A 72,089-nucleotide genomic window follows, 5' to 3' on the forward strand; every position below is an offset into this window, starting at 1 on the left:
AGTGAGCCAGGCTTATTTTTTCTATTGGACTAACTTGGGTAAACAGCATCTAGGCGGTGGAAAAAAAAACAAAACACGTGTATCACCACGCAAAATAGTGGCTTCCTCAGGGGAGGTGGTGTGTGTGTGATAGTTGGCAAAACATGTGTCTTATATGCTGTCTATACAATGAGTCATAATGAAATAAATACCAGATGTGGGTAAATGTGGAGAGGCCACAAGCAGCGGCGGCCGAAAGTATAGCCTTAATGCCACAGCGCATCCCCAAAACACTGCACGGCCGGGAAGTGTGTACCCATAAAGAAGAGTTCCGGGCGTGCACAAAGATAAGGGACAATATGAATGGTGCACACATCCCCTGACACATGCTGTGAATGGATGCGGGAGAGATTGGATTGTACGGACCCCACAAGCTGCACAGCCCAGATGTGCGCATCAATAGTCCTGTGTATGCGCGAGTACTTAGAGCTGGATACAATCCAATTGCTCCCGCGCACATGTGCAGCATGTGCCAGGGGATGTGTGCACCACTCATATTGTCCGTTATCTTTGGGCATGCACGGGACTCCTCTTTAGGCACTTCAGGAGCTCTGCAAATGTAACATGGCGTCTGCTATCTATTCCAGCCAGAGTAGTTTTCCAGAAATTGTTTTTGTAAATTTTGTTGGAAAAAGGAAAATTTGCTGCTCATTTTTTTGTTAGCATGTGAGAGAAGTTTAAAGTTTATGTTTCAATAATCATGCTGATGTAAAGTAGACATGTGGCAAATGTTATTTATTAACTGTTTTGTGCAGTATTTAAGTGCATAAAATTTCAGAGATTGAAAATTGTGAGATTTTCACATTTTTTGCCAAACGTTTGAAATTTTCATAAAAATATACAAATAATATTGAGCAATATTTACCACTATCATGAAGTACACCATCTCACGAAAAAGAATATGAGAATCACTGGGATAGGTTGAAGCGTTCCAGAGTTATTATCTCTTAAAGTCCAAGGAGAATAGAGCTGTGGAGAATAGCGCAAGAGGGTCTTACCAGGCAAACAACAGGCAAGTGAGACGTAGAGAACTCACCTAGAGGGGTTGTGAAAGTCACAACTCCTATAATAGCGTAGTACACAGGTGAACAGATGCAGCCCTGAGGAAGTTAAATGGATTCAGAAGAAGAAACCGGGTGTATCGCCGCACTTTCACCAAACCAGTCGATGTCGATAAATTATTCCATGTCTTTATTCAATTTGCACAGGTCTAGTGAATAAAGACATGGAATAATTTATCTACATCGACTAGTTTGGTGATAGCGCGGCGAGAAACCCGATTTCTTCTTCCGAATCCAATTAACTCATAAAGTGACACTGGTCAGATTTTAAAAATTACCCTTGGTCATTAATGTACAAAGTGGCTAGGTCCTTAACCCCTTCAACACCACATGATTTTCCATTTTTTCCTCCCCTTCCTCCAAGAACCAAAACTTTTTTATTTTTCCATCAACATAGCCATATGAGGGCTTATTTTTTGGGGGCAGAGTTGTACTTTTGAATAAAGACCAGTGTCACTTTGACAGGTTATAACTCTGGAACACTTCAACGGATCCTGATGATTCTGACATTTTTTTTTCATGACATATTGTACTTCATGATAGTGCTAAAATTAAGAGGATATCTTGTGCATTTGTTTGTGAAAATATCAGATTTTTACACGTAATCGCTTGTATAAGTGCTCAACGTAGAGAGCAGGATGAATATGAGCCATGCCATACGGCTTTGGGAGACAGAATAAACAAATCAACAGCAGTTGAAGAAATGGCTTTATTCATTTATTTTTACGCTGTTTACCATGCAGTATAAATGATTAGGAAACTTTCTTCCTCTGGTTAGTATGATTACAGCAATACCAGGTTTATATCGTTTTTTAGGTTTGGCTGCTGTCAAGACTTTTTCACAAAAAAAAGTTTTTTTGCATCACTGAATTTTTAAGACTATAGATTTTATATTTTTCTGCCGAAAGAGTCATGTGAGGGCTTGTTTTTTGCAGGATGAGATGCAGTTTTTAGTACCATTTTGGGCCACATAATATTTTATCGCTTTTTAATCCACTTTTTGTGAGGCAAAAGCATAAAAAAACAGCAATTCAAGAACAGGTTTTTTTTCCGCCGTTGCCATAAAAGTGATGACAAATTTATTGTTCAGCAAGTATAGGGCCAAAAATATAATAAATTTATTGAACAAAATTTATTTGCACATTAGAATACATAAAATTACACGGTGCCAACCAAGGAGTATAGTTGTGGCCGTTTTTAATATCTTGATATTGTCGGATAATCCTGGACGAGGATCTCTGGACGTCAAACTTGAGAAGATCTTCATTCCATATTGTTATATTTTATATTATATGAATTTTATATGTATTTATTCATCTATTTTTCTATGAACAAGAAAGGAGAAAAGGCGATCATAGAAGCCCAGACACACAATAAGATATAATTCAATTTTTTATTTTTTATTTAGTATGAACAATCTTTAGTGCAGGCAGTGGTAAGGACCAACATAATATGCATGATATTCATATATGCTCTAGACAAGGTAATGTCACAAATATATTACATTTCATAAACATCATATATATCTGTAATTTAGTATCCATAATTCCAATTACTCTCACTCATAAAAATATATATCGAGGAAAATAGATTATCCACCATACAATATGTGAGCTAAATTGATGTAAATAAGGCCACATGGCTGATAGCAATCCTGTCAAAGCGAATCTTAGCTAGTTAGATAAATACCGCCAATGTTTATATAGAGGACAAGCAACAATTGTTATATATCAAAAATAATTATATATATCTTAAAGTGGTCAGTCCTGATAGTTGTATAACACCACCGGCTCAAATAAGCCCAACCCTATCACAGTCAGGACTGAATATACCACAAGTTTTTATATATATCACCTCCAAAATACACAGTGGTGGTAATCATCACCCACAAAATGACGTAGATTGCAACCTGAATCAGGCTTGCAATCACATATATTGCGGTATAGATACCATCTATCTGTACCTACTAGCTATCGCCATTAGATGTCACTGCAGCCATATAAAACATATATATATATATGTATCACATTACACTGATCACCTGAGATCATCATCAAGCTGTTAATTTAGCCAGGTGACTAGCCATGTCTCAACATACCCACACCAGAGACAGGCAACAAACAGTGTAACCAGACATAAGGAGCATTAGAAGAGAGACATTACCAGTCAGGAGCATAGACTTTTTGCCATCTATTTTTCTATGTAGTCTTTTACACACAACTTTCCTCACACCTCACTTTGCATTTTTGTACATATATATTTTATATATATATATATATATATATATATATATATATTATACTATATACTATAAGACGCACCGGACCATAAGACGCACCCTGGTTTTAGAGAAGGAAAATAGGAAAATAAAATTTTAAGCAAAAAATGTGGTCATGACACATTGTTGTTGTGGGGCGAGTATCTGCTGCTGACACTATTATGGGGGTAATGTCCCCAAATTCTCTAGTAAGGTACCCCATCCTGGTAATGATCCTCCTGCCTTGTGTATATATATGTTCCTCATCCTGGTATAGCCCCATCTTGCTATATACTGCCATCCTGGTATGTGGTCCCATCCTGCTATATAAGGCATCATCCTACTATATACGCCATCATCCTGCTCATATACCCCCATCATCCTGCTCATATACTTCCATTATCCTGCTCATATACCCCCATTATCCTGCTCATATATCCCCATCATCCTGCTATATACCCCCATCATCCTGCTCATATACCCCCATCATCCTGCTCATATACCACATTATCCTGCTCATATACCCTCATCATCCTTCTCATATGCCCCCATCATCCTGCTCATATGCCCCATCATCCTGCTATATTCCCCCATCATCCTGCTCATATACCCCTATCATCCTGCTCATATACCCCCATCATCCTGCTCATATACCCCCATCATCCTCCTATATACCCCCATCATCCTGCTATATGCCATCATCCTGTTCATATGCTCCCATCAACCGGCTATATGGTCCCATCCTGCTCATATACCCCCATCATCCTGCTCATATACCCCCATCATCCTGCTATGTCCTGCATCCTGTGACACACAAAAAAATAAACGTTTACACTCACCTTTCCTTGCTCCACGCAGCGTCGCTCCTCCTCCTGTCTGCCGGCAGAGCTGTGTTGAGCCGGCCACGATCCCTGCAGCATTGCGATGTCCTCCTGTCTGCCCGCGCGACTGTGTGGACACGTGCGCACAGCGATGACGTCATCGCTGTGAGCACCGCTAGTTTCCACACAGCCGCGGACGGCAGACAGGAGGACATCGCAGTGCTGCAGGGGAACGGTGAGTACATTGATTCACTGCACCCCGCGCTGATGATGATGCGCGGGGACCAGTGAATACAGCCGCACATGATCACTCCAGGCTGTAGTTGCCAGGGGTGATCACGCAAGCTGGCTGTTTACTATGTGCGCGTCCCGGCCATCACCCCGCTCAAGCGGGCTTTACACGAGACGATAGATTGTGCGATATATCGACGGGGTCACGGTTTTCGTGACGCACATCCGGCATACCGCACGACGCCGTCTTGTGTGACACCTCCTAGCGATGCAGTATCGCTCACAAATCATGAGTCGTGCACTCGTCGCTAGGTTTCATATAATTGTTTAATTAAAATGGCGGCGGTTGTTCATCGTTTCCGTGGCATCACACGTTGCTCCGTGTGACACCACGGGAACGATGGACAACAGCTTTACCTGCCTCCCGCGCCACTCGACGGCTTAATGGAAGGAAGGAGGTGGGCGGGATGTTTACATCCCGCTCATCTCCGCCCCTCCGCTTCTATTGGCCGCCTGCCGTGTGACGTCACTGTGACGCCGAACGTCCCGCCCACTCCAGGAAGTGGACGTTCGTCGCCCACAGCGAGGTCGTCCGGAAGGTAAGTACGTGTGACGGGGGTTAAACGCGTTTGTGTGCCATGGGCAACTAATTGCCCGTGACGCAAAAACGACGGGGGCGGGTACGATCGATTGTGCTATCGCACAATCTATCGTCTCGTGTAAAGCAGGCTTTACTGCAATCTCCATTGTATTAAACCTTTGAATTTTCTTTGCTCGCTCTGCCCAGTGGTTACCAGCCTTCTTATGTATTTTCTGCACACTGCAGCAGCTATATTCTCTTCCTATTTGCTCTGCATTTCTATTTATCCCACTCCATTCAGATTTACATATGTATAAATTATCTGAGCTCCCCCTGCTGGTTATCTGCTGCTAGAGCTTGCATATCGTACTTTATATCTCCTTTGGATGGCAGTTAGGATGGACTAATCATATATATTTATTCATGGAATAGGCACGTCGCACTTTGATATCTATAGAGCCTTGGATCTATTTGTTTGATTTTTTTCATCCTAATTTATTGCAATTTTTTATCCTCTGTCCTCTCCCAATATCTGTTGGCACCGTGTAATTTTATAAATTCTAAAGTGCAAATAAACTTTGTTCAATAAATTTGTTATATTTTTGGCCCTATACTTTGCGTTTCATGTTGTTTATATGATATTAGTTTTTGGCCGTATTTATGTATTCAAAAAGGCATTTTGTGGTTACTAAATTTATTGTTCAGGTCAATACAATTACAGTAATACCACATTTATATAGTTTTTTTTTATGTTTTGCCGCTTTTACACCATAAAAACTATTTTATAGAAAGAAAAATAGTTTCTGCAAAGTTTTATGATGAAAAGACAGTTTTTGCTATTATTTATTTTACATATTCACTGAAGGGGTTAACTACTGTGGCAGTTCTATAGATTGGATTGTTACGGAAGCAGTAATACGTGTACTTTTTTGTTTATTTACTTTTTTACATAAATTTACTTATTTATTGGAATTATGTTACAGGGACCCGATCGCTTGGGAGAAGAGCACAATTCTCTTCCTGCCTCATGAATGCTGTAATCATGAACTCCTGGGTAGCTTTGGCTGTATGCTTGGGGTCATTGTCCATCTGTACTATGAAGCGCCGTCCGATCAACTTTGCGGCATTTGGCTGAATCTGGGCTGAAAGTATATCCCGGTACACTTTAGAATTCATCCGGCTACTCTTGTCTGCTGTTATGTCATCAATAAACACAAGTGACCCAGTGCCATTGAAAGCCATGCATGCCCATCCATCACGTTGCCTCCACCATGTTTTACAGAGGATGTGGTGTGCCTTGGATCATGTGCCGTTCCCTTTCTTCTCCAAACTTTTTTCTTCCCATCATTCTGATACAGGTTGATCTTTGTCTCATCTGTCCATAGAATACTTTTCCAGAACTGAGCTGGCTTCATGAAGTGTTTTTCAGCAAATTTAACTCTGGCCTGTCTATTTTTGGAATTGATGAATGGTTTGCATCTAGATGTGAACCCTTTGTATTTACTTTCATGGAATCTTCTCTTTACTGTTGACTTAGAGACAGATACACCTACTTCACTGAGAGTGTTCTGGACTTAAATTGATGTTGTGAACGGGTTCTTCTTCACCAAAGAAAGTATGCGGCGATCATCCACCACTGTTGTCATCCGTGGACGCCCAGGCCTTTTTGAGTTCCCAAGCTCAGCAGTCAATTCCTTTTTTCTCAGAATGTACCCGACTGTTGATTTTGCTACTCCAAGCATGTCTGCTATCTCACCGATGGATTTTTTCTTTTTTTTCAGCCTCATGATGTTCTGCTTCACCTCAATTGAGAGTTCCTTAGACCGCATGTTGTCTGGTCACAGTAACAGCTTCCAAATGCAAAACCACACACCTGTAATCAACCCCAGACCTTTTAACTACTTCATTGATTACAGGTTAACGAGGGAGACGCCTTCAGAGTTAATTGCAGCCCTTAGAGTCCCTTGTCCAATTACTTTTGGTCCCTTGAAAAAGAGGAGGCTATGCATTACAGAGCTATGATTCCTAAACCCTTTCTCCGATTTGGATGTGAAAACTCTCATATTGCAGCTGGGAGTGTGCACTTTCAGCCCATATTATATATATAATTGTATTTCTGAACATGTTTTTGTAAACAGCTAAAATAACAAAACTTGTGTCACTGTCCAAATATTTCTGGACCTAACTGTATGTATATATATATATATATATATATATATATATATATATATATATATAAAAATATATATGTAACAAGGAATAATGGAAAGAGAATATGCATGTTAGTGTTCAGATAAGAGACAGTTACCTGTAGTTATAAGGTAACGCATGCAAAGGGTATCATGGACGCCAGGGGCGTGGAGTCTGTGTAAAAAAACAAACGGAGGGGGCTACACAGCTGTCAACAGCCCCATAAACCATTACTGAGATTGCCACGGCCACAGGGCACTCGGGAAGAGCTGAGGTAAAGCACCAGAACTGCTGCATCTAATGTGATGCACCAATTCTGGTGCAGCTGTGTGCTAATATTATTAGGCTGGGAAGGGCCCAATAACCATGGACCTTCCCAGCCGGATAATACCAACCCCCAGCTGTCTGCTTTACCTTTGCTACTTACCAAAAATAAAGAGGACCCCACATCGTTTTTTAGGTTAACGAAGGCTAAAAACACCCATTTTGCCACATGAAAGGGGACTAAAGGGTACAAGCTTACACACCCTGCTCTAACCTAACCTTTCTCGTAGACAATCTCTCCTTAAACTACTTCCAAAGGAGAGTGTGCCAAGCATTGAGCCCCCGGGTGTCAAATACAACCAAATGACACAATGCAGCCAGCAAATCACAGTAATGCCAGTAGCTAACATGGCTACGGCATTACTGAAAATGGCAGACAATCAATGCATGTTTATTAACTGTCTAGTAGCCGAGAAACATGCTGGGCAGGGACTGGAGTAGGGTGCTCAAGCATCTGCAATACTCAGACGAGTAACAAACATGCCTGAGTACCCCAATACTCGATCAAGCACGCTTGCCCATCACTACAGCTATCTAATGTGTATGGGACTGTAAAGCCCTGTGTGCAGGGAGAAGTGATACATACATTACACCAGACCCCACTCCCATTATCCCCACTGTGGGGAACTATAACTGCCCTGTGTATGGGGCTCTAATGCCCTGTGTGCAGGGAGAAGTGATACATACATTACACCAGAACCCACTCCCATTATCCCCACTGTGGGAACAATAACTGCCGTGTGTATGGAGCTCTAATGCCCTGTGTGCAGGGAGAAGCGATACATACATTACACCAGAACCCACTCCCATTATCTCCACTGTGGGAACAATAACTGCCGTGTGTATGGAGCTCTAATGCCCTGTGTGCAGGGAGAAGTGATACATACATTACACCAGAACCCACTCCCATTATCTCCACTGTGGGAACAATAACTGCCCTGTGTATGGAGCTCTAATGCCCTGTGTGCAGGGAGAAGTGATACATACATTACACCAGAACCCACTCCCATTCTCCCCACTGTGGGAACAATAACTGCCCTGTGTATGGGGCTCTAATGCCCTGTGTGCAGGGAGAAGTGATACATACATTACACCAGAACCCACTCCCATTATCTCCACTGTGGGAACAATAACTGCCGTGTGTATGGGGCTCTAATGTCCTGTGTGCAGGGAGAAGTGATACATATGTGACGCCCTGGCCTATCAGGTCATCACAGGGTATTGTGCAATCCGCCCTTCTGCACAGTATCCACCCTCCTTGGTTACGGATCCTGATCCTTTGGTGGTGCAAACAGCTTGGCCAATCAAAATCCTAGGAACACTTTCCCACATGAACCTAACAGACACACCATTGAGGGGCCTGAAGGGAATAGGGCCGCCCACATGGGGGGTTGGTGAGGAGAAAGTGAGGACAGTGACAGTTGAGAGAGGAGGTGAAGTGGCTCTCGTGAGGAGAGGCCACGGAGGAGAGCTCCTGTATACTAGGTGGCAGACGTTGGTCAGGGCCTGGTAGGAGCTGGAACCCGGTCTCAGGGGACAATGTTAAGGGGCACGGACTGCCGAGGAGGGCAGCCGGCGGCCTTGAGCTATCACCGGGCAGGGGCCAGGGCATAACGGGGTACGTGGACCCCAGGCCGGAAAGAAGCTTCACGTGTTCCAGTAATTTACCCGATGGGGGTAAAGACTACAAGTGTCATCCCCAACCAGCTCCAAAATCGGGGTACTAGTGCACTGATGGGATAGGACTTTCCCACTGCAGTCCAAAGAAATCCTACGCGTGAACCCTGAGAGCAAGCTCACTCCGTTAGCCATACGGGTGAGCGGGACCCGGAGAGTTTCATACCAACGGGTCCAATGGAGACTACCGTAAGATGCCAGGGATAGGGCCCCAGACCAACAACAACACCAAGGGCACGGACCCAGGCATGCTCTCCGCTGGCTACAGTGGTGCTCAGAACCTTGGTTTACAAGCTGTCGGTGTGGTTAATTTGGGACTGATTGAGTACATTGAAAACCCCTGTACCTATCCCCCAACGGCACCCAAACACCATCAACGGGCCCCGGGACACAAACCCCCTACCCACGGAGGGGTTAAACATCAGGCTGCCACACCATCGTCACCGGGCTCCCCAGCAGCAGCGGTGGTCCCTCACATTATCACGCACCGTGGGAGGCGTCACAAACTTTCCAAAAAACCCCTGTACACAGCTCCCCCCTTCTTTTAATGTGGTTGCGCTACACTCGGGTACGGAGACCCCTAGAGCAACCGTGGATCTGGATCCGAGCAGCGGCAGCGGCCCGGCTGCTGGCACGGGGGCGGTACACATACATTACACCAGACCCCACTCCCATTATCCACACAATAACTGCCATGTGTATGGGGCTCTAATGCCCTGTGTGCAGGGAGAAGTGATACATACATTACACCAGAGCCCACCATTATCCCCACTGTGGGAACAATAACTGCCCTGTGTATGGGGCTCTAATGCCCTGTGTGCAGGGAGAAGTGATACATACATTACACCAGAGCCCACCATTATCCCCACTGTGGGAACAAAAACTGCCCTGTGTTTGGGGCTTTAATGTCCTGTGTGCAGGGAGAAGTGATACGTACATTACACCAGACCCCACTCCCATTATACCCACTGTGGGAACAATAACTGCTATGTGTATGGGGCTCTAATGCCCTGTGTGCAGGGAGAAGTGATACATACATTACACCAGACCCCACTCCCATTATCTCCACTGTGGGAACAATAACTGCCGTGTGTATGGGCTCTAATGCCCTGTGTGCAGGGAGAAGTGATAAATACATTACACCAGACCCCACTCCCATTATCCCCACTGTGGGAACAATAACTGCCCTGTGTATGGGGCTCTAATGCCCTGTGTGCAGGGAGAAGTGATACATACATTACACCAGACCCCACTCCCATTATCTCCACTGTGGGAACAATAACTGCCGTGTGTATGGGCTCTAATGCCCTGTGTGCAGGGAGAAGTGATAAATACATTACACCAGACCCCACTCCCATTATCCCCACTGTGGGAACAATAACTGCCCTGTGTATGGGGCTCTAATGCCCTGTGTGCAGGGAGAAGTGATACATACATTACACCAGACCCCACTCCCATTCTCCCCACAATAACTGCCATGTGTATGGGGCTCTAATGCCCTGTGTGCAGGGAGAAGTGATACATACATTACACCAGACCCCACTCCCATTCTCCCCACTGTGGGAACAATAACTGCCCTGTGTATGGGGCTCTAATGCCCTGTGTGCAGGGAGAAGTGATACATACATTACACCAGACCCCACCATTATCCCCACTGTGGGAACAATAACTGCCCTGTGTATGGGGCTCTAATGCCCTGTGTGCAGGGAGAAGTGATACATACATTACACCAGACCCCACTCCCATTCTCCCCACAATAACTGCCGTGTGTATGGGGCTCTAATGCCCTGTGTGCAGGGAGAAGTGATACATACATTACACCAGACCCCACCATTATCCCCACTGTGGGAACAATAAATGCCCTGTGTATGGGCTCTAATGCCCTGTGTGCAGGGAGAAGTGATACATACATTACACCAGACCCCACTCCCATTATCCCCACTGTGGGAACAATAACTGCCCTGTGTATGGGCTCTAATGCCCTGTGTGCAGGGAGAAGTGATACATACATTACACCAGACCCCACTCCCATTATCCCCACTGTGGGAACAATAACTGCCCTGTGTATGGGGCTCTAATGCCCTGTGTGCAGGGAGAAGTGATACATACATTACACCAGACCCCACTCCCATTCTCCCCACAATAACTGCCATGTGTATGGGGGTCTAATGCCCTGTGTGCAGGGAGAAGTGATACATACATTACACCAGACCCCACTCCCATTCTCCCCACAATAACTGCCATGTGTATGGGGCTCTAATGCCCTGTGTGCAGGGAGAAGTGATACATACATTACACCAGACCCCACTCCCACTATCCCCACAATAACTGCCCTGTGTATGGGCTCTAATGCCCTGTGTGCAGGGAGAAGTGATACATACATTACACCAGACCCCACTCCCACTATCCCCACAATAACTGCCCTGTGTATGGGGCTCTAATGCCCTGTGTGCAGGGAGAAGTGATACATACATTACACCAGACCCCACCATTATCCCCACTGTGGGAACAATAACTGCCCTGTGTATGGGCTCTAATGCCCTGTGTGCAGGGAGAAGTGATACATACATTACACCAGACCCCACTCCCATTATCCCCACTGTGGGAACAATAACTGCCCTGTGTATGGGGCTCTAATGCCCTGTGTGCAGGGAGAAGTGATACATACATTACACCAGACCCCACTCCCATTATCCCCACTGTGGGAACAATAACTGCCCTGTGTATGGGCTCTAATGCCCTGTGTGCAGGGAGAAGTGATACATACATTACACCAGACCCCACTCCCATTATCCCCACTGTGGGAACAATAACTGCCCTGTGTATGGGGCTCTAATGCCCTGTGTGCAGGGAGAAGTGATACATACATTACACCAGACCCCACTCCCATTATCCCCACAATAACTGCCCTGTGTATGGGCTCTAATGCCCTGTGTGCAGGGAGAAGTGATACATACATTACACCAGAGCCCACTCCCATTCTCCCCACAATAACTGCCCTGTGTATGGGGCTCTAATGCCCTGTGTGCAGGGAGAAGTGATACATACATTACACCAGACCCCACTCCCATTATCCCCACAATAACTGCCCTGTGTATGGGCTCTAATGCCCTGTGTGCAGGGAGAAGTGATACATACATTACACCAGACCCCACTCCCACTATCCCCACAATAACTGCCCTGTGTATGGGGCTCTAATGCCCTGTGTGCAGGGAGAAGTGATACATACATTACACCAGACCCCACTCCCATTCTCCCCACTGTGGGAACAATAACTGCCCTGTGTATGGGGGTCTAATGCCCTGTGTGCAGGGAGAAGTGATACATACATTACACCAGACCCCACTCCCATTATCCCCACAATAACTGCCCTGTGTATGGGGCTCTAATGCCCTGTGTGCAGGGAGAAGTGATACATACATTACACCAGACCCCACTCCCATTCTCCCCACTGTGGGAACAATAACTGCCCTGTGTATGGGGGTCTAATGCCCTGTGTGCAGGGAGAAGTGATACATACATTACACCAGACCCCACTCCCATTATCCCCACAATAACTGCCCTGTGTATGGGGCTCTAATGCCCTGTGTGCAGGGAGAAGTGATACATACATTACACCAGACCCCACTCCCATTCTCCCCACTGTGGGAACAATAACTGCCCTGTGTATGGGGGTCTAATGCCCTGTGTGCAGGGAGAAGTGATACATACATTACACCAGAGCCCACTCCCATTATCTGCACTGTGGGAACAATAACTGCCCTGTGTATGGGGGTCTAATGCCCTGTGTGCAGGGAGAAGTGATACATATATTACACCAGACCCCACTCCCATTCTCCACACTGTGGGAACAATAACTGCCATGTGTATGGGCTCTAATGCCCTGTGTGCAGGGAGAAGTGATACATACATTACACCAGAGCCCACTCCCACTATCTCCACAATAACTGCCGTGTGTATGGGGCTCTAATGCCCTGTGTGCAGGGAGAAGTGATACATACATTACACCAGACCCCACTCCCACTATCCCCACAATAACTGCCATGTGTATGGGCTCTAATGCCCTGTGTGCAGGGAGAAGTGATACATACATTACACCAGACCCCACTCCCATTTTCCCCACAATAACTGCCCTGTGTATGGGGCTCTAATGCCCTGTGTGCAGGGAGAAGTGATACATACATTACACCAGAGCCCACTCCCATTATCCCCACTGTGGGAACAATAACTGCCCTGTGTATGGGGCTCTAATGCCCTGTGTGCAGGGAGAAGTGATACATACATTACACCAGACCCCACTCCCATTCTCCCCACTGTGGGAACAAAAACTGCTATGTGTATGGGGCTCTAATGCCCTGTGTGCAGGGAGAAGTGATACATACATTACACCAGACCCCACTCCCATTCTCCCCACTGTGGGAACAAAAACTGCTATGTGTATGGGGCTCTAATGCCCTGTGTGCAGGGAGAAGTGATACATACATTACACCAGACCCCACTCCCATTCTCCCCACAATAACTGCCCTGTGTATGGGCTCTAATGCCCTGTGTGCAGGGAGAAGTGATACATACATTACACCAGACCCCACTCCCATTCTCCCCACAATAACTGCCCTGTGTATGGGCTCTAATGCCCTGTGTGCAGGGAGAAGTGATACATACATTACACCAGACCCCACTCCCATTTTCCCCACAATAACTGCCCTGTGTATGGGGCTCTAATGCCCTGTGTGCAGGGAGAAGTGATACATACATTACACCAGACCCCACTCCCATTATCTCCACAATAACTGCCCTGTGTATGGGCTCTAATGCCCTGTGTGCAGGGAGAAGTGATACATACATTACACCAGACCCCACTCCCATTTTCCCCACAATAACTGCCCTGTGTATGGGCTCTAATGCCCTGTGTGCAGGGAGAAGTGATACATACATTACACCAGACCCCACTCCCACTATCCCCACAATAACTGCCCTGTGTATGGGGCTCTAATGCCCTGTGTGCAGGGAGAAGTGATACATACATTACACCAGACCCCACTCCCACTATCCCCACAATAACTGCCCTGTGTATGGGGCTCTAATGCCCTGTGTGCAGGGAGAAGTGATACATACATTACACCAGACCCCACTCCCACTATCCCCACAATAACTGCCCTGTGTATGGGGCTCTAATGTCCTGTGTGCAGGGAGAAGTGATACATACATTACACCAGACCCCACTCCCACTATCCCCACAATAACTGCCGTGTGTATGGGCTCTAATGCCCTGTGTGCAGGGAGAAGTGATACATACATTACACCAGACCCCACTCCCACTATCCCCACAATAACTGCCGTGTGTACAGGCTCCTCCAGCACATAACACGCCCCCGTTACCGGCCTCACCACACAACTGTCAGTCACACCGTGACCCCTGCACGCCGCGCACAGCCGCCCTCAGTCAGGAGAGCAGACTGTGACGTCACCAGTCAGCTGACTGCAGGGAGCCTCCGGAGACCGCGCATAGTCAGGTGGGCGTGGTTATCCGCCTATAAGAGCGCAGACGCCCGAGGAGCGCTCATTGACTCATTCCTCTCTGGCAGGCAGTGGCTGTAGTGAGCAGGTGGGTGGCGGCTTCAGCCCGTGCTGGGATTAGAGGAGAGATCTCTGGTGGTGTTTGCTCTTTCTCGGCGATGACCGTGTGCTTTACTTTTTGTAGGTATTTTCCTAGCAACATGGCTGAGACAGTGGAACAGCAGCAGCAGCAGCAGGTAATGTTTCCACCCTGGTATATATTGGGCATGGAGGGGGCAGATGTAGTGGAGCTTATACTCTGCCCCTTACTGTGGGGTCTGAGCCCCTCACTATTAGTGCAGCAGTAGGTGGCTCCTCAGTCTCCCTGGTATATGCACTGTGCGAGGCACTGGCTCTCTGGTATCTGCCATCTGCTGGTGCTTGTCCCGGGTGCACAGGATCTGTTGGAGTGGCCACTTCTGGCAGGGGATGTTGCAGATATGTAGCTTTCAGTACGATGCTGAAGTTGGTTTCTTATTCGTCCAGTTTCTTATTCGGCAATTTAGTTTTTTCAGTTTTTTATGCATTTATCAACAAAAATGACACATGACAATAATAAAATACAATGCACTGATGAGCCCTAATATACATACACTCAAAACCAGCTGCGAAAATTATAAAACTGGCAAAAAAATGGGCATCAAAGTGGGCACCAAAGTATGTTAGTGAAAGGATTAAATGGCTTTGGGCCACTGATCTAACACCACAATTACCTATCTAGTGATGCCCCTAACCAAACTCAAGTGTCTCCAGCCTGGCCCAAAGGGGTTCTGGGCATCAAAACTGGCATCAAAGTGGGCACACAGCCAATTTTCACAGATTTGAATAAGTAACCAGTGTTTTTGAGGGGTTAAATGGCTTTAAGCCACTGACCTCACACCACATTTACATACCTAGTGATGTCCCACATCAAATTCAGATCACTCCAGCCTGGCCCAAACAGGTTCTGGGCATCAGAACTGGCATCAAAGTGGGCAAATGGCCAGTTTTCACAGATTTGAATAAGTAACCAGTGTTTTTGAGGGGTTAAATGGCTTTGGGCCACTGATCTCACACCACATTTACATACCTAGTGATGCCACACATCAAATTCAGATCACTCCAGCCTGGCCCAAACAGGTTCTGGGCATCAGAACTGGCATCAAAGTGGGCAAATGGCCAGTTTTCACAGATTTGAATAAGTAACCAGTGTTTTTGAGGGGTTAAATGGCTTTGGGCCACTGATCTCACACCACATTTACATACCTAGTGATGCCACACATCAAATTCAGATCACTCCAGCCTGGCCCAAACAGGTTCTGGGCATCAAAACTGGCATCAAAGTGGGCAAAACCCCAGTTTTCACAGATTTGAATAAGTAACTGGTGTTTTTGAGGGGTTAAATGGCTTTGGGCCACTGATCTCACACCACATTTACATACCTAGTGATGCCACACATCAAATTCAGATCACTCCAGCCTGGCCCAAACAGGTTCTGGGCATCAGAACTGGCATCAAAGTGGGCAAAACCCCAGTTTTCACAGATTTGAAAAAGTAACCAGTGTTTTTGAGGGGTTAAATGGCTTTGGGCCACTGATCTGACACCACATTTACATACCTAGTGATGCCCCATATCAAATTCAGATCACTCCAGCCTGGCCCAAACAGGTTCTGGGCATCAGAACTGGCATCAAAGTGGGCAAAACCCCAGTTTTCACAGATTTGAATAAGTAACCAGTGTTTTTGAGGGTTAAATGGCTTTGGGCCACTGACCTCACACCACATTTACATACCTAGTGATGACACACATAAAATTCAGATAACTCCAGCCTGGCCCAAACAGGTTCTGGGCATCAGAACTGGCATCAAAGTGGTAAAAATCCCAGTTTTCACAGATTTGAATAAGTAACCAGTGTTTTTGAGGGGTTAAATGGCTTTGGGCCACTGATCTCACACAACATTTACATACCTAGTGATGCCACACATCAAATTCAGATCACTCCAGCCTGGCCCAAACAGGTTCTGGGCATCAGAACTGGCATCAAAGTGGGCAAAACCCACTTTTCACAGATTTGAATAAGTAACCAGTGTTTTTGAGGGCTTAAATGGCTTTGGGCCACTGACCTCACACCACATTTACATACCTAGTGATGCCACACATCAAATTCAGATCACTCCAGCCTGGCCCAAACAGGTTCTGGGCATCAGAACTGGCATCAAAGTGGGCAAAACCCCAGTTTTCACAGATTTGAATAAGTAACTGGTGTTTTTGAAAGGTTAAATGGCTTTGGGCCACTGACCTCACACCACATTTACATTCCCAGTGATACCACACATCAAATTCAGATCACTCCAGCCTGGCCCAAACAGGTTCTGGGCATCAGAACTGGCATCAAAGTGGGCAAAACCCCAGTTTTCACAGATTTGAATAAGTAACTGGTGTTTTTGAGGGGTTAAATGGCTTTGGGCCACTGATCTCACACCACATTTACATACCTAGTGATGCCACACATCAAATTCTGATCACTCCAGCCTGGCCCAAACAGGTTCTGGGCATCAGAACTGGCATCAAAGTGGGCAAAACCCCAGTTTTCACAGATTTGAAAAAGTAACCAGTGTTTTTGAGGGGTTAAATGGCTTTGGGCCACTGATCTGACACCACATTTACATACCTAGTGATGCCCCATATCAAATTCAGATCACTCCAGCCTGGCCCAAACAGGTTCTGGGCATCAGAACTGGCATCAAAGTGGGCAAAACCCCAGTTTTCACAGATTTGAATAAGTAACCAGTGTTTTTGAGGGTTAAATGGCTTTGGGCCACTGACCTCACACCACATTTACATACCTAGTGATGACACACATAAAATTCAGATAACTCCAGCCTGGCCCAAACAGGTTCTGGGCATCAGAACTGGCATCAAAGTGGGCAAAACCCCAGTTTTCACAGATTTGAATAAGTAACCAGTGTTTTTGAGGGGTTAAATGGCTTTGGGCCACTGATCTCACACAACATTTACATACCTAGTAGTGATGAGCGAGTACTAAAAAGCTCGGGTGCTCGAAGCTCGGGCCGAGCCTCCCAAGATACTCGTGTACTCGGCCCGAGCAACGAGCCCAATGTTATCCTATGGGAGACCCGAGTATTTTTGTGAAATGACCTCCCGGCAGCATGGAGAAACCCTAAAAATGTCACAAAAGTCTCAGAAGAGTGCTCAAATGACATGGCAACAGCATGGGGAAGACCCCTTGAAGCATTTATCACTCAAAAGTCACAGCTGTGAACAATTTTGTCCGCGTTTTACGCCATTTTTACGGACTCACCAGAAAACCTTCCAAAATGACCCCAAAATGATTTTTCATGGCGGAAATGTTAAGGGCACATACCCAATAGTGAGATAGAGCTGGTGTATGTTACTTTTTGAGATCAATACATGAAAGATTTTACGTGAAAACATTGTGTGGCACTCCGATGTCCCTGAGAAGAGACGTACATGAAGGCCTCTTGAGTCTAATGTGCCCATTTTGAGGAAGTGAGTCTTTGTAGTATTTTCCTTTGCCAGGGCAGTCCTAAATTGTGAGGTTCACCAATGCCCCTGCATACAGACGTGCATGAGGGCCTGTAAACCTGAAGTGCCCATTGGAAGGAAGTGGGTGTATTATAGTATAGCCCTTAGGCAGGGAAGCCAAACATTGGGAGGCTCCACGTTGTCCCTGGATAGAGACGTGCATGAAGGCCTGTAAACCTGAAGTGCCCATTGGAAGGAAGTGGGTGTATTATAGTATAGCCCTTAGGCAGGGAAGCCAAACATTGGGAGGCTCCACGTTGTCCCTGGATAGAGACGTGCATGAAGGCCTGTAAACCTGAAGTGCCCATTGGAAGGAAGTGGGTGTATTATAGTATAGCCCTTAGGCAGGGAAGCCAAACATTGGGAGGCTCCACGTTGTCCCTGGATAGAGACGTGCATGAAGGCCTGTAAACCTGAAGTGCCCATTGGAAGGAAGTGGGTGTATTATAGTATAGCCCTTAGGCAGGGAAGCCAAACATTGGGAGGCTCTACGTTGTCCCTGGATAGAGACCTGTTAGGTTCTTAGTGCCTCCGTGCTTGCATTTAAAAACCGCACGTGTGTGCCTGTTGGTGGCAGCTTTCCGCTGCATTTGTGTGAGTTTTGCACAAACTTGGATATAACACACAAGTCTAGTGAATACACATCAGCACAGCATTGCAAAATGCGCAAGGGCGTTGTCAACGAACAAGGAAGTGGACGTGATGGTGGTGCAGGCAGACACCGAGGTTGTGTGCAAGCTCTAATTTCGCCACAACAAAGGGCCACATCTAGTCGCTCGCACGTCCTGTCCCAAATTCTTGGGGACCGCAGCAGTACACCCCTCTTGAACCAAGACCAGTGTCAACAGGTTGTTAGTTGGATAGCGGATAATGCTTCCAGTCAGATTGGCACCACCACAAACACTCTGTCTTCCACACGGTCAAGTGTCAGTAGCCGTGATACTGCACCGCACATTTCAGAACCTGATCCTCCTTCCTACCACCAGGCCGAGTACACGTCCACGGACATTACTGATCCCACACTTGGACACTCGGAATAGCTGTTCGTTCACGTTTCCATTCACAAATTCTGGCCTCTCGCCAGCTCCTGTTGAAGTGGGCCATGACGAGATTGTATGTACAGATGCACAAATATTTGAGCAGCCACGTTCTCACGAAGTTGGCAACGTGTCTCAACAAGGGGTGGCCGATGATGAGACACAATTGTCAGGAAGTCAGGAGGAGGAGCAGGGTGCGGAAGAGGAAGACGACGTGGTGGATGATCCAGTAACTGACCCAACCTGGCAGGAGGATATGCAGAGCGAGGACAGCAGTGCACAGGGGGAGGGAGGCGTAGCATCACAACAGGCAGTAAGAAGCAGAGTGGTGGCCCCAGGCAGACGTCAGTCAACTGTTCCCCGGAACAACACGACACAAGGTGCCTGTACAAATGTTAGGTCTTCCCGAGTCTGGCTGTAATACTATTGTATGTATTGAGGATTTCGATTGCGTTAGGGCAATGACAACCAGAGACGAGTTCTTGGTGCAAGACATTTATAATATGCAACCAGCAAATATGTACATAAACGGAACAAAAACACAGTAGAACATAAATACAGGAAATACCTTCCAGGGACTGAGCGAAAGGGAATTCCCGGTACCGCGCACCGGACTCCCCCAGGGAGACCACCAACAGCAAACCCCTATACAGGGACTGTCTGGCAATCACCCCAGAAGCCCTAAATGCGCAGCAGCCGGGACACAAAAGGGCAATAGGTAAGTCGAAAAATGTCTGTACGTGATGTGAGTCCAGAGTGGTATTAAACGGAAGGAACCGGGCAGAAGTTCCGACCAAAGACGGCAAACGGAGTCCAGGTACAGCTAGATGATACCAGATGAAGTCCAGAGTCGGTGTCGGTTGTTTTCCAAGAGGATCCGAATAACAATCAGGAACCAAAAGCAGCAGGGCAGGAGCACACAGGAAGCAGTATACTCAGGCACTGGACTAAGCTTTAGGGGCGGCTTTTAAACAGATGGACAGGAAGTAGGGCAACATAACAGAAAACTCCATGTTAACAAAGGGCAAGCTCTTTCAAAAGAAAACTGGAAAACCAGGAACTCTGACACTGGCAGTTTTTTAAGTTGGCTCCAGATGATTCTAAAAAGGCCATTTGCAACACCTGCCATGCCAGCATCAGCAGGGGTACCAAAACTAGCAGCCTGACCACCACCAGCATGATCAGGCACATGTCAGCCAAGCACCCGACTTTGTGGGAAGTACAACAGAGTCGAGGAGCAGTGCTTGCTGATGTCACTGCTACGTCTTCGCTGGTTGTGCATGCGAGCCAATCCCCTGTCCATGCTGCCTGCGAACAAGCCTCCTCCACTCCTGCACCTGCAGTTGCCTACGCAGAAAGAACACCATCATCAAGCACGTCCTTGTCCCAGCGCAACGTTCAGTTATCCATTCAGCAAACCTTTGAGCGCAGGCGCAAATACACTGCCAACACCCCACATGCCACAGTTCTAAATGCTAACATTTCGCGACTGCTTGCGCTGGAAATGTTGCCTTTTAGGCTGGTTGAGACAGAAGCATTCCGCGAACTGATGGTGGCAGCTGTCCCACGTTACTCGGTCCACAGCCGACACTATTTCTCCCTGTGTGCCGTCCCCGCATTGCATAACTAACCACGTGTCACAAAACATCACACGTGCCCGGAACAACGCTGTTTCAGCCAAAGTCCACCTAACCACAGACACGTGGACAAGTGCATGTGGGCAAGGCCGCTACATCTCGTTGACGTCACACTGGGTTAATATTGTGCAAGCTGGGACCCAGTCTGAGCGAGGGACGGAATACGTCCTTCACACACCAAGTTTTGCAGGCCCTACCTCAGTCAGGGTTTCACACACACTCTACAGCTCCGGAATGTCATGCTCCTCAGCCTCCTCCTCCTCCTGCGCATCCTGATCCACTTTACCCTCCACACCAGTCCCAAGCTGTAAGTGTCGCTGGCGGAGGAGGGGACGGTGCGCTCTCCCACTGCTCGGGTCCGGCTGACGCAGCTCTACGGCTGCTGCTGCTCGTTGGCTCGAGCGATGGCCGGATCCCGGGGACTCGAGCGGCGCTACTCGCCCGTGAGTGAAAAGGGGTGGTTTGGGTTTTGGGGATATTGTCCGTGACGCCACCCACGGTTGTGGTGATTGTGTGGACACCACCGCTGCTCTGGACGGGGATCCCGGGAGCCTGTGACAGGGAGCAGCTTTGTTGTTATTTCTCCCCTACGTGGGTAGGGGGGTTGGTTGTCCCGGGGCCTGGTGATGGGGTAGAGATGGATGACAGGCGGGTTGCGGGGCCTGATGAAGTGCATGGTCGCAGGGGCAGCGCTGTGCCGCACGGCACGGAGGTACTCACTCAGCCCAATGATGATGACACAGTTCAGGGTAAAACAAGTGGCTGGATGGACAGGTCACTCGGACGGCTGCGGTTGTTCCTCCCTGCAGGTTAGTGATGACTGTCTCTCCCTGCACCGAAGTTAAGTGTTGGTAGTGATGGTTTCCCAACGGTAACCCGCTCCCTGACCTGGATATGGGCCGGAGGAGCCCCTTTTGCCCACAGGCGCTGGCCCTGGGAGACGGTTGCCCTTGCCGGTGGCTGTGTCTCCCCTTCACGGTTGTACGGTTGCCTTCTATCTGGACTTGGCTGTTTGGAAACCCTGAGGTCCCCTTCAATAACGGATTTGGCAAATTCACGGCGACACCAAGCCTTGCCGGGATCCGAAAGTCCTCTGCCAATGGTGCTGGCTTCGCTTTGTATACCGGTCCGGTACGGCCGGGTCACCACCCGTCCACGGTCCTTACGGCAGACTCCAATCGGCCTCCACTGCAGACGGTCACCACATCCTGCCAACCTTGCTGTCCTGTCCAGGCCACACACCCGGACCAACTTCAGGCTCTTTGCTGTCACTTTTCTCCTCTCTACTACTTTCCTCCTTCCACTTCCTTAGCTTAACTCTCACTGCCTGTGTTTTCCCTCCTCCTCGGTGGGTGGAGACCAACCGCCTGGCTCCACACCCTGGTGTGGACAACAGCCCCTGGGGAAGGCAACAAGGATTTTGTGTTTTGACTATGATATGCCTGCAGGGAGTGTGGGGTGTTTAAGTGTTGTGCTCTGTGGCCCCTGGCTTGTCCAGGGCGACACAGAAGCACTGCAGCACTGCCTCGGCGAAGCGGCAACAGGCAGTGCTGAAGCTAATCTGCATAGGTGACAAACCCCACAATGCAGAAGAGGTGTGGACAGCTCTGAAACAGCAGGCAGATCACTGGCTCACAACTCTGAACCTAAAGCCAGGAAAGGTGGTGTGTGACAATGGCCGGAACCTGGTGGCGGCTTTGAGGCGAGGCCAGCTGACACATGTTCCATGCTTGGCCCATGTGCTCAACCTCGAGGTTCAGCGGTTTCTAAAGTCATAGTCAGAGCTGTCTGATCTGCTGGTAAAAGTTCGCCGCCTGTCTGCACATTTTCGAAAGTCACCTACTGCTTCAGCCGGCCTTGCCGCCTTAAGACGCCGTTTGCATCTTCCGGCACACAGACTGGTGTGTGATGTCCCCACGCGTTGGAATTCAACTCTGCACATGTTGGTCAGGATATGTGAGCAGAAGAGGGCAGTTGTTGAGTACCTGCATCACCTAAGCCGTCGGGAAATGGGTCAAACTCCACACATAACACCTGAGGAGTGGAGATGGATGTCCGACCTATGCACCATCCGCCAAAACTTTGAGGACTACAACAAGATGGTGAGCGGCGATGACGACATTATTAGCGTCACCATACCGCTTCTCTGCCTTCTAAAATGGTCTCTGCTCAGAAAACAAACATGATGCATTGCAGGCGGAGCGCGATGAGTTTCAGCAAGAAACAGTAGTGGGTGTGGGTGATGATAACACACAGCCCAGCCTCGTCTCATCACAACGTGCAGTGGAGGACTATGACGAGGAGGAGGATGAAGACATGGAGCAACTCTCTGGCCAAATTGAGGATATGACATGCAGTCATATCCTCGGTTCAGCGTGGCTGGCCAGAGGACAGGGTAGATGATGAGGAGGAGGAGGACAGCATGTTCAGTCATCGTGTCGGTCAGGATACTGAAGTGATGGCTGTTAAGAGTCTGGCACACATGGCTGACTTTATGGTAAGCTGCCTGTCTCGTGACCCTCGCGTTAAGAACATCTTGGCCGACAATCATTACTGGTTGGTAACACTGTTAGACCCACGCTAAAAGGAGAACTTTATGTCTCTTATTCCCGAGGCGGAGAGGTCAGGCAAAATGCAGCAGTTCCAGAAGGCCATAGTCACGGAAGTAGGCAAAGCATTCCCCTCACAAAACGCTAGCGGCATAGGTCATGAATCAGTGGACAACCGAGGCGTACAGCCGAGAGAGGCACAAGTCCAATCCGCCAGAGGTAGGGGAACAGTCTTTAAGATGTGTGACAGTTTTCTCAGCCCCTCACGTACCACAGCCCCTGAGGTGCGGGGTAGTGCCACAAGAAATCCTAAGTTTGCCCAGATGCTGAAGGAGTACCTTGCAGATCGAACAACTGTACTCCGACATTCCTCTGTGCCTTACAATTATTGGGTATCCAAGCTGGACACGTGGCATGAATTGGCTCTCTACGCCTTGGAAGGCCTGGCCTGCCCTGCTGCTAGCGTTTTGTCAGAGCGTGTTTTTAGTGCCGCAGGTGGAATCATTACAGATAAACGCACCCGCCTGTCAACTGAAAATGCTGACAAGCTGACTCTGATCAAGATGAACAAGGGTTGGATTGGGCCAGACTTCACCACACCACCAGCAAATGAGAGCGGAATTTAAAGTTTGCCATGTACCTCCACTCACCCATGGGTACACACTTCTGGAGTTTGGCTAATCGCTGGACTGCTCCTCCTTCTCCTCATGCGCCACCATGATGATGACCGTTACAAATTGCAATACTTAGGCCTTTGTTTCAGGTATACCCCCAGTGGTAAATTTTTTCGCCCATTCTTTGCAGAATGGACATTACAACGACAGGAGACCCACTCCTTTGCAATGGGAACAATGTTTTGAGGCCCTCATGCACGTCTCTATCCAGGGACAACGTGGAGCCTGACGCTGCCACCGACTGCCACACACGTGCTGTTTTTAAATGCAAGCACGGACGCAATAAGAACCTAACTGGTTTTTAGGAGCGACAATTACTGAGAAGTCTGAGACTATCAGACACTGCTGACTGACGTGTATTATACACTAGACTTGTGCGTTATATAATAGTTTGTGCAAAACGCGCACCTGTACCCTGCCACCGACTGCCACACACGTGCTGTTTTTAAATGCAAGCACGGACGCAATAAGAACCTAACTGGTTTTTAGGAGCGACAATTACTGAGAAGTCTGACACTATCAGACACTGCTGACTGACGTGTATTATACACTAGACTTGTGCGTTATATAATAGTTTGTGCAAAACGCGCACCTGTACCCTGCCACCGACTGCCACACACGTGCTGTTTTTAAATGCAAGCACGGACGCAATAAGAACCTAACTGGTTTTTAGGAGCGACAATTACTGAGAAGTCTGACACTATCAGACACTGCTGACTGACGTGTATTATACACTAGACTTGTGCGTTATATAATAGTTTGTGCAAAACGCGCACCTGTACCCTGCCACCGACTGCCACACACGTGCTGTTTTTAAATGCAAGCACGGACGCAATAAGAACCTAACTGGTTTTTAGGAGCGACAATTACTGAGAAGTCTGACACTATCAGACACTGCTGACTGACGTGTATTATACACTAGACTTGTGCGTTATATAATAGTTTGTGCAAAACGCGCACCTGTACCCTGCCACCGACTGCCACACACGTGCTGTTTTTAAATGCAAGCACGGACGCAATAAGAACCTAACTGGTTTTTAGGAGCGACAATTACTGAGAAGTCTGACACTATCAGACACTGCTGACTGACGTGTATTATACACTAGACTTGTGCGTTATATAATAGTTTGTGCAAAACGCGCACCTGTACCCTGCCACCGACTGCCACACACGTGCTGTTTTTAAATGCAAGCACGGACGCAATAAGAACCTAACTGGTTTTTAGGAGCGACAATTACTGAGAAGTCTGACACTATCAGACACTGCTGACTGACGTGTATTATACACTAGACTTGTGCGTTATATAATAGTTTGTGCAAAACGCGCACCTGTACCCTGCCACCGACTGCCACACACGTGCTGTTTTTAAATGCAAGCACGGACGCAATAAGAACCTAACTGGTTTTTAGGAGCGACAATTACTGAGAAGTCTGACACTATCAGACACTGCTGACTGACGTGTATTATACACTAGACTTGTGCGTTATATAATAGTTTGTGCAAAACGCGCACCTGTACCCTGCCACCGACTGCCACACACGTGCTGTTTTTAAATGCAAGCACGGACGCAATAAGAACCTAACTGGTTTTTAGGAGCGACAATTACTGAGAAGTCTGACACTATCTGGACTGTTTTACACTGTGTACACCAGCCCCAGATATGATGAAGGCTGGTATACGGTCACCACTAGGAATGGCTATATATACCCTGCCTGCCTGCCTGTATACTGCTACAATAGTCCTGACAAGGACTCTTCTGGTCACTAGCCTGTATTCCGACCTGGCTATACCCTGCCTGTATATAGCAACAATAGTCCTGAGAAGGACTCTGCTACTGTACTCCGACCTGGCTATACCCTGCCTGCCTGTATACAACTAGAATAGTCCTGAGAAGGACTTCTGGTCACACTGTTTGCAGCCCTGCTCCGGAACTAACTATAAAGGGCCGCAAAGCTTTCCCTGAATCAGCGACACTCTCCCTACACTCACTGTCAGAATAGCTGTGAGCAGAGCACAGCGCGCCGGCCGATATAAAGGCTCGGTGACGCTGTGCAGGCCGGCCAATCACTGCAATTCCACAACTAACAGGGCTGTGGCATTGCAGTGGTCTGCCAGCCAATCCCTGCATGAGGGCTGGCTCTCAAAAGAGCGCCAACATGCAGAAATGAAGACCACGAGTAAAGCACGAGTATCGCGAGATTACTCGGTCCCCGCCGAGCAGCCCGAGTACAGTGATACTCGTGCGAGTACCGAGTAGTGACAAGCATGCTCGCTCATCACTAATACCTAGTGATGCCACACATCAAATTCAGATCACTCCAGCCTGGCCCAAACAGGTTCTGGGCATCAGAACTGGCATCAAAGTGGGCAAAACCCACTTTTCACAGATTTGAATAAGTAACCAGTGTTTTTGAGGGGTTAAATGGCTTTGGGCCACTGATCTCACACAACATTTACATACCTAGTGATGCCACACATCAAATTCAGATCACTCCAGCCTGGCCCAAACAGGTTCTGGGCATCAGAACTGGCATCAAAGTGGGCAAAACCCCAGTTTTCACAGATTTGAATAAGTAACTGGTGTTTTTGAGGGGTTAAATGGCTTTGGGCCACTGATCTCACACCACATTTACATACCTAGTGATGCCACACATCAAATTCAGATCACTCCAGCCTGGCCCAAACAGGTTCTGGGCATCAGAACTGGCATCAAAGTGGGCAAAACCCCAGTTTTCACAGATTTGAAAAAGTAACCAGTGTTTTTGAGGGGTTAAATGGCTTTGGGCCACTGATCTGACACCACATTTACATACCTAGTGATGCCCCATATCAAATTCAGATCACTCCAGCCTGGCCCAAACAGGTTCTGGGCATCAGAACTGGCATCAAAGTGGGCAAAACCCCAGTTTTCACAGATTTGAATAAGTAACCAGTGTTTTTGAGGGTTAAATGGCTTTGGGCCACTGACCTCACACCACATTTACATACTTAGTGATGACACACATAAAATTCAGATCACTCCAGCCTGGCCCAAACAGGTTCTGGGCATCAGAACTGGCATCAAAGTGGTAAAAATCCCAGTTTTCACAGATTTGAATAAGTAACCAGTGTTTTTGAGGGGTTAATGGGCTTTGGGCCACTGATCTCACACCACATTTACATACCTAGTGATGCCACACATCAAATTCAGATCACTCCAGCCTGGCCCAAACAGGTTCTGGGCATCAGAACTGGCATCAAAGTGGGCAAAACCCACTTTTCACAGATTTGAATAAGTAACCAGTGTTTTTGAGGGGTTAAATGGCTTTGGGCCACTGACCTCACACCACATTTACATACCTAGTGATGCCACACATCAAATTCAGATCACTTCAGCCTGGCCCAAACAGGTTCTGGGCATCAGAACTGGCATCAATGTAGTAAAAATCCCAGTTTTCACAGATTTGAATAAGTAACTGGTGTTTTTGAAGGGTTAAATGGCTTTGGGCCACTGATCTCACACCACATTTACATACCTAGTGATGCCACACATCAAATTCAGATCACTTTAGCCTGGCCCAAACAGGCTGGAGTGATCTGAATTTGATGTATGGCATCACTAGGTATGTAAATGTGGTGTCAGATCAGTGGCCCAAAGCCATTTAACCCCTCAAAAACACTGGTTACTTATTCAAATCTGTGAAAAGTGGATTTTTACCACGTTGATGCCAGTTCTGATGCCCAGAACCTGTTTGGGCCAGGCTGAAGTGATCTGAATTTGATGTGTGGCATCACTAGGTATGTAAATGTTGTGTGAGATCAGTGGCCCAAAGCCATTTAACCCCTCAAAAACACTGGTTACTTATTCAAATCTGTGAAAAGTGGGTTTTGCCCACTTTGATGCCAGTTCTGATGCCCAGAACCTGTTTGGGCCAGGCTGGAGTGATCTGAATTTGATGTGTGGCATCACTAGGTATGTAAATGTGGTGTGAGGTCAGTGGCCCAAAGCCATTTAACCCCTCAAAAACACTGGTTACTTATTCAAATCTGTGAAAAGTGGGTTTTGCCCACTTTGATGCCAGTTCTGATGCCCAGAACCTGTTTGGGCCAGGCTGGAGAGATCTGAATTTGATGTGTGGCATCACTAGGTATGTAAATTTGGTGTGAGGTCAGTGGCCCAAAGCCATTTAACCCCTCAAACACTGGTTACTTATTCAAATCTGTGAAAAGTGGGTTTTGCCCACTTTGATTCCAGTTCTGATGCCCAGAACCTGTTTGGGCCAGGCTGGAGTGATCTGAATTTGATGTGTGGCATCACTAGGTATGTAAATGTGGTGTGAGGTCAGTGGCCCAAAGCCATTTAACCCCTCAAAAACACTGGTTACTTATTCAAATCTGTGAAAACTGGGATTTTTACCACTTTGATGCCAGTTCTGATGCCCAGAACCTGTTTGGGCCAGGCTGGAGAGATCTGAGTTTGATGTGTGGCATCACTAGGTATGTAAATGTGGTGTGAGGTCAGTGGCCCAAAGCCATTTAACCCCTCAAAAACACCAGTTACTTATTCAAATCTGTGAAAACTGGGGTTTTGCCCACTTTGATGCCAGTTCTGATGCCCAGAACCTGTTTGGGCCAGGATAAAGTGATCTGAATTTGATGTGTGGCATCACTAGGTATGTAAATGTGGTTTGAGATTAGTGGCCCAAAGCCATTTAACCCCTCAAAAACACTGGTTACTTATTCAAATCTGTGAAAATTGGGGTTTTGCCCACTTTGATGCCAGTTCTGATGCCCAGAACCTGTTTGGGCCAGGCTAAAGTGATCTGAATTTTATGTGTGTCATCACTAGGTATGTAAATGTGGTGTCAGATCAGTGGCCCATAGCCATTTAACCCCTCAAAAACACTGGTTACTTATTCAAATCTGTGAAAACTGGGGTTTTGCCCATCTTGATACCAGTTCTGATGCCCAGAACCTGTTTGGGCCAGGCTGGAGTGATCTGAATTTTATGTGTGGCATCACTAGGTATGTAAATGTGGTATGAGGTCAGTGGCCCAAAGCCATTTAACCCCTCAAAAACACTGGTTACTTATTCAAATCTGTAAAAACTGGGGTTTTGCCCACTTTGATGCCAGTTCTGATGCCAAGAACCTGTTTGGGCCAGGCTGGAGTGATCTGAATTTTATGTGTGGCATCACTAGGTATGTAAATGTGGTGTGAGATTAGTGGCCCAAAGCCATTTAACCCCTCAAAAACACTGGTTACTTATTCAAATCTGTGAAAATTGGGGTTTTGCCCACTTTGATGCCAGTTCTGATGCCCAGAACCTGTTTGGCCAGGCTGGAGTGATCTGAATTTTATGTATGGCATCACTAGGTATGTAAATGTGGTGTGAGGTCAGTGGCCCAAAGCCATTTAACCCCTCAAAAACACTGGTTACTTATTCAAATCTGAAAAAACTGGGGTTTTGCCCATTTTGATGCCAGTTCTGATGCCAAGAACCTGTTTGGGCCAGGCTGGAGTGATCTGAATTTGATGTGTGGCATCACTAGGTATGTAAATGTGGTGTGAGGTCAGTGGCCCAAAGCCATTTAACCCCTCAAAAACACTGGTTACTTATTCAAATCTGTGAAAAGTGGGTTTTGCCCACTTTGATGCCAGTTCTGATGCCCAGAACCTGTTTGGGCCAGGCTGGAGTGATCTGAATTTGATGTGTGGCATCACTAGGTATGTAAATGTGGTGTGAGGTCAGTGGCCCAAAGCCATTTAACTCCTCAAAAACACTGGTTACTTATTCAAATCTGTGAAAACTGGGGTTTTGCCCATTGTGATGCCAGTTCTGATGCCCAGAACCTGTTTGGGCAAGGCTAAAGTGATCTGAATTTGATGTGGGGCATCAGTAGGTATGTAAATGTGGTGTGAGATCAGTGGCCCAAAGCCATTTAACCCCTCAAAAACACCAGTTACTTATTCAAATCTGTGAAAACTGGGGTTTTGCCCACTTTGATGCCAGTTCTCATGCCCAGAACCTGTTTGGGCCAGGCTGAAGTGATCTGAATTTGAAGTGTGGCATCACTAGGTATGTAAATGTGGTGTGAGATCAGTGGCCCAAAGCCATTTAACCCCTCAAAAACACTGGTTACTTATTCAAATCTGTGAAAATTGGGGTTTTGCCCACTTTGATGCCAGTTCTGATGCCCAGAACCTGTTTGGGCCAGGCTAAAGTGATCTGACTTTTATGTGTGTCATCACTAGGTATGTAAATGTGGTGTGAGATCAGTGGTGCAAAGCCATTTAACCCCTCAAAAACACCAGTTACTTATTCAAATCTGTGAAAACTGGGGTTTTGCCCACTTTGATGCCAGTTCTGATGCCCAGAACCTGTTTGGGCCAGGCTAAAGTGATCTGAATTTTATGTGTGTCATCACTAGGTATGTAAATGTGGTGTGAGATCAGTGGCCCAAAGCCATTTAACCCCTCAAAAACACTGGTTACTTATTCAAATCTGTGAAAACTGGGTTTTTGCCCACTTTGATGCCAGTTCTGATGCCCAGAACCTGTTTGGGCCAGGCTGAAGTGATCTGAATTTGATGTGTGGCATCACTAGGTATGTAAATGTTGTGTGAGATCAGTGGCCCAAAGCCATTTAACCCTTCAAAAACACCAGTTACTTATTCAAATCTGTGAAAACTGGGATTTTTACCACTTTGATGCCAGTTCTGATGCCCAGATCCTGTTTGGGCCAGGCTGGAGTGATCTGAATTTGATGTATGGCATCACTAGGTATGTAAATGTGGTGTCAGATCAGTGGCCCAAAGCCATTTAACCCCTCAAAAACACTGGTTACTTATTCAAATCTGTGAAAACTGGGGTTTTGCCCATCTTGATACCAGTTCTGATGCCCAGAACCTGTTTGGGCCAGGCTGGAGTGATCTGAATTTTATGTGTGTCATCACTAGGTATGTAAATGTGGTGTGAGATCAGTGGCCCAAAGCCATTTAACCCTTCAAAAACACCAGTTACTTATTCAAATCTGTGAAAACTGGGATTTTTACCACTTTGATGCCAGTTCTGATGCCCAGATCCTGTTTGGCCAGGCTGGAGTGATCTGAATTTGATGTATGGCATCACTAGGTATGTAAATGTGGTATGAGGTCAGTGGCCCAAAGCCATTTAACCCCTCAAAAACACTGGTTACTTATTCAAATCTGTGAAAAGTGGGTTTTGCCCACTTTGATGCCAGTTCTGATGCCCAGAACCTGTTTGGGCCAGGCTGGAGTGATCTGAATTTGATGTGTGGCATCACTAGGTATGTAAATGTGGTGTGAGGTCAGTGGCCCAAAGCCATTTAACTCCTCAAAAACACTGGTTACTTATTCAAATCTGTGAAAACTGGGGTTTTGCCCATTTTGATGCCAGTTCTGATGCCCAGAACCTGTTTGGGCCAGGCTAAAGTGATCTGAATTTGATGTGGGGCATCAGTAGGTATGTAAATGTGGTGTGAGATCAGTGGCCCAAAGCCATTTAACCCCTCAAAAACACCAGTTACTTATTCAAATCTGTGAAAACTGGGGTTTTGCCCACTTTGATGCCAGTTCTGATGCCCAGAACCTGTTTGGGCCAGGCTAAAGTGATCTGAATTTGATGTGTGGCATCACTAGGTATGTAAATGTGGTGTGAGATCAGTGGCCCAAAGCCATTTAACCCCTCAAAAACACTGGTTACTTATTCAAATCTGTGAAAACTGGGTTTTTGCCCACTTTGATGCCAGTTCTGTTGCCCAGAACCTGTTTGGGCCAGGCTGAAGTGATCTGAATTTGATGTGTGGCATCACTAGGTATGTAAATGTGGTGTGAGATCAGTGGCCCAAAGCCATTTAACCCCTCAAAAACACTGGTTACTTATTCAAATCTGTGAAAATTGGGGTTTTGCCCACTTTGATGCCAGTTCTGATGCCCAGAACCTGTTTGGGCCAGGCTAAAGTGATCTGACTTTTATGTGTGTCATCACTAGGTATGTAAATGTGGTGTGAGATCAGTGGTGCAAAGCCATTTAACCCCTCAAAAACACCAGTTACTTATTCAAATCTGTGAAAACTGGGGTTTTGCCCACTTTGATGCCAGTTCTGATACCCAGAACCTGTTTGGGCCAGGCTGAAGTGATCTGAATTTGATGTGTGGCATCACTAGGTATGTAAATGTTGTGTGAGATCAGTGGCCCAAAGCCATTTAACCCTTCAAAAACACCAGTTACTTATTCAAATCTGTGAAAACTGGGATTTTTACCACTTTGATGCCAGTTCTGATGCCCAGATCCTGTTTGGGCCAGGCTGGAGTGATCTGAATTTTATGTGTGGCATCACTAGGTATGTAAATGTGGTGTGAGGTCAGTGGCCCAAAGCCATTTAACCCCTCAAAAACACTGGTTACTTATTCAAATCTGTGAAAACTGGGGTTTTGCCCATTTTGATGCCAGTTCTGATGCCCAGAACCTGTTTGGGCCAGGCTGGAGTGATCTGAATTTGATGTGTGGCATCACTAGGTATGTAAATGTGGTGTGAGGTCAGTGGCCCAAAGCCATTTAACCCCTCAAAAACACTGGTTACTTATTCAAATCTGTGAAAAGTGGGTTTTGCCCACTTTGATGCCAGTTCTGATGCCCAGAACCTGTTTGGGCCAGGCTGGAGTGATCTGAATTTGATGTGTGGCATCACTAGGTATGTTAATGTGGTGTGAGGTCAGTGGCCCAAAGCCATTTAGCCCCTCAAAAACACTGGTTACTTATTCAAATCTGTGAAAACTGGGATTTTTACCACTTTGATGCCAGTTCTGATGCCCAGAACCTGTTTGGGCCAGGCTGGAGAGATCTGAATTTGATGTGTGGCATCACTAGGTATGTAAATGTGGTGTGAGGTCAGTGGCCCAAAGCCATTTAACCCCTCAAAAACACTGGTTACTTATTCAAATCTGTGAAAACTGGGATTTTTACCACTTTGATGCCAGTTCTGATGCCCAGAACCTGTTTGGGCCAGGCTGGAGTGATCTGAATTTGATGTATGGCATCACTAGGTATGTAAATGTGGTGTCAGATCAGTGGCCCAAAGCCATTTAACCCCTCAAAAACACTGGTTACTTATTCAAATCTGTGAAAACTGGGGTTTTGCCCATCTTGATACCAGTTCTGATGCCCAGAACCTGTTTGGGCCAGGCTGGAGTGATCTGAGTTTTATGTGTGTCATCACTAGGTATGTAAATGTGGTGTGAGATCAGTGGCCCAAAGCCATTTAACCCCTCAAAAACACCAGTTACTTATTCAAATCTGTGAAAATTGGTTGTGTGCCCAGTTTGATGCCAGTTTTGATGCCCATAACCCCTTTGGGCCAGGCTGGAGACACTTGAGTTTGATTAGAGGCATCACTAGATATGCAATTGTGGTGTTAGATCAGTGGCCCAAAGCCATTTAACCCTTTCACTAACATACTTCGGTGCCCACTTTGATGCCCATTTTTTTGCCAGTTTTTTAATTTTCGCAGCTGGTTTTGAGTGTATGTATATTAGGGCTCATCAGTGCATTGTATTTTATTATTGTCATGTGTCATTTTTGTTGATAAATGCATAAAAAACTGAAAAAACTAAATTGCCGAATAAGAAACTGACGAATAAGAAACCAACTTCAGCCCCGAATAAGAAACTGGACGAATAAGAAACCAACTTCAGCATCGTGCTTTCAGTGCGGTTTGCTTTCAGTGACTGACTTTATGGCTGGTTTTGGAGATGTAATGGGCTCTACAGAAGTGTGTGTATATAAATTGTCCATTATACATCTATGCAGCTAATGGAAACTCACTGACCATATCTCAAAACTAGCAGAGGGAAAAGGCAGCTGTAACTGTAAATACAGATCAGTAAGCTAAACCACTGTAGGGTGCTGCAGACCCCCATGATAAAGGGCATAGTCAACTCTGGTGCAACATACAGATGACAGGCCCCTCACAACCTAGCAGATCTTGGAGGGCATTGCTGCTGGGTATTAGAATTGGGCCTGCCACACACGGGTGCAGTGTCTGGCTTACAGCCTATTGTTGGTGCCCATACTACCAGATCAGGTGGACTGCCCAGCACTAGAAGTACATCCCACTGGGATGGAGACCCTATTTTACAAAGCCAGTGTCCATGGGTTTTTCTTACTGCATAAGTGAAGACTGTAGTTACATTGTGCACTCCTTACACTTGTGCAGGTTGCAGCCATCCCTGAATGTCCTTGTAAACTACAATACTTATCCATGTGGTGTACACTCATATAGTGCTGTCCAGGCCACCTATTGTAATAGTAGGAGCTTTATTAAAGGGAACCTGTCACCACTTTTTTGGTGTATAAGCTGCGGCCACCACCACCGGACTTGCATACAGCATTCTAACATGCTGTATATATAAAGGCTCAGGCCGCTGTGACAACATAAAAAAAACACTACTTTCCTAACAGTCGTGTGGTGAGCCATACGGGCTTCTCCAGTACCGGGGCTGCCTCTTTCAGCCATCTTTGTCCTTCTCTAGCCATGATGCGTCCGTCATCCACACTCGCCGGCATTCAGGTCCTGAGCAGGGCAGATCAAAGTACTTTAGTGCGCCTGCACAGGATCGGTGAGTGTCTATGATGTAGACGCGTCATGCACACAGGCTTCAGACAGGGGACAAAGATGGCCGAAAGAGGTGGCACCGGGGAACGGAGACGCCCATATGGCCCACCGTATGACTGAGTATTATAAAGTGTTTTTGTTTTCACAGTGGCCTGGGCTCTTATATACAGCATTCTAACATGCTGTATATAAGAGCCTGGTGGTGGTGGCCGTAGCTTATATGCCAAAAAGTGTTTACAGGTTCCCTTTAAACTAAAAATCACCTTCTGCAGCTCCTGGGCTGCATTCTATGAAGGTGCACCTTGGCCCTGACTCCCCCCTCCCCTTCTAGACCCCCAAAAATAACTTTATAAAACTTGGCTGTTAGGTATACTAATTACCTTGGTTGGCCAGATGGGTGGGCTCATTTTCTGTTTCTTTATCCCCCACTTGCTGCTGATTGTCGTCCTTCTTTGATGGGATGACTCCCTCAGTCTTCCTCCTCGTCACATTTTCATATCTTGTGCCTGTGCAGTTAGATCTGCTCGTGCAGCTTTCTTTGCCATATTGCAGCCAGAGCAGAAAACATAGCTGCTCGTGCCAGTGAGCTAAATGTGCAGGCACAAGATTATGGGTGGGTACTAGCATGGTGCTGGTGAGGTCAACGCTGTGCATGAAAAAATCCTTTATGTGAAAAGACAATAAAGCCCCCTCTTTGACCTCTTTATTAACCCCACCAATAACAGCCCTCCGGGTCCAACGTAATCCACACAAGGTCCCATGACTCCTCCAGCTCTGCTACACCTGACACTCACAGAGCGCCATAGACCGTGACTGCTCACTGTGAGGGTCAGGCTGCAAGTGAAGTGAGCCGCATGAGATCAGCTGTCGCTTCACTCATGCGCTTTGCGCTGACAGGTGCAGGACTCCAGCTGTCACTGCACATCAGCTGACTGAAGTCACTGCTGATCTTGTACTCGCCTTCTCAAGCGAGGCTGCCTCTGGATGCTGGTCTCCTGCTTCCAGACTGGCTCATGTCTATACAGTTATGCTCAGCTGGGTCGGGTCATAAGTAGCAGAGCGCCAAAGACAGCCACATGGGACAAGCATCGCTGGAGACTTCAGCACCACGGACAGAGCAGGGACAGGTGAGCATCTCCCCGTGCTATCAAAATAACGCAGGGACATTCCGGGTAAAACCACACGCGGTTTTCGGTTGCGGCTTGCTGCAGTTTTTTGCCACAGGTGCAGTAATCTTTCAGAGGATGAAGGTCCATTTTCTAGTGCGCACAGGGACTTACACAGTACATGGCAGGCATACATTTGTAAGGCTCTCAGCACAGGAACATTTTTTTATATTCTTTTCTGCCATGAACCATTTTGTGTTGTGGCAAAGGTTGAAAATGAGCAATTCTGAATTTCTCAAAGTACAATTGCTAGTAAATGTTTGTTTTACATGACCAGTCTGTGTTTTTCTTTTATTCTCCCATGTTCCATCCCTAGAATGTGGTGGTAAGGCTGATAAACCTCCCATTTGTGAGCTCTACATATGACATGGTGTCTTCCACCTATGTGACCACTAAAGACAACCATCACTACCTGAAATCTGTATGTGACATCGCAGAGAAAAGTGTGAAGAGCATCACTTCGGTGGCCATCACCAGCGCCATGCCAATCCTGCAGAAACTTGAGCCTCAAAGTAGGTTTAGCGTCTTGATGGTGGTTTTTTACTTGGTAGGATTGGGTAAACCCCTAATGTATATACAGTATTTGGGACTAAAATCTCTACCATATGGATTTATTAATGTTTAAAGGGAACCTGTCAGCAGAAATTTCGCCCAAAAGCTAAAAGATTCCCCCTCTGCAGCTCCTGGGCTGCATTCTAGGAAGGTCCCTGTTATTATTGTGCCCCATGTGAGACCAAAATAAAGCCTTTATAAAGTTCTACCTTTTTGTATGCAGCTTCTGTAAATCCGACACGGGGGCGGGCTCTCTGCCGTCCGTTATTCTGCCTCCTGGTCCTGTATGCCGCCCCCATCGCTCCTTTCCATATCTGATGCACCGCCCACTGCTCCAGCCATCCCCGCGCATGCCCAGTGCCAGTCTCACGGGACTGAGCACTGTGACTGCTGGTGATGTGTGCGCAGGCAAGTGATTATGGACGGGGCTGTGACTGTTATCAGCAAGTACCCGGCCATAATCTCTTGAGCGCGCAAACCTCTCCAGCGTCACACTGTGCTCAGGATTTATGCTAGACTGTATGGGCTGCTTCCAGGGATGACGTCCCTTTGTCATGTGATAGGGGCGTGTTCGAAATACTATCACATGACAAAGGGACGTCATCCCTGGAAGCAGCCCATACAGTCTAGCATCTACACTGAGCTCAGTGTGACGCTGGAGAGGTTTGCGCGCTCAAGAGATTATGGCCGGGTACTTGCTGATAACAGTCACAGTCCCGCCCATAATCACTTGCCTGCGCACACATCACCAGCAGTCACAGTGCTCAGTCCCGTGAGACTGGCACTGGGCATGCGTGGGGATGGCTGGAGCAGTGGGCGGTGCATCAGATATGGAAAGGAGCGATGGGGGCGGCATACAGGACCAGGAGGCAGAATAACGGACGGCAGAGAGCCCGCCCCCGTGTCGGATTTACAGAAGCTGCATACAAAAAGGTAGAACTTTATAAAGGCTTTATTTTGGTCTCACATGGGGCACAATAATAACAGGGACCTTCCTAGAATGCAGCCCAGGAGCTGCAGAGGGGGAATCTTTTAGCTTTTGGGCGAAATTTCTGATGACAGGTTCCCTTTAAGATGCAGGTAAACATGATTGGCAATATAGTAAGGATGGTTGCAATATAGACCACCACCCCCCTGCCAAAACAGCAATCATGGGAGTTGTGGTTGAGTTTCAGAGGGATGACATGGGACAATACAATCCCAGGTATTTTGTAGTAATATCAGGAGATGTGTATAACTAGGTGGCATTAGTGCATAGAGGTGTGCCATTCTAGACATGTCAGTAATTTTCTCCTAGTGTGGCAAGTAGGCCAAATATCACCATATACCTAGTATTTCCCACAAGAGCTTTGCTAGCTTTTATATACAATGACTGTTGTATTAAATCTAATTTCCTCAGTTGCTCTGGCAAACAACATTGGCTGTATTGGACTGGACAAGATTGAGGAAAGGTTGCCTATTCTGTATCAGCCTCCTGAAAAGGTAAGCAGATAAAATCATGCAGAGCCTTAAATTTCCCTTCACCTACTGTCAGATTACAGAGGTCCCATCTTGTATATTTTTAGGTTGTGGCTATTGCCTCAGAAGCAGTTGTTGGTGCCAGAGATGCTGTTATCCATAGTATCACAGGAGTAGTGGATAAAACCAAGGGAGCTGTGCAGGACAGTGTGGAGATGACTAAGGCTGTTGTAAATGGCGGCATTAATACTGTTCTTGGAAGCTGTGTAGTGAAGATCATGAGCGACCGTGTGGACTCTGCACTAACTAGGTCTGAATGTCTTCTGGAACAATTCCTGCCACCAACAGATGAAGAACTTGGTAAGCCAAACTGCTTAACTTGTATGCACAGAATAAGCCGCATTTGCTGGCGTAGCCAAAATACTAGCTCACCTGGCTTACTTTAAGCAACTGCATTATAGTTCAACTCTGCTGAAGAAGCTAAGGGTGTCCTGACAAGTAGTAAACCACAAGGTTTATATTGCTGACTCCACAAAGTGTATCCAAGCTGTTAAATATGAGCATAACAAAGTTCTCTTATTATAGCCAAGGAAGCAACTGAAACAGAAGGCTTTGTGTCCCAAGATAAGCCTGGCTACTATGTGCGCTTGGGATCCCTCTCTACAAAGGCCCGCAAGCGTGTCTACCAACAGGCCCTGACTAGGATGAAGGATGCCAAATGCAGGAGTCAGGAAGCCATTGCTCAGCTCCAGAACACACTTGACCTGGTTAGTACATGTACTTGTAAACATCGTCACTAACTTTCGTGGAGTGACAAACTTTAATTGAGCCAAAAAGCTATACATTGCAGATTAGATATCTTGCAGTATTTAGGACGAAGCATTGCAATACAAGCCTAGATTCACTCATTCATATGTTCAGAAAATCTTTTCCCTGCCACCAGAAGACACCATTTCTACAGGTTGTATTGCAGATCAGCCCCTAATTTGAATTTTAGAGGCCACCACCATGTACAGGAGTAGCGGGTTCTAGAAATAAAGGACTGTAAAGCCTACAATGCTTTAACCTTATCTCCAGGTATAAAGCATCAAATTGGGACTCTCCTACTTTCTGTAGGCATGTACAAAAAGCCTGTCATAGGCAAAGCTCCCTTATTGTTGACATGAAGTACTAATAGGGCTTTACACCCACATGTACTTCCTGAGGGGGAAAATGCATACTGGTGTAAAACCAGATGTAGTGCATATAATCACACCTGTCTTCCATGAACATAAATAACTTTCTTTTCAGATTGAATATGCAAGAAAAAACATGAATGGTGCAAATCAGAAGATCCATGATGCTCAAGAGAAGATGTTCAGCAAGTGGGTGGAGTGGACGAAAGGAACTGGAGAAGATGCTGGTGGGGAAACTGAGGGTGCAGAGGTAATGACACTCCCTTGAGTCTTATGCTAGGCATCATCTGTATACTGGAAATATAACATGTCGTCTTCTCATTACAGCAAATGGAATCCCGCACACTGACTATTGCCCGTAGTCTCACTCATCACCTGCAAAGCACATGTCTGTCTCTGGTCTCCAGTGTCCAAGGACTTCCACAAAATATTCAGAGCAAGGCTCAGAGTATTAGTGCCATGGCTGCAGATATCTATCAAAACTTCCACTCTGCTTCTTCCTTCAGAGAAATATCGGACAGCCTCTTAACCGCCACTAAGGACATGTTCACTAAAATAAAGGATGGCATGGATGATGTTATGGACTACTTCATAAACAACACTCCACTAAATTGGCTGGTAGGTCCATTTTATCCCAAACTGGCAAGTAGCCAACATGGGGAGCAAGAAGATGGGGGAGATTCAGTTAAAGAGGACTAAAAATGAAGTGCCTAATGGGCAAATACCACTAAATTACTTGCCTTAGTTTGCATCTTCCACCTTGGTCTATGCCAGTTACTGGTCCTCAGATTGTCAAATGTGAAAGGAGTTGTCTCTAACATAGGACTTTTGTCTTACTCTTGGATGTTTTTTGTATCTTCACAAATATGGTATCAATGTTACACTATGTACACTAACTTTATATTGTCTACTTTTGTATTAATAAAATGCTGCATTGACTTGTCTGTCGTGTACAAACATTAGTTGCTCAAATGTAAGATCTGGTTTTAACTTGCACTCATTGTGACTTGACTCCCTAAAATGGTGCTCCTATAGCAATCTGTGGGTAATAAAACCTAGCGAATGACTAGAGATCTAAACATGGTGGGAGGAATGGGAAATCTTCATACAGGAGCTTGGAGATCTCCATTTCAGACTCTAAAAGCTTACATCTGAAGCAACCAGGGGATCAAATTTTGTAAAATACCAAAAAAAATAAACTTTGCACCCTTTACACTTGCAAGAGACTTAGAAATACAATGTCTTTATTTGAATTAGCAGTGTGTAATGTTACTCATGACATGCTACTTTAGCCAGTGAGATTGTAGCTATAGTTTTAATGACTGAGGGAGGCTTGGTTCCTGAGACCCAACCCCCACACATGGCATGCATGATACTACTCAGAAGTCTGTAGCTCCAGCATGGGCTGTGCAAGCAGAGCTCAGCAGGCTCAAGTCTACAGGTCCTTCTCTGGATCTGTAAAGACTCTGCATTGAGCCTGTAACCTGCTGTTTCACCACTGGTGATAGGTGTATAAGGACAGACTCCACTGATACTCAGCAAGCATAACAGGTGATGAACTGTCATTGTTCACTTAAAGGGAATCTGTCAGTGGGTGTTTGCTACCTCATCTGAGAGCAGCATAATAGAGACCCAAATACTAACATGTCACTTACTGAGCTGTTTATTTTGATTAAAATCTGTTTTCTCTGCTGCAGTTGTACAGAGCTCATAAATATACTGGAATACAAGGCAGCATGCCAAATAGTAATCTAATGCTATACTGCTGATCAATGTTATCCAAACTACTCAGCAGTCCAGTAAGTCCTAAACCACTGGAATCAGGATCGCTGCCCCTACATTATGCTGATCTCAGATCAGGTAACAAAATGATGTTCCCTTTTAACATTTGCCTGGTTATAAGGGAAGATCTCCCCTTTGTCCATACTCGTAGAGAGTAAGTTTATAGCATGTCTTCCAAATGACATCCTAGCTTGCATGCAAAGCCATAAGTGTAAATATCTTTTCATAAATATTAATACTTTACCAAAAGTGAATTGTGCAGTCCTTTCATATACTGCATCTCTTAAATTTAAAGAGAACCTGTCAGGTGCAATATGCACCCATAAGCATAATGCTAATGAATGTGCAGTGTCAGAGGATGATTTCACTCACCTCTGTTGCCATTGTCACTGGACCCTGGAGTTTGGGTCATGCGCATTACTTCAGTTTGAAGCCAGGACACGTACACCTGGCTTCATAGTGCGCATGACTGGAACTCCGGGCTCATGCGCATGCAGCGGCAGAGAGGTGAGTGAGATCATGCTGTGACACTGGACATTCAGGGTCGAACTAACATGCTAATGGAGCAGATAAGCCATGGGAACTAACTTCCAGGGGACTAGTGCCCTTGCTCATTAGCATAGGATTTCTAAAGATTTTATTTTTCCAGCACCCATGATGGCACCACGAGAGAGGGGATCCACCCTTCAAGGACAAGAAACTTCCAGAATAAAAAGGGGCGGCACCTATCCTCGCATCAGTTGGTTTCCTGTCCTTAAACAGGGATTCACTAGATCCAGGATGGTCTTGATGGACCGAAGATTGAAGTCCAGCGCCCGGCCGTCTCTAGCAGCGGCACGTGTCCTGCTGTGATCGGCCGAGGTTCTGTGGAGCTGCCGCAGTGAACCCACGGGGGTCAGGCCTGCGTGCGGCACACCATACTCCGGTGACACCAGGACGGATTCCAGGTGTGGGGACATGGTGTGGAGCCTGCGAGGACCAGGTAAAGGCCAGTCGACCGCAGTGCTCTCCCGCCGCAGCAAACCCACGGGGGTTCTGTCTGCGCGGGGGTCCGTCGTCTCTCACACTCACTCCTTACCATGTAGCGCCGGGGGTCAGGATGGAGGTGGCTGCTGCTGCGCTTCCCTGCGGTGACATCCTCACGGCTGCAGGCACTGGCGCTTCCGGCTTTCAGAGCGCCATGTTGTGTGGGGCAGGCTGGGGTGTCCAGGCAGTGCGCATATGCAGTGCGTTGGACACGAGGTAGGACGTCATATCCCGGAAATAGAAGGGAGGGGTTGCCAGTTTTTTTTTGGTTAAAAAAAGAGCGGCAATCTTTCTCAATGGTGTCTATGCTCAGTACCATACTGACAAGCGGTCGGCTGTGTCTCCTTTGCCTCCCTCCTCTCCAAAGCCTACCTCTGATCCAGATACTGCCTCCCAGAAGCGGCAGTAGAGAGGTAGCCGGGATGGCAGTGTCACCGGCTCTGGAGCCAAGTGTGGGATGACTGAGGATCGGTCCTGCAAGCGGAAGGACCCTGGCACCCCTGACAGAAAAAGACCCTCTAAAGGAGGGAAGTCAGATGTTCCTGCTGACCCAGTATAGCATCTGTGGGTGAGTGATGGCTCCTGATTACCGCTTCTAAACGACAGTTGTCTTCTCTGTGTTTTTCCTAGGATCCTGATAGACCTAAGAAATGTCAATCCAAGTCTAGGCATAATGAATGTGCCTTGTGCAGTAAGGAATTATCCGGTTCCTGGACTAAGAGGCTGTGCAGGGGCTGCATTCAGCAGACTGTCAGAGGAACAGCCGGGATTTACCTCAGATCTCCATTCCATCATACGGGAAGAGGTAAGGGATTCCCTCAAATCCCTGTCTGGGGCGCAGAGCTCTGGGGCTTCTAAACCCCCTTCGCTTACCCACGAGGATTCTGATGGGGAATGTGATTTCCCCTGGCTCTACTTCCCGCTCCTCTTCAGATAGCGACTCAGGAGGTCAACAGTGCTTCCCGATCGAAAATATGAAGAAATTGGTAAAGGCGGTACAAACCACTATGGGCATCCCAGATGAGAAACCTGAAAAATCTATACAGGATCGGATGTTCGGGGGCATGGAGCAGAAAAAACGGCGCTCCTTCCCAGTGGTGGATAGAGTACAAGCTTTAATTACCAGGGAATGGAAGAAGCCTGATAAGCGTTCCCTTCCAGGCGCCTTTAAAAGGAAATATCCGTTTGAGGAGGCCTCCTGCTCCACCTGGGATAAGGCTCCAAAATTGGATGTTGCGGTCGCTAAGGCGTCTAGAAAATTTGCCTTACCATTTGAGGACATGGGTTCATTGAAAGACCCTTTGGATAAAAAGGCGGATCACTTCCTGAAGAATACCTGGGAAGCTTTTGCTGGAGGACTGAGACCCGCCATTGCTGCTACGTGTACGGCTAGATCCCTGACTATATGGATAGATGAACTGGAAGACCAGTTTAGATCAAGGGCACCTAAGGAAGAGATTCCTTCCTCCCTCTCCAAATTACGAGGAGCGGCGGCCTTCCTTGCGGACGCCTCGGCGGGCTCCACTAAGTCGGCGTCCCTCTCCAATGCGGCTAGAAGAGCTCTTTGGTTGAAATGCTGGCCGGGGGATATGCAAACTAAGGCGGGCTTTGCACGTTGCGACATCGCAGGCCGATGCTGCGATGTCGCACGCGATAGTGCCCGCCCCCGTCGCAGGTACGATATCGTGTGATAGCTGGCGTAGCGAAAACTATCGCTACGCCAGCTTCACACGCGCTCACCTGCCCTGCGACCGTCGCTCTGGCCGGCGACCCGCCTCATTCCTAAGGGGGCGGGTCGTGCGGCGTCACAGCGACGTCACACGGCAGGCGGCCAATAGGAGCGGAGGGGCGGAGATGAGCAGGATGTAAACATCCTGCCCAGCTCCTTCCTTCCGCATATCCTACGGAAGCCGCAGTGACGCCGGTAGGAGATGTTCCTCGCTCCTGCGGCTTCACACACAGCGATGTGTGCTGCCGCAGGAGCGAGGAACAACATCGCATCTGTCGCTGCACCGGCATTATGGAAATGTCGGAGGCTGCAGCGATGATACGATTACGACGATTTTGCGTTCGTTAATCGTATCATCCAGGCTTTACACACTACGATATCGCATGCGATGCCGGATGTGCGTTACTTTCAATTTGACCCCACCGACATCGCACCTGCGATGTCGTAGTGTGCAAAGCCGCCCTAAGTCTAAACTTTGCAATATCCCTTGTGAGGGGGAGTATCTGTTTGGGCCGGTCCTGGATGACATCCTGGAGAAGGTTAGCGACAAGAAAAGTGGCTTTCCCTTTCCGTCATCAAGGCGGTCCTTTCGGAAGAAGCCAGTTCGCCGGAATACCCAGCCAAGGGATCGGAATACCTGGTCCGATAGAAAGAAACCGGGAAAGGGGTTCATGTTCAAGGGGCCCTCAAAAGATCAGCATAAGTCATCCAAGTGACTCGCTTTTCCAGGTCGGAGGGAGACTCTCTCAGTTCCTTCCGGCTTGGGAAAGGATTTCATCCAGTTCATGGATCCTGGGCCTAATAAAATCAGGCCTCCGGCTCCCCTTCCATCACCCTCCTCCTCAACGATTCCTGGTTACCCCTCTACGTCGTTCTCCTGCGGAACAGCTGGCTTTGGAAGCAGAGATCCAACACCTCCTCTTCAAGGAGGTTCTGATGCAAGTTCCCACACAAGAACAAGGGGACGGATTCCACTCCACCCTCTTTCTGGTGAGAAAGCCTGACGGGTCCTATCGCACCATCATAAACCTGAAAACCCTTAACCAGTTCCTTCACATCGACAGCTTCAAGATGGAGTCCGTGAGGTCCATTGTGAAATATCTGTATCCCCAATGTCACATGGCAGTCATAGACTTAAGCGATGCATACTATCATGTCCCGATCCACTCTCTCTTCCAATGCTTCCTCAGAGTAGCCATACACATGGGCAGTCGGGTCTGCCATTTTCAATACAAAGCTCTCCCCTTCGGTCTGGTCATCGCCCCAAGAATATTTACAAAGCTAATATCGGAAGTATCCGCATATCTGCGTCAGAGGGAAGTCCTTCTAATTCCTTATCTGGACGACTTCTTGATTGTGGGCACCTCAGCCCGCCATTGTGCAGCTCTTCTGCGGCAGGTGCAAGCCTCCCTGCGGGAGTTGGGCTGGTTGATCAACACAGAAAAGTCCAGGTTAATCCCATCCAAGGTTCAGCTGTTTCTGGGACTCACTTGAGACTCAAACACTCAGATGTGTCATCTACCACATTCCAAGGTGGAAGCCCTCCAGTCCCAGATAGACCGGACTCTGCGGTGCAAGTGCATGTCTCTCAGGGGTGCGATGTCCCTTCTGGGCTCCCTCACTTCGGCCATCCCGGCTGTCCGATGGGCTCAGTCACACACCCGGGTCCGGCAGTGGAACGTCTTGCAGCATCAGACCACTCATGGGGATCATCTGGACAGTCTCATAGTTCTCGGCCTCACACGCTCCAGTCCCTCTATTGGTGGCTGGATCCTGTCAACTTGGAAAGGGGGGTGCCTTGGCTGGTACGAGAGCCAGTGGTGTGGTGACCACCGATGCCAGCCTCTACGGTTGGGGTGCACATTTGGACACTCAGTTCATTCAGGGGCGATGGTCTGGAGGAGAAGCTGAAAGTTCCTTGAATACAAGGGAATTGCTGGCGGTGGAAAAGGTGTTAGGTCGTTTCCTGCCATCATTGATGGGTCGCCCTGTGAAAATCTTGATAGACAACCAGGCGACAGTGGCGTATCTCAACCACCAGGGGGGTACTCGCTCCAGGCATCTTATGTCCATCACAAGCAGAATCATGTCTCTGGCAGAGGCTCACCTAGACTCCCTATCGGCAGTGCACATCCGAGGGAAGGAGAACATTATGGCGGATTTTCTCAGTCACAACTGGTTTCACCAAGGCGAATAATCTTTAAATCAGTCCGCTTTCACCAGGATAATGTGACGCCCCGGAGATGTGGGGGGTACCCGAGATAGATCTATTTGGGACCAGAACCAACAGGAAGGTTCCCAAATTCTGTTCCCTGGATGTGAGGGATCGTCCCCACTCAGTAGATGCCCTATTGCTCAGATGGGACTTCCACCTCGCATATGCCTTCCCTCCGATCGCCCTCCTTCCTGCGGTACTCAGGAAGATACGGGAGGATCAAGCAGCAGTGATTCTCATAGCCCCCTTTTGGCCAAAGAGACCTTGGTTTTATTGGCTGACCAACCTGTCCATAACCGATCCATGGGTTCTTCCGGACCTACCGGATCTCCTGTCCCAGGGTCCAGCCTTCCACCCACAGAACACCAGATTATATCTGACGGCGTGGTGCTTGAGAGGTCATTGTTAGGCAGCAAGGTGTTTTCTCCGGGTTTAATCACCTTGATGCAGTGTCGGAAGCCTGTCATGTGCCAAATGTGCCCATATATCTATGGGCACATTTGGAACAGATTCTTGGCCTCCACGGGTGCAGATCCTGCTAAGCTGGCCCCTGTCTCAGTTATCTTAGAACTCCTCCAAAGGGGTTGGGAACTGGGTCTGTCGGTTAGTACTCTAAGGCCCGTTTCACACGTCAGTGAAAAACAGTGATGTTTTTCACTGGCGTGTAAAACACGCACATGTCCCTGCGTGTGCCGTGATTCACGGCACATGTGGGTTGTCTAAGTGCAATCCGTGCTCTGTTCTCCGTGGCCCGTGATTGCACTTAGAAAACAACTCACCTGTGCGCGCTCCCGCTGTCCATGGTGCTGATTGCTCCCGCGGTGCAGCATCCGGCCGGCGCTGACCCCCGCAGCAGCTGCTTCCGGGTCGGCTGTGTCGCGCATAATGAATATGCGTGACAATAATGAGCCGGCTCAGAAGCAGCAGGGAGAACGGGCTGCAGAGGACATCGCTGGATGCCGGGTGAGTTAAAATGTTTTTTATTTTAAAAGCACGTTTTTTTCTGGCACGTGTTTCACGGACCACACCACTGCGTGGTCCGTGGGACATCAGTGATGCCAGAAAAAAATGGACATGTCTCCGTGCAGCAATCACGCACACGCGGGTACGCTGCACGGAGACACGTGCAGTGATAAATCACTGACGTGTGAGCAGACCCATTCATTATAATGGGTCTGCGTATGTCAGTGATTCTGGTACGTTTTAAAAAAAGCACAAACGTCCCAGAATCACTGACGTGTGAAAGGGGCCTTAAAGTGCAAGTTTCCGCGTTGAGTGCCTTGTATAACCATGCCCTGGCTGGAGATCCCTGGGTGTCTAGGTTCATTGGAGCCTGTGCTAGGTCTAAACCTCGGTGCAGCATACCCCTACCATCCTGATACCTTAACTTAGTCCTCTCGGCCTTAACACAGCCCCCGTTTGAGCCCTTAGATTTCATCTCCCTCAAACATATGTCCCAAAAAACAATTCTCCTGGTCGCCCTCACTTCAGCCCGTAGGGTTAGTGACCTTCAGGCCTTATCCATTTCTCCTCCGTATACCCAGTTTTTTGACGATAGAGTGGTTTTATGAACTGACCCCGCCTATTTGCCGAAGGTGCATTCTCACTTTCATAGGTCCCAAGAGATAATGCTCCCTTATTTTTATGACAACCCTTCTACTCCGGAGGAGATAGGATGGCACTGCCTGGATGTTAGGCGTTGTCTTCAGCATTATCTGTTGGTCACTTCAGAATGGAGGAAGAATAAGTCTCTGTTTGTGGTCTTCCAGGGTTGTAGGAAGGGGCTTAAGGCTTCCAAGTCTACCTTGGCCAGGTGGATCAGGGATGCCATCTCCATTGCTTACACAGTCAGGGGTGAAGCCGTACCTCCTGGTCTGAATGCGCACTCCACACGAGCGATGGCATCTTCCTGGGCTGAGAGATCAAAGGTCTCCATCGAGCAAATATGTAAGGCGGCAACCTGGTCTTCTCCTTTTTTAATCACTATTGCCTATTGCCTTGATTTGCCATTCACCGACATCACCTTTGGGAGACGCGTTCTGCAGACTGTTGTCCCTCCCTAAGTCTTCCTCTATGTAATTCTCTCGTGGTGCCGTCATGGGTACTGGAAAAATAAGTAATTACTTACCGGTAATGTGTTTTTTCTGAACCCATGACGGCACCCTTACATTCCCTCCCTGCACTTAGGTGTTGATAGTTTACTTCCTTTTTCGCTCCTCTCCACTGGGCAGTTACGGTGGCGGGGTATGTCGTAATGATGTTCCTTTTTTCGGAGGTCCTGTCATGCTCGGTAATCAACTGATGCGGGGAGAGGTGCCGCCCCTTTTTTTTCTGTAAATATAAAAATAGTAACAAAAAGAGGATAATATCCTCCAAAAGTTACTATTACTCACAGCAAGTTGGGCTGTAGTGTGTACATCGCCCAGGCCAAAAACTAGTGCTCTACCAGGATACAGCTAAACCCCCACTAAAGTGGAAGCATCACAGGTGCAGGAGAAGCAAATCACACACACACCTTCATGAAATGGAGGGGGGAGAATGCTAGACGATAAAACTGCACACTAGTGGCTTGCATAGAGCACTGTACACACATGCAGATAACACAGTCACAAACCCGCAGCCTATTAGGTGATGCCCATACTATTAGATCAGGCGGGCTGGCAAGCCGTACCCCACCTGTGTATCACGAACGGACAGACACTCTACAATGCAAGGCCCAACAGAAAGGGACCTGGCTGTATCCCGTACAAACAAAAAAATATGAGGTTTTTGTTGGTATTTATGTGCATAAAACGTAAGCCTACAACCCTCGTCTTGGGACCTCATGCTTGTAGGTCCCTACACTAAATATAAAAATAGCAACAAAAAGAGGATAAACTACAGGTAATTACGATTGGGATGTAATACTGAGTAAACATGCAGTAACTTCAACAAAAATTCAATATTGGCAATTTATTTTCTTAGCATTTTCTGTGACCCATAGCATATTTTTTTTTGATGGGTCAAAGTGAGGTCTTGTGTTTTGCCCGGCGAACTAACATTTCCTTAAATCCATTCTCCCCTCCCCCCCCCTTTTTTTTTTTTTAAAAAAGGAAACCTGTCAGCTGAAAAATGCTGCCTAAAGCTTGCGCAGCATGGATCAGCCACTGGCTATATGATCACAGCCATGTATGTTTAACTCTTAAACACTGCGTCGTTTCAGAGAAAAACATACTTTGAATAGCTGCCTGGAATCTAAACATACAGGCGGGTCGCCGGCGGCTTCTCCCCACCCGCTGACAGTGACTGACAGCATATAGGCATTGACTTTTCAGTCACTGTCAGTGGGCAGGAAGAAGCTGCTGGAGACCCATTATGGCTTTGGGAAGCTGAGGAAAAAAAAGCCATTTTCCGAGACCAGTAACATTTTTTGTTTGTGTGAGGGTTTATTTTTTGTGAGACACAGTTTTTATTCATACCATTTTGGGATAGATCTGACATTTTGATCACCTGAAGCAATGTTTTTTGTGGTATTGCAGCGACCCTAAAAAAACAATAGAATCTTGGTGTTCTAGAATTTTTTTACATGTTCATCGGACTTTTCCGAACATGGCGATACCAAATCTATTATATATATATATATATATATATATATATATATCTATATATAATTATTTTATTTTTCTAATTTTTAATTTTTATTTTTGTTTTGTTAACGGGGGAAGGGAAAGTAGGTGATTAGAGCTTGATGATTTCCTTTTCATATACCTTTTTTTTTTTTTTTTAAATGTAACTGTAGATCCCTCTTAGGGGACTATAATTTGCAATCGTGTGTTCGCATGTGCTATATACAGCAATGCCATAGCATTGCTATATACAGCTCTGGCAAAAATTAAGAGACCACTTCCAAATTTTCAGTTTTTATGATTTTTCTCTCTATAGGTATACATTTGAGTAAAATGTCAGTAGTTTATAGAATAAAAGAACAATTTACAACATGTCTCCAAATTTCCAAGCAAACAAATTTCTATTTATTTTCTGAAAATGAGAAATGGTCAAAATAATAAAAAATGCATTGCTTTCAGACCTCAAATAATGCAATGAAAACAAGTTCATAATCATTTAGAAACAACAATACTAAAAATGTTTTAACTCAGGAAGAGTTCAGAAGTCAATATTTTGTGGAATAACCATGATTTTTAATCACAGCTTTCTTGGCATACTTTCCACCAGTCTTTCACATTACTTTTGGGTGACCTTATGCCACTCCTCGCGCAAAAATGTAAGCAGTTTTTCTTTGGTGGCTTGTGACTATCCATCTTCCGCTTGATTACATTCCAGAGGTTTTCAATGGCATTGAGGTCTGAAGATTGGGCTGGCCATGACAGGGTTTTGATGTGGTGGTCCTTCAGCCACACATTGACCTAGCTGTTTGGCATGGCGCATTGTCCTGCTGGAAAAAACAGTCCTCAGAGTTGGGGAACATTGCCTGACCAGAAGGAAGTAACTGTTTCAAGATAACCTTGTATGCAGCTTGATTCATACGTCCTTCGCAAAAATGTTTGTTGAATTTTCTTTACCTAATTTTCAGCTTTGCCCAACACCTGGTCATCTAATGGTTAAACGGAGACCTGGATATGCGTACAAGCCACAGTGTTTTGCACCCACTGTGAAATGTGGTGGAGGATCAGTGAAGATCTGGGAATGCTTCAGCAAGGCTGGAATTGGGCAGCTTAAACTTTGCGAAGGATGTATGAATCAAGCCGCATACAAGGTTATCCCGGAAAAACAGGTGCTTGCTTCTGCTCAGGCAATGTTCCCCAACTTTGAGGACTGTTTTTTCCAGCAGGACAATGCGCCATGCCAAACAGCTAGGTCAAGCAATGTGTGGATGAAGGACCACCACATCAAAACCCTGTCATGGCCAGCCCAATCTCCAGACTTCAACCCCATTGAAAACCTCTGAAATGAAATCAAGAGGAAGATGAATAGTCACAAGCCATCAAACAAAGAAGAACTGCTTACATTTTTGCACCAGGAGTGGCATAAGGTCACCCAAAAGCAGTGTGAAAGACTGGTAGAAAGCATGCCAAGACACATGAAAGCTGTGATTAAAAAATCATGGTTATTCCACAAAATATTGATTTCTGATCTCTTCCTGAGTTAAAACATTAGTATTGTTGTTTCTAAATGATTATGAACTTGTTTTCTTTGCATTATTTGAGGTCTGAAAGCAATGCATTTTTTTGTTATTTTGACCATTTCACATTTTCAGAAAATAAATACAAAATTTTTTGCTTGGAAATTCGGAGACATGTTGTCAGTAGTTCATAGAATAAAAGAACAATTTACATGTTACTCAAAAATATACCTATAAAGAGAAAAATCAGAAAAACTGACAATTTGGAAGTGGTCTCTTAATTTTTGTCAGAGCTGTATAGTAAGAATCACTGCCTCCTTTGAAGCCTTTCCACAGGGACACGTCGATGGGCGTGTGGAATGATGCACCACTGTGTCTATGTGCTGTTAATGCTGCAATCAGATTTTGACAGCAGCATTTAACAGGTTAACAATCGTAGGCAGCATTTTGCTCCACCCTCAATTGTTAGAGGCAGGACTTGGCTGTAACTCATAGCCATCATCTGCCGGGTATGGGGCAAGCTCACCATGAGCACTCTCCATACACCCGCTACCGACTTGTGCTGTACATGTCTGACGGATAATGGTAATGAGTTAATACCAATTTCATATACACATGACATCTCTATGAAGGGTACTTCTGTCTTCATAAATTATACCCACTTAATTACTATATCTATAAATAATGACAAGACAACTTCCATTGGACGAATGGCCACAGCTTTATTTAACAAGTATATATATATATCTTTCCCGCGGCTCAACATGCCGCCCCTTTAATTAAAACCATAACTGATATATATATATATACATTCCAAACACCACAAACCAAACACCGATAGGTCCGTCCCAGAAGCAACCAATTCTTCCTATCCCCTGGCCGTATCCTAAAACCAGCCCAAGGGACCACCTCGGCCGTGACCAAAACCGACCCGAGGTGTGAGAGGTATTAACGTTCCATCGTTAAAGACCCCTCCCCCGAACCTGCAGGACCTACGCCCACAAGTTCCCAATTTCTTACGAAGCCACTACCCCTGAGTGACTTTGTACCACCAACCGAGTATCGGTACTCCCAGCCTCTGACAACGGACCTATCCCCCCGCCACCGACCGGCCACGTGACCCCTTACATGGCCCGGGCCCTCCACACCCCCACTGCGTGCTCCAAACCTTCCCGCAAACCGAGCATCCACAGATCCAAACCAATATCAGTGAGATGAACTCCATCCTGCCGCAAATATTGATCCGACGACTCCTCTAAGTCCCTGTGCCGCACGACAAAGCCTCCATTCCACGCCACAAACTGGCCACTCGCAATGTTCAACTTGCTACGTGCCCTGTTAATCCGCTAGACTGACCTGACAAAACGCCAACTCATCCGGGCCACGATATCTGACCAGACGATAACGATACCCGGAAACTCTCACCACACTAGCCAAAGGTCCAACTTAATTTTCCGCTTCAAATCTCTGGCTGCCCGCACTCCCAAATCATTTCCTCCCGCATGTAAATTAAAACATTGGGATCCTGGTCAACCCTAGCATAATATGCCACCTCCGCGCATACTCTCCCCCACATCAAACCACGAATCCCAATCCATTTTACTCGCGCCTCCTCTCTTGCCATTCCGAGTTGTCGACCGTCCGTATGCACGTCCGCCCGCAACGCCCCCCAGTACACGTAGGAGTGCCCGAGTGCACAAACAAGACACACACCTATAAGCTTATAAACACCATTAAGAACAGAAAAAAACCACATGCCGCACAGCCATTAAACATCCCCTATTAGACCTCCAAACTGAATCGATCGCCCTCACTCGATTCCTTGGCACTGCTCCCACCCATGCCAACAAGACTTCAGTATTGCTACAAATTGAAATTTGAACAACGATGACCCGTCCTCATGCCTCAGGAAGGAGCCAGGGTAACCCCCGCGCATCCTTAAAACCTGCCACCTGTGCAACCGGACACCAGTGGTGTCCTGGAATGCCATACAACACCGTCAAATGTCCACGACCCATCTGATCCGTTTTAGAATGGTGCAAAGTACATTCAACTTGACCGTCCCCCAGCCCCACATCCCCTATTAAAAGGCCTCCTGCCACCTGCTTTGCAGGACTAATCAATTCACTAATGCGAAAAGCACCAAAAAACGACAAAACAAACGCCACCGCAAAAAATGCCTGCTCATACTGTGAACTGTGATGAACACACCTCGCCCAAACAACACACCATAAGTGCCAACAAGTGAATAGTAATTGGTCTTCTTGTGTCCCGAGCCCTCGGCCCTTTCCTAAAACCTTCCATGGCTTGCCGCACCAGAAAATCTTTTGTAGCATCTGTAACCACGTGCAATTTAGACAAAAACGCTAGTGCCGCCAACCTGTGTCCCATCACCGACACTGATTGGCCCGCCAAAAATTCTCAGCTAACAAACGTCAAAACCCCCAACACCCATCCATTGTAACCAGGCCCCATTAAACCCTCTCGTTCCAATTCTTCCACACAGACTGATATCGGCACCAAGTGACCTCGGTCACCGATCTCCTAATCCGTTCGAAAGGGACACCGATGCCACATCACACAGCCAGCCTGGACATTGTTCTCCATCCAGATTGATAGATCATGTACGTGAAGCCCATGGAAGTCGACTTGAGGTCCTGCGCTTTGCTGGATTAGTAAGAATATCATTACCATCACAAGGAGGAGAGCTCCATAAATTGTTATTGCAGGCTGAAGCGAAATTAATAATTAAATATGGAGCGCAGGGCAACTTGGGTCTGAATGACCGCAACGACATGACAGTCTTTTTATGAATGAAAATAGTATTGCCTGTATGATTTTTTTTTTTTGCAGTAACAGTAAGAATGCCCATTTATAGGGGTTATAAAAATATTAGATTATGTATAAGGATTTGACCAAACATCTTGCATCATATGATTGTAAAATAACCGTACTTCTCACTGTATTTTTTACTGTATTTTTTACTGTATAACAGTTTATATTACATTAATTGTTCCTCTTACCTCTGAAATGTTATCTCTGGTTTATCCATTTGGATTTTAGTATTATATTGTGTGCAGCACATACACATTGTGTTGTTTTTAATTGTTTTTGTAAAACATTCCATATTTCTGTTTGTGTGGTGATGTTATATGGATGCTGGCTCCTATTTAAGGAGAGCTACACTGCACTCACATGTGGACCCGTGGAAGCCTAATTACAGGCGAAACGGCCGTCGTCCCCTGTGAGGAGCCGGCATGCAGGTCTCCTCCCGCTAATGATTTTATCCTGCACTGAAATTTTGAAATAAAGAACTTCGGACACAACAACGGTAATTGCGGTCAATTTCTTCTGCTACATATTGAATGGGACACTTACTTTTGTGACCAGCACGTTGCTCCCAGATTATATACTCTGCTGGTGATATATGTGCATACAAGTGTGTTTCCAAACGGTAATAGAAGCATACAAGTGGTGCAGGGCTCATTTTTTCCTTGTTCGTTTGCACTTATATATATAGATACTGCAATACCACTGTTGCAGTATAAAGTGAAAATCTGTCTCCCATGGAGCTCAGACTACAGATGAGCTCCAAAGAGTACTGAGATAAGTGTCAGGGTTCAACAGTAGACGTCAAACTGTCATAACCCATTGGTTCCCATGATCGCATCAAGGTTTAGGGGTTGACTAATAGCCTGCATCAGTCACACACAGAGCTCAGAACCTGGGTGCCCTCCACACATGCAGACCCCTTACCAGGATGGTAATTTACATATTAATGTTGAAAGGGGATAACAAATAGGGTTTTGACATGCATCTTGGCAAATAATGTTGCATGTAGCCTGGCCTTGAATTGGTATAGCTAATCATGTTTGTTTTTTGACAATAATGAGGCCTGAGCTACAGTGACTTTTGTAATCCTACTGGTTCGACTTTAGCTATGGCTGCCATCCAAAGTAATACATTGAGTTGTATGCATTTGGTTGGAATACAGCTGCCATTTAGTTAAAATCAGTTAGCAATTAGTGCTGAGTGGGCCCGGACTGTAAATGTCCGGATTCACGCGGTTTCAGCACTATTTCCGGGCCCGACCCGGGCGCGGGATTCCGGCTGCACAATACGGAATCGGCAATTAAAAAAAATGAAAAAAAAACAATAAATAAATTAGCGTTTCATACTTACCGAGACTCTGTCATGGCGGCACACTGCTTCCGGGTTGCGCTTTCACATCCTGTGCTATGCACGCAATCACACAGCTTTCGTGTTTTCCCCGCCAACCGGCCGTCCTCTCAGCGGTGATTGGTTGCAGGCTGACGCGCCCCCCAGCCTGTGACAGTCTCTGCCGCAGTCATCGCTTATCGCGGCTCAGTAATAGGCTGCACTCAGAGCGGACAGTCTTCTCTATAGCTGCTCGCTCTGACATGACAGCAGCAGGCTGTGCCGGGTGATGTCAGACCCGCACGAGTCTGACAGCGCATCACCGCCACTGCTGCACACTTCAGACAAGAGCGTGCATGTGTTTCTAGGTACATGCACGCTCGTGTTCAGACAGCAGCAGGCTGTGCCGGGTGATGTGAGACCCGAACGAGTCTAACAGCGCATCACCGGCACTGCTGCACATTTCTGACAGGAGCGTGCATGTGTTTCTAGGTACATGCACGCTCATGTTCAGACAGCAGCAGGCTGTGCCGGGTGATGTCAGACCCGTACGAAAATTGCATCCCTTGGCCCTCAAAAGTAAAAAAAAATTAAAAAAATACTGCCACAGGTGGAAAATTGTTGTTGAAAGCTGGTGCAGGCGATTTCAGCACCAAATGTGCACCTCCTGGCAAGAAACCACGGCAAAAATCACGGAAAAATAACCACGGTAAAAACCGCTGCATAAAAAATGCGTTTTTTTGCCAGGAGGTATAGATTGGATGCAGGAATATGGTGTAAAAATCACAGCATAAAATTTGCATCCCTTGGCCCCCAAAAATAAAAAAAAAATTCTGCCACAGGTGGAAATTTTGTGCTGAAAGCTGGTGCAGGCGATTTCAGCACCAAATGTGCACCTCCTGGCAAGAAACCTCGGAAAAATAACGTCGGAGCTGCAGGGTGTTTGGGGTTAATAAAGAGGTGAAGCAGAGCGTGTTTTGTACTTTATTCAAAATAAAGGATTGTTCTCTGTGTCTGTGTTTATTTACTGTCACTTACAGGTTTATGTGATGCAGGTATCTGATAGACGGCTGTACCATCACACTAACCGTGGGTTTAGCAGCAGCCATGCGCCGCTGCTAATCCTGCTATTACCCCAACTGGCACCGCATCACGCCAGCGGGAAGAGCCAGTAGCGCACACCAGTATGGTCACATCTAACAGATGCGGCAGTACCGGGCGGCTGCGGGCTGAGGATATACCAGCCCTCAGCTGGCGTTATCTCGGCTGGGGATGAAGATTAGGGGGGGCCGCACGTCGTTTTTTGTTTTGTTTTTTTTTACTTTCACCGGAATCACACATGCGAGGGTCTCACGCGAGTCTGCCATGGCAGCACCCGGCAAAGCTTCGCACGTGTGACTCTGGGCACTGTATACACAGCACAGATACAGCGCGACGGCTGGGGCTGCAGCCACGCGCTATAACTGTGCTGCCGAGTGTTTACCACCGTGAACTGAACTGACCGACAGTGCACTGCTTTCCCCGCCCACCGGCCGTCCTGGCGCCTGTGATTAGTTGCAGTTAGCTGACACGCTGACACTCAGGATGGGGGCGTGTCAAGCTGCAATCAACATGCGCCGGTGGGCGGGGAAAACAATGAATATTGAATTGTCGGCTCCGGAAGGTAACAGCGTGACCCGGAAGGAGTGTGCCGCCATGACAGCGCCTTGATGAGTATGCCACGCTCGCTCCTAGCCCCCTAGCCCTTCCACAAATGTTTTTAACCTCCGGATTCCGGTCCCCATTGACTTATATGGGCACCGGATTCCGGAGCGGATTGGACATATTTTTAAGTCTGTTAATGATCCGCCGGCCCCGGATTATTGGCATCCCGCTCAACTCTATCAGCAATATAAAAAGTGTGGCCCAGGCCTAAACTGCAATACATGTAGATGAGGGTTTAAAAACTAAATTCTGCATAAAAATGCATGGCAACATTTTAGTACAATCTTGAAAGAATTGTCCAACATAGGAAAAAATATTTTAGGCTTGGATGTGCTAGAAAATGAAACATTTTCCCACGCCTGCTGTATTAAAAAGCCAGAGAGATACTGCGGATGCATCCATAGACAGGGCCGTATTTGCCAATAGGCACCCGTGGTCCCATGCCTAGGTCGGCACGTTGCGGGGGGCGGCACTTTCTGGCAGCAAAAAAAAAATATATATATAAATTTTTTTTTTTTTTACATCCCCGCCCCCCGTCCCTCCCTCCGTTACACTCGGCTGTGTTCGGGGGGGGGGGGATTGAGAGGGAGGAGAGGCGCACTTCTGTCTATTTAAATACATGGCGGGTGCCAGGCATGGTGAGCTGATTAACCCCGGAAGTTCCATCGCCTGCACTTCCGGGGTCAGAGGCGCGCGGGCGCGACAATCAGCTCACTGCCCCGTGCTGCTGCGTCCAATGCTGCAGACGACACACGCCGCGGAGGAGGACGCGTCTGAAGCTGGAGCCAGCCAGAAGAGGAGCCAGCCAGAGCAGGGCGGCGGGCACCGGAGCAGGTAAGGCAGAGGCAGAGCCTAGAATGTATGGGCTCCTTACAGGTTAGTTGATGATCGTTGCGATGCCTCTTTTTGTCCACTATAATCATGTAAGGGGAGGCTGGGGGGAAAGAGAGGCTGAGGCTGGGGGGGAGGCTGGGGAGAGAGAGAGGCTGAGGCTGGGGAGGAAAGAGGCAGATGCTGGGGGAGGCTGGGAGGAGAGAGACTGATTCTGGGGGAGGCTGATGCTGAGGGAGGCTGATGCTGAGGGAGGCTGATGCTGAGGGAGGCTGGGGGGACAGAGGCTGATGCTGAGGGAAGCTGAGGGAGGAGGGAGGCTGAGGGAGGAGGGCGGCTGATGCTGGGAGGAGGGAGGCTGATGCTGGGGAGGCTGGGAGGAGGGAGACTGATGCTGAGGGAGGCTGGGAGGAGGGAGGCTGATGCTGTGGGAGGCTGATGCTGAGGGAGGCTGATGCTGGGGGAGGCTGGGAGGAGAGAGGCTGATGCTGGGGGAGGCTGGGAGGGGGAGGAGGGAGGCTGATGCTCTGGGAGGCTGATGCTGGGGGAGGCTTGGAGGAGGGGGGCTGGGAGGAGGGAGGCTGATGCTGGGGGAGGCTGGGAGGAGGGAGGCTGATGCTGGGGGAGGCTGGGAGGAGGGAGGCTGATGCTGGGGGAGGCTGGGAAGAGGGAGGCTGATGCTGGGGGGAAGCTGGGAGCAGGGAGGCTGATGCTGGGGGAGGCTGGGAGGAGAGAGGCTGATGCTGGAGGAGGCTCATGCTGGGGGAGGCTGGGAGAAGGCTGTTGCTGGAGGAGGCTCATGCTGGGGGAGGATGGGAGGAGAGAGGCTGATGCTGGGGTAAGCTGGGAGCAGGGAGGCTGATGCTGAGGGAGGCTGGGGGAGAGAGGCTGATGCTGGGGGAGGCTGGGGGGAGAGAGGCTGATGCTGGGGGAGAGGCTGCTGCTGGAGGCGGGGGGAGAGAGGCTGCTGCTGGGGGAATGGAAGAGAGGTGCCAATGCTACAGACAGAGGACAAGGGTTGAGGGATAGAGCAATGACAATATCGATGGGGGGGAGTGTAAGGACTCAGAATAAGAGGGGGGAAGCATTGGGAGGTCATTATGGAGAAGGGGCAGCATGTGTGGGCTCAGTATGGAGTGGAACAATGTAGGGGAGTCAATATCAAGAGTGGGGTAGTGTGTGTGTGTGTGTGTGTGTGTGTCTCAGCATAAGCGCTAGTGTGGTGGTCTTAGTATGATGAGTGGGGCAGCATGGAGGTGTCATTATGGAAAAGAGGAAGGAAGCATTAGGAGCTCATGGAGAGGGGCAGCATGCATGGGACATTGTGAGGAGGGGGCAGCATGCATGGGACATTGTGAGGAGGGGGCAGCATGCATGGGACACTGTGAGAAGGGGGCAGCATGCATGGGACACTGTGAGGAGGGGGCAGCATGCATGGGACATTGTGAGGAGGGGGCAGCATGCATGGGACATTGTGAGGAGGGGGCAGCATGCATGGGACATTGTGAGGAGGGGGCAGCATGCATGGGACATTGTGAGGAGGGGGCAGCATGCATGGAACATTGTGAGGAGGGGGCAGCATGCATGGGACATTGTGAGGAGGGGGCAGCATGCATGGGACATTGTGAGGAGGGGGCAGCATGCATGGGACACTGAGGAGGGGGAAGCATGCATGGGACACTGAGGAGGGGGAAGCATGCATGGGACATTGTGAGGAGGGGGCAGCATGCATGGGACACTGAGGAGGGGGAAGCATGCATGGGACATTGTGAGGACGGGGCAGCATGCATGGGACATTGTGAGGAGGGGGAAGCATGCATGGGACACTGAGGAGGGGGAAGCATGCATGGGACATTGTGAGGAGGGGGCAGCATGCATGGGACATTGTGAGGAGGGGGCAGCATGCATGGGACACTGTGAGGAGGGGGCAGCATGCATGGGACACTGTGAGGAGGGGGAAGCATCCATGGGACATTGTGAGGAGGGGGCAGCATGCATGGGACATTGTGAGGAGGGGGCAGCATGCATGGGACATTGTGAGGAGGGGGCAGCATGCATGGGACACTGAGGAGTGGGAAGCATGCATGGGACATTGTGAGGACGGGGCAGCATGCATGGGACACTGAGGAGGGGGCAGCATGCATGGGACACTGAGGAGGGGGAAGCATGCATGGGACATTGTGAGGAGGGGGAAGCATGCATGGGACATTGTGAGGAGGGGGCAGCATGCATGGGACATTGTGAGGAGGGGGCAGCATGCATGGGACATTGTGAGGAGGGGGCAGCATGCATGGGACATTGTGAGGAGGGGGCAGCATGCATGGGACACTGAGGAGGGGGAAGCATGCATGGGACATTGTGAGGACGGGGCAGCATGCATGGGACATTGTGAGGAGGGGGAAGCATGCATGGGACACTGAGGAGGGTGCAGCATGCATGGGACACTGAGGAGGGGGAAGCATGCATGGGACATTGTGAGGAGTGGGAAGCATGCATGGGACATTGTGAGGACGGGGCAGCATGCATGGGACATTGTGAGGAGGAGGCAGCATACATGGGACATTGTGAGGAGGGAGCAGCATGCATGGGACATTGTGAGGAGGAGGAAGCATGCATGGGACACTGAGGAGGGGGAAGCATCCATGGGACATTGTGAGGAGGGGGCAGCATGCATGGGACATTGTGAGGAGGGGGCAGCATGCATGGGACATTGTGAGGAGGGAGCAGCATGCATGGGACATTGTGAGGAGGGGGAAGCATGCATGGGACATTGTGAGGAGGGGGCAGCAAGCATGGGACATTGTGAGGAGGGGGCAGCATGCATGGGACATTGTGAGGAGGGAACAGCATGCATGGGACACTGTGAGGAGGGGGCAGCATGATGTGAGGTCAATGTGCAGATCATATTTCATAATTGAGGAAGGTGTGGTTGTCATGATGTATTTTACCTTCTCACTGTATTTGCTGTAATACTATGTCAGGATGTGATGTCACTTTCCTTTGGTTGTACTTACTGAACACTTTGAAATGTCTTGGGATGTAAGTAACCATACCTTCCCCCCATCTCCTGTATCTCTGGGCCCATAATGCAATTATCTCTTGTCCACACAGCCAGGGGAACTTCTCATTGTTTCGTAAGCAGTGGATAACGCCAACTACACAAACCTGTAGACATCTCGGAGCCAACATTCTAGAATCTTCTAGTGGGCCCAACCATTGCATAGACCCCTACCCTTGAGGGGCGGGCCCACGAGCTCAAACAATTCACTCCTGTTTCTAAATGCAGTTGGGAGTTGAGTTTTTGAAGAGGAAGGGAGCGAGATCTGAATCTGCGGACAGACCTCGCCGTCCAGTGGATTGTGTGGGATTTCTGGGACTCTGAAAAGGACTATTACGTTGTGATCTGGCACTTTGGATTATCGGGAGGTGCCCCCGAATCTGTTTTATTTGGACTTGTCGTGTGCTGTTCCTGTATTCCTGTTAGTAAACCTGTTGGATCATCCTCGGCCTGTTGTCTCTCTTTGCTCTGATGTACACCCCGTCACAAACTGGTTGGCAGCGCTGGGATCAGAGCAGAAGGAATGGAGGACAATGGCTCAACATCAGGAACCAGCACTGCAGAGTACAAGACCTGGACTTTGGTGAGCCTGCAATCAAAGGCCCGTGAAGTAGGAGTTCGTTTCAAAGGACTCTCCAAGGAGCAGCTGATTGAGGCGCTAGAAGGAGTCTGTTCGCAAAATGACGTGGAGGAAGGATCCTCACAGCAAACGGAAGAAAGACGGCAGCCGGAGGTGAATACCCAAAAAAGTCAATGGGTTGTGTGGTACAAGGAGGAGATGGCACTGCTTGGAGATGAGGCCACCATAGAAGATAAGAGGGAGGCCATGCGTGGAGCTAAAGAGAAGGAGCGCAGGATGGAGGAGATGGCACTGCTGGATAAGGAGCTCGCTGTGGAAGCCGCGAGAGGTTCCAGACAGACTGTAACCCCAGCACCCATCATGAGGGAACTTCCCAGGGTGTCCCGCAAAGACTTTAAGCCGTTTAATGAGGCTGCAGGCGACATTGAGGGCTTCTTCCAGGACTTTGAGCATCAGTGTCGATTAATGGAAGTCCCGGACAGGGAGCGTGTCCGGCATCTGGTTGGGCTCCTAGAGGGGGGAGCTGCTGAAGCCTATAGAGCTATGGACCCTCGGTGGAACTGTGAGTATGCGGATATTAAACAGACTATTCTAGAACATTATGCTGTGACCCCAGACACTTACAGGACTCAGTTCCGTGCTTTAGCCTGTGATGGGGAAGTGTCTTTTAAGATATATGCTCATAGACTCAAACAAATATGTAATCGCTGGCTGGAGGCAGAGGAGGCCTTATCTTGGGAGACCTTCCTGCAGGTCATCCTAAAAGAACAATTCTTTGCCCAGTGCCCCGCTGAGATCCGGGAATGGGTGCGTGAGAGAAAACCAGCGACAGTGGAGGAAGCTGCTGCTCTCGCTGATGAGGCTCTCACCATCAAGCCTCAGTGGAGGGTTCTGTTGGAGGATGGAGAGACGCCTAACAGCTCCACAACACCGGATGCCCCCAGTTATTCTGTCCCCATTGTTCCCCGTTCCTCTAAGCCACCACATGTTGATACCCGTGTTAATGTGCCTCCAGTTGCTTCTACTGCACTTTCTGGAATACGCCGGGGAGAGGAAGTAACAGAGCGCAGGTGTTATGTTTGTAGGCATCCCGGGCATTTGCAGGCCTCATGCCCAGCCAGGCCATGGAGGAATCATCCTCAAACCCCTACAGCACCTTCAGGTGGGAGCCGGCCTCCAAGTTCCCCTACCCCTTACCCAAGAGGACGCCTTGGATGGAGGGAGACCCAGCTCAGATGCTATCAATGTGGACAGCCAGGGCATCGGCAAGTCTCCTGCCCAGCTGTTCAAATGAGGACTGATCCTGCACCCAATCGGATTGTTAATTATTTACAGCCCAGTGCCATGGAGGAAGATGTGGCACCGTTATGTGAGGACTGGCCTAGTGACTCAGCCCCCCATGTTGCACCACCAGGAGTTTACGGGGTGCGACCCGCAGTTATGACGACTTCTGCTCATCGAGGTAAGCACTTGCAGGAGGTTGTGCTGGATGGACAGAGACTTGTTGGATTTTGTGACTCGGGTGCTTTCCTCACACTGGCTGATCCCCGAGTGGTTCGGCCTGAGGCAATCCATAGAGGACCTGGGATTGTTATTGAACTGGCTGGTGGACAATGGAGGACTATTCCCACAGCCACTGTGGATCTGAACTTTGGTTTTGGGGTCAGGCGATGTGTGGTTGGGGTGATGGGTGGTCTGCCTGCAGCTGTTCTCCTGGGCAATGATGTGGGAGAGCTACGATGCCAATTCGTGGCTGCATGAAGCCACATGTAAGTAACGCTCTGCCTGTGTGTACTTAACCAGTGACCTGTAGAGGTCCCTAGTACGTACACAAGTTGGGAGGGGAAGGAATTGTCATGATGTATTTTACCTTCTCACTGTATTTGCTGTAATACTATGTCAGGATGTGATGTCACTTTCCTTTGGTTGTACTTACTGAACACTTTGAAATGTCTTGGGATGTAAGTAACCATACCTTCCCCCCATCTCCTGTGTCTCTGGGCCCATAATGCAATTATCTCTTGTCCACACAGCCAGGGGAACTTCTCATTGTTTCGTAAGCAGTGGATAACGCCAACTACACAAACCTGTAGACATCTCGGAGCCAACATTCTAGAATCTTCTAGTGGGCCCAACCATTGCATAGACCCCTACCCTTGAGGGGCGGGCCCACGAGCTCAAACAATTCACTCCTGTTTCTAAATGCAGTTGGGAGTTGAGTTTTTGAAGAGGAAGGGAGCGAGATCTGAATCTGCGGACAGACCTCGCCGTCCAGTGGATTGTGTGGGATTTCTGGGACTCTGAAAAGGACTATTACGTTGTGATCTGGCACTTTGGATTATCGGTAGGTGCCCCCGAATCTGTTTTATTTGGACTTATCGTGTGCTGTTCCTATATTCCTGTTAGTAAACCTGTTGGATCATCCTCGGCCTGTTGTCTCTCTTTGCTCTGATGTACACCCCGTCACAGTGGTGGGTATAATTTATAAGGGAGGGCAGTGTGTAGTTTATTAGGGGCAGTGTCACAGTCACAGTATATAAGTGGGGACGGTGGGAATATTTTACACTCATGCTATGTTTTGATGTGCCCGTGGTGATCCCCATTGGGGGGGGGGTTAGTGCCCTTCATTTCTCATGGATACTTTTTCAAGTGTTTTACAGAGTAGATCTGCCTTAAACAGATGTCGTGTGCGAAAACTCATAGTGTTACGTTGTCACTAAGGGGCGCGACCACTTAAAGTGCCTAGGGCAGCACGAAGGCAAAATACAGCCCTGTCCATAGATACATTGAAAATGTCGGCATGGTCAGCAGCTCTTTCTAATTCAGCTAAAAGAGTCCTCTGGCTGAAGACCTGGAAGGGAGATGTGTAATCCAAGAGCATGTTGTGTGGGATGCCTTGTGAGGGAAACTACTTATTCGGCTCACAGCTGGATGATCTGTCTAATGCAGCAGATAAGAAACAAGGATTTCTGGCTATCCAACCTCAATTCCCTCGTAACCGACATTTTCGGAAAAGACAATTTTTTCATAAGAAGCCTCCCAAAAACCAGGATTCATGCAAGGATAGAAGGAAGTCTTCAGGGTTTATGTTTAGGGCATCCTCTTCTACCAAGCCAAAGGGTCCCCAAGAACGCCATCATCCCGGTAGGGGGAAGACTCTCTCTCTTCCTTCCCTCCTGGGAAAAGATTTCCTCCAGCCCATGGATTTTACAGATCATCTCGGACGGTCTGAAATTACATCTGGACTCGCTCCCCCAGGGGTATTTTATTGTAACATCCATGTGCCTGGAAGAGAAAAGGAGAGCGTTGGAGTCAGAGATCGACTCCCTCCTTTCAAAGAGAATGATACAGGAGGTCCCAGGGGACGACGCAGGTCAGGGGTTGTAATCCCCACTATTCCTCAAAAGGAAACCAGACTTTTCGTTCAGGACGATTATCAACCTAAAAAGTCTCAATCGTCACCTAGCGCAGCGCCCCTTCAAGATGGAGACAATCAAATCCACAGTGAGACTGTTGTATCCAGGGTGTTTCACGGCGGTACTCGATTTAAAGGACGCCTATTACCATGTCCCCATCCACAAGGCGTATCAAGAGTTCCTGAGATTCCCTCTTCAGAAGGGAGACACCCTGCAGCATTACCAATTCAGGGCCTTACCATTCGGTCTCTCCATGGCACCCAGGATCTTTACGAAACTTATGGCAGAGATGATGGCACATATCAGGGTCCATCAGATCCTTATTTTCCCTTACCTGGACAACCTGTTGGTGGTGAGTCGGTCAGAGGATCACTGCAGACAGCATATCAGAAAGGTGTTGTCCATATTGGAAGACTTGGGGTGGATCATCAATCAGGAGAAGTCCAGACTTCAACCCCTGCAGTGTCAATCCTCCCTAGGCCTGATACTGGATTCGGTCAGACAATTGTCTTCTCTCCCACAGGAGAAAAAGAACAGGGTAAAAGATCTGGTCACCTCGGCAATATGAAAACCGGTCATGACCCTCAGACAAGCCATGTCACTAGTGGGGTCTCTTATAGCCTGCATCCCCGCTGTTCTCTGGGCACAACTACATGTGCGATCCTGTCAGATAGACGTCGTAGCCTGGCAGCGGCAGTTGGACGGCTCTTTGGATCACAAGATCCATTTACACCCAGACACGTTGCATTCCCTAACCTGGTGGCAGGACTTGACTCATTTATCCACAGGGGTATTGTGGGAAACCCGACTCACGGATACCATCACATCGGACGCCAGTCATTTAGGTTGGGGAGGTCATCTGCGACATCACCTTTTACAAGGATTATGGGACGGCCATCTGTGAAGTCAGTCGTCCAGTTTCAGGGAGCTGACAGCAGTGAAGATGGCACTCAGAGGCTTTCTACCTTATCTGACTGGTCAGCATGTATTCTCTCCGACAACAAGGTAATGGTGGCTTACCTAAATCACCAAGGGGGAACCAGATCCCCAACACTTCTCTCTCTCACAATGGAGATTTTTCAATTAGTAGAGTCTCATCTTCTCTTCCTGAGTGCGCTTCACATCAGAGGAAAAGACAACGAGGAAGACGATTTCTTCAGCAGACATCATCTACATTAAGGGGAATGGGCTCTGAGCCCCCGGGTGTTCCGTCTCATCACGAAACTATGAGGAACTCCAATATTGGACTTGTTTGCAACCAGGGCGAACAGGAAGGTGGAGAAGTTCTGTTCCCTCAATCCCAGAGACTGTCCCCTGGCAATAGATTCCATGCAGATTCCCTGGTACCAGGGTCTTCTGTATGCCTTTCCGCCTTTAATCCTCATCTCTGCTGTGCTCCGTAAGATTCGGGAAGACAAAGCCCACTGTAGGGCCTGGTCCCACCAGACCCCGTGGGGGGCGCGCTCCCTCACATGTGCCCAGTCCCAGCATTGCTCCCACTAGCACTCCCAGTCATAGCCCCAGGCAGCGACGGCCTTCCTCTTACCGGTCCCATGGCTCTGCAGACTTTGCTCCTGCTCCCAGGCATGCTGCAGCCTCTTCCTGTCTCCCTTCCTTACACAGAGCTGCAGTAAGTGACTCTAGGCTGTGCGCGAGGCCACGCCCCCTTTCTTAAAGCGGTATGCCCCGTTTTCTGGAAGTGACCTCAGAGGTCACCTGTTACCTAATGGGTATTTAGGTTCACCTCCCCCAGCAGCAGGCGCTCGAGCAACGCTTCCATTAGAGCCTTGCTAGTGTCCAGACCCCTTGTGCTGTTATCTGTTTTCTGTGCTTTGATACCTGGTTCTAATCCCTTGTCTCACCGTAGTGCCATCCGTACCATTCCGGCTGGGGACGTCACCGCTCATACTGACAGAGGACGTCACCGTGCCCTACCTACCGTGGACATTATCTGTGCCGTACCTGCTGTGGACGTCACCGCTCATACCGACAGTGGACGTCACCGTGCCCTACCTGCCGTGGACATTATCCGTGCCGTACCTGCGGTGGACGTCACCTGCTGTGAACATTTCCGGTGCGGTTTCCGTGTCCTGCCGGCTGTGGACGTCACAACCTTGCTACACCTGGCCCTACAGAGACTCCTACTACCGTTTCCTGGCTGCCGTGCATTTAGGCCTCCTGGGGAGGCGCCTCACAGTCCCTGTATAGGGGTTCGCTGCTGGTCGCCTTCTCAGGGGAGTCCGGTGCACGGTCCAGTGGGTCCACCTCCAGACGCCCGCCGCTCCTCGGTGAGCGTAACACCCACATCATCCTCATCGCTCCCATCTGGCCGAAGAGGGCCTGGTTTTATTGGCTTTAGAAGCTGTCAACATCAGACCCCTGGATACTTCCAGACGAGACAGATCTCCTAGTCCAGGGACCAGTGTGTCACCCCAGGGATCCAGCCCTACACTTAACAGCGTGGCATTTGAAAGGCAGCTGCTCTTAGCTCAGGGATTCTCGGGGAACCTAGTAGAGATTCTGTATAAGAGTAGGAAGCCAGTAACCACCAGTATTTATGGCAGGGTCTGGAGGAAGTTTCAGGAGCGCAAATAGGGGGCCCTCCTCCCTTCCCGGCTATCCTAGAATTCCTTCAAAAGGGGTTGGAATTGGGCCTCTCCACTAGCACTTTGAAAGTACAAGTTTCGGCCCTGGGTGCACTATATAATCAGAACCTTACAAAGAATATGTGGATTAGCAGGTTCATTAGGTCCTGTGCTAGAACTGCCCCTGTCCCCTCTCCTCGTATGCCTCCCTGGGATTTAAATCTTGTTCTTGATGCCCTTGTAGACTCCCCTTTTGAACCCCAGTCGGATGTTCCGCTCAAGATTGTTACTGTTATTGTTATTCATTTTGTTTCTGTTGCACATGGAAATGCTACACCATTCCTTGACATTCATTTGGAGGGGATGGTAATGCAGGTAAAATTAATACCAAATTGTATCAAAAACCAGTGAGTGGAAAATCCCTTTTACATGCAGCGAGTTTACATCCCGCACATGTAATAAAAAAATCCCAGTGGGCGAATATATAAGGGCTAAAAGAGGGTGCTCACAATGTATGGATTATGGTCAGGAGAGTGTAAACATTACAAATAAACTAAAAAAATCGGGGCTATAATAATGCGCTGCTTAATAGAGCTCGGGATATCGTTGCTACTAGAGACCGACATGAATTAGTCTATGGGGATAGCAATTGATCTAAGTGTAGAAATGATAGGAATAAGGATTCTGTTACCTTTGTTACTACTTTAAGAAGTGATTTTCCCACTATTCGGAACATTGTTCGGAAACATTTACCTGTATTGCATCAAGACCATATTGTATCAGATATTTTATCTAAGGGTGTACGATTCTCCACTAGGAAAGCTACTAGTATAGGTAACATACTTTCTCCAGTCTCTTTATAGAGAATGATACTAATGTTTCAACTTGGCTAGGCACAGTTGGAAGTTATAAATGTGGCTACCATCCATGTGGTTTGTGTACACATATGGTGAATATTAGATTTTTTTTATCCCTAATTCATCTAGGAAGTATGAGATTAAGACCCTCATTAATTGTAATTCTACACACATAGTGTATCTTGCTAAATGTATAGCTTGGGATCTAATTTATGTGGGATCTACTATCCTTAAGTTAAAGGTACGTTTTTCGGAACATATTAGAGATGCGGTACCAAAAATAAAGGCAATATCAAGATCAATGTCTGGTTTATCTAGATATTTCCATGATGTACACGGAGGTAATGTTGAGACACTAATTATGCATGGCATTGAGAGGGTTAATTTGCCCCTGTGAGGGGGTGACTGGACGTATTTGGTTAGGAAATGTAAAGCGAGCTTTACACGCTGCGATATTGCTAGCGATGTCGCGAACGATAGCACCCGCCCATGTCGGTGGCGCGTCACGGGGTGATCGCTGCCGTAGCGAACAATATTGCTACGCCAGCGTCACACACAATTACCTGTTCACCAATGTCACTATGGCCGCCGAAAAAGCTCTCCTTTAAAGCCTGCTTTACACGTTGCAATTTCGCATACGATATCGTATGCGATTTGCAATGCCCCCATCGTATGTGCAGCACGTTCAATTTGTTGAACGTTCCGCACAAACGATTAACCCCCGTCACACGTACTTACCTTCCATACGACCTCGATGTGGGCGGCGAAAGTCCACTTCCTAGAGTGGGAGGGACATTTGGCCTCACATCGACGTCACGCGGCAGCCGGCCAATAGAAGCGGAGGGGCGGAGCTGAGCGGGACGTAAACATCCCGCCCACCTCCTTCCTCCCGTATTGTGGGCCGGGAGCCGCAGGACGCAGGTAAGATCTGTTCATCGTTCCCGGGGTGTCACACACTGCGATGTGCTCTACCCCGGGAACGTTGAACAATCTGACCTTCAATTCTAGAGAAATTAACGATGTGCATGCGATGAACGTTTTAACGTTCAATCGCAATCACACATACCTGTCACACACTGCAATGTAACTTACAATGCCGGATGTGCGTCACTTACGACGTGACCCCGCCGACACATTGTAAGATATATTGCAGCGTGTACAGCGGGCTTAAGGGGGAGGTTCGTTCGGCATCACAGCGGCGTCACTAAGCGGCCACCCAATAGAAGCGGAGGGGCAGAGATGAGCGGCCGGAACATCCCTCCCACCTTTTTCCTCCCTCATTGCCGGCGGCCGCAGGTACGATGTTGTTCATCAACGACAAACAACCTGCGTTCCAAATGAGGAATGATTTTTAAAAAATGAATGACGTGTACACGACGAACAATTTGACACCTTTTTGCGATTGTTACTGATCGCAAAAAGGTGTCGCACGCAACGACAGCGCTAACGAAGTCGGATGTGCATCACCAACACCGTGACCCTGACGATATCTCGTTAGCGATATCGTTGTGTGTAAATGGGCCTTAAGGCTAAATGGATACTTAAGATGAATTGTCGCATACCTGCTGGATTAAACTATAAGAATGATTTGGCATACTAATATTAAGAAAAATGTACGTATTAAATGTAAAGAAATCTGTGCCTATTATTTATTTATTTATATTTTTTTATTGCAGGTGGTGAAGATTTAATGATGTGCCTGTGAGCAACTTCGAGTTAATGATATTGAACATGTGTGTTCTTCACTGACTCCGCCTATTGTATTTTACTTGTATATAATGTCTGTCGTTTTCAATGTAATCTTGTCATGATTAAGGGCCACGTTTTTGGGGCCTGAAACGCGTATACGTGGTCTACATTTTAAAATTGCACTATGTGTTTATATACACGGTTTTTGCAATAAAGAAGGTTTTTTGGATCTCCTGAGTAGGTGCTGTTTTTTCCACTCCTTTCTGCATGTTCGTTTCAGCACCCTGGCTTCAGAACTTGGTTGGAATATTGAGGCGTTGGTGGCAGCTTTCTGGGAGGGTCTGACTGGGAGAATTAAGGATGAGCTTAATATTACAACCTCCTTGGCAACCTGGCTTCCTTGGCTATCCAAATCGACCTCAGGTTTCAGGAATATTTTAGAGAGGTGAGCTGAGAGAAGAGGTCGATGTGTCTGCCTCCGTCACTCCAGAGGCCAATTATTCTACCATCTTCATCTTTCACTGTTCCAACTGAACCAATGCAAGTAGACCAAGTGAAGCTGGCTGAACGTCGCCAGGAGGGCGACGTTTTCTGGGAAGCTGGGAAACTCTCAAGCCTAGGGTCGGGCTGGAGAGGCCACTCTGGGCAAGAGCAACTATTCTCTTCCTTTGATTCTGTCAGCATCCCTATCCTGTGGAAACACCCGATTCACTGAGTCGGTCTATGTGGGCTCCGGTTCCGCAGGTAACTTTGTGCAACAGCCCGTAGTGATCAGTGTCGGTTTCCATCCCTCGACTTCAAGCTTCCCTGGTGGTGTTGCCCACTAATGGAAAAGCCCTGTCTGAGGCCATCCTTTTCATCACTGAGCAAATGTAGTGTTACGGTTGCTGCGAGCACTGGAGACTATGTCCAGATTTCTTGCTACTGCACATGTGCGAGCGCTGGAGACTAAGTCCAGATTTCTTGCTACTGCACATGTGCGAGCGCCGGAGACTAAGTCCAGATTTCTTGCTACTGCACATGTGCAAGCGCCGGAGACTAAGTCCTATCTTGGAGCCATTGCACATGTGCGGGTGACATCATCGCTGACACGAGGTCACATGTCTCTGACACCTTCTATGCCGATTGGTCGCTGGTCATGTGCTTGTGACGCCTTGCTCTTTGATAGGCCAGCATGACGTCACTCCTGTCGTTCTGGCAGCGGATTGGCTCTGGTGTCCTCCATCTTGGATGAGGCACAGAGTCTAAATAAGACCCTGACACACGCCGCATGGCGCTCAGTCCTCTTGGTTCATGCATAAGAGTAGACGCTCTGTGCGCGTTCCTCTAGGCATTCCTCTGTCTATGCTAGGTGAGCGCTACCGGCAGGGTAGCGTTCTTATACCTTACAGCTTCGGCTGCTGTCCGTATCCTTACCTCTTAGGGGAGCGGACATAGGCAGGTGCCTGAGGCACATGGTCTGGCTGGGCCTTGTGATTCGACTCGTACGTGGACGTTGCCGCTAGGGTAACATTCCTTATACTGCGTCTGGCAGTTGTTCGTATCCTCGCACACTAGGGGAGCAAACAGAGGTAGGAGCTTTGTGCGGCTTACGCTGCTGTTCGTCTCTTTTGCACCACTAGAAGAGCGGACCTAGGCAGGTGCCATATCTAGTGGTTCGTGTCCTCGCACACTAGTGGAGCGAACGCAGGTAGGAGCTTTGTGCGGCTTACGCTGCTGTTCGTCTCTTTTGCACCACTAGAAGAGCGGACCTAGGTAGGTGCCATTTTGCACACATTGCCTTTGTCTCTGTGATTATTAACAGAGATCATTCCACACACCCTCCAAGTAAGGGAGGAATTGCTTTACTTACTTATTATATCCTTCTGTGAGTTAACAGAGGTATTGCACTCTGCCATAGTCTGCAGCAAAGTCTTTGCACGGTGGACCCTGACTGTCTAATACTCCTTTAGGTTATTATCAGACAGCCCCCCGTAACATGTAGCTTCAGGTGGGAACGATGTACTCAGAGAGGATCGCCTTCTAAGTGCTACCAGGTCTGTCATATCCACTGCTACTGGGTCTGCCGTAGCTTCAAATTCATGAGCCTGTCTAGGGCTGCAGATCTGGTGATGTGTTTAGATGGGGTCAGTCCTGCCAGGAGACATGTCTTGTTCCTGTCTGTCCTGCCCGACTGCCAGAAACTCCATCAATT

At 47.9% G+C, this 72,089-nt stretch overlaps 1 protein-coding gene across 2 annotated transcripts; it reads left to right on the forward strand.

Moving 5' to 3' along the window:
• The first annotated feature begins 14,699 nt into the window (after window positions 1-14,699).
• Window positions 14,700-40,084, forward strand: LOC142295986 (perilipin-2-like). 2 transcript variants are annotated; one of them, XM_075339155.1, is made up of 8 exons: window positions 14,700-14,785; window positions 14,882-14,933; window positions 36,278-36,473; window positions 37,913-37,995; window positions 38,079-38,331; window positions 38,557-38,738; window positions 39,262-39,396; window positions 39,474-40,084. In XM_075339155.1, exons 2-8 carry the CDS (start codon window positions 14,898-14,900, stop codon window positions 39,843-39,845), a joined length of 1,257 nt encoding a protein of 418 aa, XP_075195270.1. In that variant the 5' UTR covers window positions 14,700-14,785; window positions 14,882-14,897; the 3' UTR covers window positions 39,846-40,084. The 2 variants fall into 2 exon arrangements, with proteins under 2 accessions (XP_075195270.1, XP_075195261.1); XM_075339146.1 differs by lacking the exon at window positions 14,700-14,785 and having other exon boundaries at window positions 14,843-14,933.
• The last annotated feature ends 32,005 nt before the right edge of the window (window positions 40,085-72,089 follow it).

This window comes from Anomaloglossus baeobatrachus, chromosome 1 (assembly GCF_048569485.1).
Source record: "Anomaloglossus baeobatrachus isolate aAnoBae1 chromosome 1, aAnoBae1.hap1, whole genome shotgun sequence".
Taxonomy (NCBI): domain Eukaryota; kingdom Metazoa; phylum Chordata; class Amphibia; order Anura; family Aromobatidae; genus Anomaloglossus; species Anomaloglossus baeobatrachus.

Bases quoted from the DNA above. Each gene is read 5' to 3' on its own strand.
- LOC142295986 (XM_075339146.1), top strand. From the start codon at position 14,856: ATGACCGTGTGCTTTACTTTTTGTAGGTATTTTCCTAGCAACATGGCT. The intron at 38,332-38,556 runs GTAAGCCAAACT...CTCTTATTATAG, and splicing joins ACCAACAGATGAAGAACTTG to CCAAGGAAGCAACTGAAACA. The intron at 39,397-39,473 runs GTAATGACACTC...TTCTCATTACAG, and splicing joins GGGAAACTGAGGGTGCAGAG to CAAATGGAATCCCGCACACT.